Below are 63,657 nucleotides of genomic sequence, written 5' to 3' on the forward strand. Positions count from 1 at the left end.
TGGTTATTTTACATTATAATCACTTTTTTTACTGACAAAAAGCCTTTTTTTTTTCGCTTCAGACATTTAATTTACAGCGTCAGTTTGCCTTACATGTTCACTTCAGTATTACAGTTTGAATCATCGGCTTGTGATGACTGAAAGATTTACAATAGTAATACTTCTTTCTTACATGTAGCCTACTTTCAATAAATTAAGGTGGTTTTCTTACAGAATCTACATAGATCAGGGGTCGGCAACCTTTTGACTCGAAAGAGCCAAAAGTTACAATTTACAACATTACCAGGTTTTTAAAGAGCCACTAACATTTTTACGTCAAAGTTCTGTTTTAATTAAACGTCCAAGCTCTCTGAAGACAGTGTTCTCCAAACTCTGTACGCCTTGCAATTTAAAAAAAAAAATCTACTACATTCTTATTTCCTAAAATCGAAAATCTGCCCTCCTAAAATTCAATATACACTTGTTTTAAAATGCAAAGTCTTAGCCATCTAAAACAAATGCCATTAGTTAAAGTAAAAGTATCCTCTATCTTCATTTTTACCCCACCCATCCTCTCTTTTTAAGTAGGATGCGAGGAGCACCGTCAAAACAGCCCATCACAAAATAGCCCCAACAGAATGGCCGCGCCGAAGCGACCCCGACAAAACGACGCAGTCAAAATAGCCTCCACAAATGGGCCATGGCGAATTGGCTCCCGTCAAATGGGCTACATCATATGGACTCTCGATCTTCCAAAAAATGGGCTAGCAACTAATGGATTCACGACATTAAGGCTCTCGACAATTGGACTCCGACATATTAACTCCCGACAAATAGGCTTACGACAAATTGGCTCTCGACAAATGGGTTTACGTCATATTGGTTCCCGACAAATGGGCTTACGACAAATTGGTTTCCTGCCAATGGGCTTACCCCAAATTGTCTCCCGACAAAAGGGCTTACGACAAATTGTCTCCCGACAAATAGGCTTACACCATAATGGCTCCCGTCACAAATTTTCTGTGGGTTTTTTAAAGCTACACATAGATCGCCCACACCAGCTAATCCTCTAATCCACGATTGCAGCACAAGCTTCTTAATCCACCACGAGACCAGCCAAACGATCCCAATAAAGATAAGATAATCTCCTTACAACAAAGATAAGATAATCTCCTTACAACATGGAATATTTGTGTTGGGGAGGTGGAATTTGTACGGGGAAGTAAGATATGGCCAGTCCCTTTAAAATTCACAAAAGCGGTCTTACAGTGAAAGTGAACGCACTTTAAACTTTAAAGTGCTTATATTGATTTTTTGACACACTTTAGTTGAGTAAAGGAATATGCGTATAGAAAACTCTAGAAATGCCAGTCCGTTTGTATCTATAATATGGAAGGACTTTAAAAGCTTTAGGGTCTTTGTATTTTAACTAGTTACAAAGCCTGTCTGACGACTTTTATATTTATAGTATAATTTTAATTTGAACATATTGTAACTGTATGCATATTTCCGAATGTATAAAATGTCAAATGATTGTAGAGAACTTAGTAGGCTACATCACCGTACATACGATTTAAGACAATGATTTCAATAACTGAAGTCTACAGTTTTAAATAAAGACCATCTATCTACTGTAACTAGTAATATACAGTGGTTTTATTGTCGTTCAAAATGTAATTACATGGTTATCTTTAGTAGGTCAATTTTACAGGTGAGTGATCATGAAGAATTTTTTTTTAAGGAGTGTACTCGGTGACTTGTGATACTGACATTGCGATGTCACATTTTCTCCCCGTTGGCCCCCTTCCTCCCCCGCCCCACCCACCCCATTTCCCACATCTACATCTGATTCAGACAATAGAGAAGCCAGGAGTAAACCTTGCTATTTACGCCCACAATGCCGGGTTTATCTAATCGGTGGGGAAAACATTGGGCCCTATCTAAGATCTAAAGTGTCAGATGATTCTTACACGTTTGATTTTCTCTGATTGACAAGCGCCCGGGGGTGCTGCCAACAAACTGTGACGTAATCTATGAAAAGCTACGATTTAGGGGGGTGGGGGGGGGGGGGGGAGGTAGGGAGGGGCAGCATAATAATGTGTGGACGAGGAGAGAGTAGTATGTTGGGTACAGCAACAAAGGGTGGTAACTCATGCGTTCGGTGAGAAATTCATGTTTGAAATATGATGTTAACAACTTGAGTAATAAAGATGCTTAATGCTAAATAACATGGCTACTTTTATGACTCGCTGTTTTAGTTATGGACTTTTATATCGCGATCTCCTTCAGATGGTATTTTATCTTTTAAATTTAAAATTCAAGATTAATAGGCAAACGACTACTTTTTAACGAAAACAGAAACATGTTGCGGTTGGTGACTTTTTATTCAGTCTGTTTCTCGTTTAAGTTTATTGTCATTTGGCAGAAACACTTACATTAATAATTATAAGGCAATAGTCTCTACATCTAGTATAGACCTAAAGGCCCACGATGGTTATTTTACATTATAATCACTTTTTTTACTGACAAAAAGCCTTTTTTTTTTCGCTTCAGACATTTAATTTACAGCGTCAGTTTGCCTTACATGTTCACTTCAGTATTACAGTTTGAATCATCGGCTTGTGATGACTGAAAGATTTACAATAGTAATACTTCTTTCTTACATGTAGCCTACTTTCAATAAATTAAGGTGGTTTTCTTACAGAATCTACATAGATCTAATACAAAACACAAAAACTTTAACTAAGAAATTTTTGAAAATACAGATTAACGAACAAAAGCTGAAGTTATAGTGTTTTCTTATTTAAATAGTGGACTGTGAGTGTGTGTATTGAGGGTGGGGGATGTTTATATAAAGCGCTCTCCATTTTTCAGAGGGTAGACTTTTATAATGCCTAATATATGGTATTCGTTGATATTTTATTTTAAAAAAATAGGATTTAGGCCTACTTTTTTTTAAAAAATGTAGGGCCTCCAGGTTACGATTACTCTTAACTTTAATAAGGCGCCGAATTACTTCCCTTCAATCCATATTTGCACAAGATGAAGGAATTGAAGTATGAAGAAATGTCAGGCTAGCACGCTCGAGAAGGGAAGGGATGAGAAATCGTTGATAGCTTAGTTTTTAGCCATAAAGTTATTCCTTGAGGAACAAGAATGTCACACTTCAAACGCCTACGTTAACATGGTTTAAAATGTAGGCCCCTAATAGTCGTTTCTTTGGTCTAATAGTGCCAGCCGTAGGTACACCTACACTCTAGGGTGTAGCTAGACTTCTTTATCGTATATATATATATATATATATATATATATATATATATATATATATATATATATATATATATATATATATATATATATATATATATAGGCCTATTTATATTCCATAACAATTTTTAAGAACCTGCCATTGAAGTTTTATGACATTCAAAACATGGAAATTGAGAACAATGTAGGCGACACTACAGCGCGCCTTGCCAATAGCAGTAATTTAAGACCGACAGCTGTCATCTCGAGGGTCCAAGGGGGGCGGGGGAGGTTCTACACTGCCTATACTATCTCGCTCCATGACATTGTCTGAACGATTTATACAATGCTACTTTATCAATCAATATATCTTTTAGGCTAGCCTATGGTTTAATAAAGTTGGATGCTGCATGATAAAGGGGGGTAACAACATGTGGACTATAGCAACTATATATTAAAAAAAAATTACAAGGTGTGCTGACAAAAGCCTGATTTGACACGCCCATTGGAAACGTATGTATTTGTAATGAATAATGTCCCTTTGGTTGGGTTGCTAACGCTGTTTTAATAGCTTTGTTTGTGTGACATTCGTTTATTTACATTTTTTTAACCATAAAAAATATCTAATTTTATAACTTCATCGGACTATACACCCCCCTGCCCAAAACAATACAAAAATTCAATGTAAGATACCCGAAGGGCACCCGTGACTGACTGTGACCCTCACATTAATTAGTTTAACCCTTTCGCACTCAAAAGCTCAGAGAAGAAACACGGCTACACCCTGCTGACCAGTACGTCCGTGTCTAAAATAAGAAAATTAACTACTTTATCGAACTCGACAGGGGGTTATCAGGGGGTTATAACGAGGTGGGGGAGGGGGGGGGGGGGGCTGAAACACGTGCCATGGTAAAGCGGAGCTATAACAACGAAATGTCAAGGCTTGCTCGTCCATGTGATGGAGTTTAGTTTAGAATTGTGCACGTGTCAGTAAAACATTGTGGGGGGAAAGGGGGGTAGGGGTAGTTACACATTATGGGGAGAAGGAGGATGTAGGCACACATCGTGGGGCAGTGGCGTAGCCAGGATTGTCTCAAGGGGGAGGGGGGTTCCAATTTTTACCCGGGGACAAACTTTCGATTTGCACCCCCCCCCCCTCAAACTTTCGATTTGCACACCCCCCCTATGACATAGTGTGGGGAGAAGGTGGTATGCGCAAATCATGGGGAGAAGGAGGGGGTAGGCAAACATCATGGGGAAAAGGGGTAGGCACAAATCATTTGAAGAAGGGAGGGGGTAAGGTCCATATCGTAGGGAGAAGGTGGTATGCTCACATCGTGAGGAGAAGGGAAGGGTGTAGGCACATATCGTGGGAAGGAGAGAGGGGTAGGCACATATCGTGGGGAGTAGAGAGAGGGGTAGGCACATATCGTGGGGAGTAGAGAGAGGGGTAGGCACATATCGTGGGAAGGAGAGAGGGGTAGGCACATATCGTGGGGAGTAGAGAGAGGGGTAGGCACATATCGTGGGGAGTAGAGAGAGGGGTAGGCACATATCGTGGGGAGTAGAGAGAGGGGTAGGCACATATCGTGGGGAGTAGAGAGAGGGGTAGGAACAAATCATTTGAAGAAGGGAGGGGGAAGGTCCATATCGTGGGGAGAAGGTGCTATGATCACATCGTGGGGTAGGCACAAATCGTGAGGTGAAGGGAGGTAGGGTACGTATCTCTAAATCGCTTGTAATTACAAACAATTTTTCAGATATAAATTCGTGATGGTAGTTGAGTTGTTTCCATGATATTTAAAGTGGTTTGTATTGCAGAGTCAATGCTGATGACATACTTTGGCTTGTCCCGAACGACAGTTTAACAAAAATCAACAACCAAAGCCATACTGAAATATAATTCTATTAAGTAGGCCTATAATTATTCTGAACATTTCTCAAATAATCTAACACGTTTAGAGACGTTGCGTTGAAAGTGTAGAAATAAAAAAACAATATTGAAAGAAAAATTGAACCTGTCTAGAAATAAACCAACCATGATGATTCATTCACCAGCTCCATCATATTTAACGCGTTTCAGATTTCTTTTAAAGTTATAACTTGGTTATAGATTAATTTAATAAGAAAAGTAACACTGTTCAAGCATAGATCAATGGGTTAAATTTTATTTTAAATAATGTAAAAAAAAATGATAAATTTTCAATATTCAGAATAATAACGCTGACTATTTTAAAGAAACTCCGATTTCTCCTTTAGAGGAAAATTTTATAACCACATTATTTTCAATGAGCGAAATAAAATAAAAAAGTTTATTCAAAGAAAATTTTCTTTGAAATTTTCTAAATTTTGAAAATACCTTTCAGTTGTTGTTAGAAACGCTGCTGAGTAACCTGATTCGGCATAGGAATACATTTCCCCCTTTTCAAATAGTCATTAACCACTGATGTACTGTTAGCCCGAAAGTCGCGATTTCGAATCCAGGTTGAAGTCAGCATAATGAGCCACCACCACTCACTCACCCCGAAAATTGTGTACCCCCTCATCCCCCCACCCCCGAACGAAATATAGTTTATATAGAAAATATATGCTTACCAGTATATATTTACCAGTGTCCGCCCCCGGAAATATTTTAGTCAGTGTTTCTTCCAGACTTTTTTCTCTGGGGGGGGGGGGGGGGCACTTGAAATTTTCGGGGGGGGGGGGCGATAGAATTTTTATCGGGGGGGGGGGCGGACACTGTTAAAAGTATATATTTTCAATATAAATTATATAAATTTCATTTCGTTCGGGGGGGGGGGGGCGGTAGAATTTTTTCGGGGGGGGGGGGTGCTTCGCCCTGGAAGAAACTCTGATTTTAGTCCCCCAAGGAAAATTTCAAGTGCCGCCACCGCCATTTCCCACCCACCCCCCCCTCTCCCCGGAGAAAAAAGTCTGGAAGAAACACTGACTCGACTTCATCTGCTCATCTGCCCGTGTGTTGTGCATATACGGAAAAAGATGATGCTAGTCCCAATGTAACACATTATAACAGTAGTATGTGTTGGCTACACTACATCCGCCCCATGTGTTCTGAGATCGGACGGGAAAAGATGATGATTGATCAATGACAACTAGCAATCAAATTTAAAAATTGAAGGTTTATACTATTTTATAACAGTTTTTTTAGTTACGTGTTAGGCAGCCAACTACAATAAAATGTTAGCGTAATTCATGCGTACTTTTTTCTAGTACATTATGCAATTTTGTAATTCTGTCAGTGTATATGTGTGCATCGGTGCATGCGCAAAGGGCGAGTTCATTCAATTATTGAATCTATCTCTCGTATTGATTAGGCATAGATTTGTATTATAGTAAACATGGGCGTAGCCTGGTTTTCATCATAGGGGAGGAAGCGAGTGCACACAAAAATGTCACTTTTATCCTCTTAATTATATAATTATATATACAAAATTTACACTAGAAGTCGACTTAACTGCTGCTAAAAATAATTTATCAAGACGCCGACTTCCATTCAATACATGACATTACGAAAAATGTAGGTATTATTGGAGGTAGTTTATTTTAACTAAGTACTTTAAATTTTGCTCAAAAGCGTCGTCATTGTTAGGCAAATGTTTATAGAAGAAACGGACGCACCTCTCATCCCGTTTCCAATGTCTACGCCTTTGATTGTGTAACACATGGTAGGCCTGTAACTAGGCAATATACTTATGAGATACTGATCAGTGACCGTAAAATCACGCCATCTGAAATTTTCATTTAAAATGGTTTAGCCTATTTGTAATGGAGATGTTCCGACCCAATGCCAATACGTAGGTCTATGTTGAAATTTGAAAATTTCGTTTGATTTTAATACATATGACAAGTTTATTGGCTGAAGCGTTACAAGGCGGCAACGGTGGGCGGGTGACACCATTCAAATTGTGACACCAAAATAAAAGAAGCGAATTTTGATGAGAAAGTCTGCATTTTACCAGTTTGTTTCGTAATTTGTATACACCATTAGGCACAAAGTATGGGGCGGTGTGGCCAAGCGGTAGAGTCCTAGACTGCTAACCCTAAAGTCTCGAGTTTAAATCCGGGTTCAAGTCAATACCATCTTTGAGTCTACCCAGCTCTGATGGGTACCTAACTCGCGTTGTTGACTACATTATGCCTTCATATGCCGAGGTCTCTGAAACATATGATCTTCACTTAATCTGCCCAGTGTCATGGACACGAACGGTAAAAGACGACGATGATTATGATTAGGCACAAAGTATTACCTTGGGGTATGGGGTGACATCAAATTTCCTAGTTTAGAGAGGGTGGAGGGGGTGGGGGAAATCGTGGATTACCGCATCGGGTCTCACCCGACTACCCGACCTAGTGAAGCCACTAAGTATTGGTAATGACCATAATGCCACCAGTGATAATACAAGCTTGATTTGATCCTACCTAAAGACGGGTAGATCTGTCTACATGAGTGTTTATATTTTAAACCTTCAATACGGTTGACTTGAGTATTAAACAATTTCGTGTATCAGTACTATTTTTTCGTAAACGCCCACATACACAGGGATCCATTGTCCTCGGTACGCGGAGCTTTTACCACAGGTACTTAGACCATAGAGCATTCGACTATAAGTGGCCAAAGCCCCACTGTATGAACGAATCCCCACTGTATGAACAAATCCCCACTGTGTGTAAGAACAAATCCCCACTGTATGAACAAATCCCCACTGTGTGTAAGAACAAATCCCCACTGTATGAACAAATCCCCACTGTGTGTAAGAACAAATCCCCACTGTATGAACAAATCCCCGCCGTGGTCAAACTACGTATGGTCAAACCACCCACAACCAAATGTATAGGCATATGTCCCTTAATGTAAGCCACAAATAGGCTGGAGACAATGGGTCTACTTAGCTTTCATCATCTAGGTCTTTTGACGTGCTCCCGTGATAGGGGGGGGGGGGGGAAAGAGGTGGGACGCTTAAAAGAATCAGTGATTTAAGTGCTAAAGGCGATACCATAACTATCGGGTATTTAGCAATTCAGCATGGTTGAGCCAATGATCGGGGTAATGGCGGAAACAAGCGAATAGCATGTCAAGGAGATATCTGTAACATTGTTCCCGCGTTCTCTGGCCATCCATCAAAGCCTGGTGATTAAGGTAGGATGGACACGATAATCCCCGGAGATGAGAGCGGCTCACGCACAGGTCAAGGACAACTTGATAGGCTGGATGTTACCTGAGCGGTTTAAACTATTCCCAGGTTACTTTTTTTACATTTTAATGATCGAGACAAAATTAGGAAAAATGTAATAGTAAGTTATAGTGTCATAAACCCCCAATAGTTAACTATTTTGTAATATTTATCTTTTGTGAGTTCTCTCCACCGTGAATACAAAATAATTAATCCAAGGTAAGTAACAAAGAAAATGCTTTACATTTTGTTAAACCCGAGTAGTGTACCTTTTTACGTTTGAAGGATTTTACCGACAGTCACTCTCATAGCAGAAGTTTATGAGGCCCTATATTTGGAACAAATGTGTGTGGGGGTGAACCACAATACAGTAATGATGGAGGGGTGGGGGAAGAAATTATTACATGCGTTTACATAAACTATATGGGGATGGGGTGGAATCGGACTTAAGAGACGACGTGTGACGAGTAGAAAGGTGTTTCCGCTTTTTATTTTACAAAATTGTTTTGAAAATGAATTTCAGCAGTTATTTCGCATTTTAAAAGGCTTTCTGTAAATTGTAATAAAATTGATCAGTATACATTGGGCCTACAACAATAATGTATTGTTAGCTCAGCTGATAGAAATATTTTACAAAGAAATCTGTTTAAAAAACCAAACAAAATTATTTTGGGGTAACCTTAGCTTAGGGCCAAGTGTGACTTCAATTTTTTTTTGAAGGGGAGGGTGGGTTTCTGAATATTTTTTTGCCAAAGAGAGCAGAGTTTCTTTCAGGTACCTCTTCGGAGTTATTTTCAGTTTCTAGACTAGGCCCTAGGCTTAGTTTACAGATCTGTTATTTGTATTCATATTTTTTATTGGTAACAATTTTAAAATGACTCTTTCAACCACTTCCTGTTTGAACCTCGTTTTGACAATATGGCTGCATTTCCTCTAAGATGAAAACATAAGTGGAAAGGAATGCCAAAAGGAGATATAGGTCTCCTATATTTCCAAAATTATTATAATGGAGCAGGAGGAATTCGTACCTGGCTCACAAATTGGCCATGATGATATTTCCCTAACTGAAGGAGCTTTCAATCCAATGGACTTTCTCGATGATGTTGATGATGGCCTCCTCATTCACCGAGTTGACTCCGACCAAGTTGTTTATCAACCACAACGGCACAAAGTCAAATTAATAAGCAAATATTTAATGGGAGAAATTTTAGGTGAAGGGTCTTATGGTAAAGTTAAAGAGGTTTTAGATACTGAGACTTTATGTAGAAGGGCAGTGAAAATCTTAAAGCGCAGAAAGTTGCGGAAGATACCAAACGGAGAACAGAATGTTCAGAGGTGAGTTGATGATGGGTGGCACTGGCAAGTAATTTGAAGTAAATTTAGCTGTTTTTCTTCAGTCTAATGAGTGCAGAGAATAGTTTCAGACTGTTGTTAAAGAGTAACTTACATGATAGTGAACGTTCAACGTACATTGCACTTAGAATTTAGAAGGTCTATAACGCAGCAAACACTTTGTTGGTTTTCACAGCAGTTTTCAGCTTAAAAATACAATAAAATTATTTATTAGCATAACTTATGCAAAACTACTGCGCTTGCACATAAAGTCATAAACTGTTCATTTATGAATACTTCTGTGTCAAGTACTTTTGTTTTCTCTTTCAGGGAATTTTTGAACAATTTTTTATATGTTGCATGGTACGCAAATATCTATTTTCACACCACCCCTGATAAAGTGACCTAGTGTTGGTATTTTTCTCCTGCAGACAAGAAAATGAAAGCAGTTGATCTTGCGATGTTTGGAAATTCTTGAATACTTTTTTAAAAACTTTAATTTACATCAAGAAAAGATTCTTAAAAATTAAAAACACTCATGACATTTGCAATGTGAAAAAATAATAAACCAAGACTCTAATTCACTTCTGATTTGAACTCTGAGATTCTTAGTCAACTGTCGCACTTTTCTGTTCACTCTTTGCCATGCCACAATGAGTTCAAATCAAAATTTATGGCAATTTTAATCTGCAGATGGCTAAAACTAAAGGAACTAAACACTTTATCATTTTCTTTCAGCAAGGCAATATCACACATCATTTATTAAATTTAAATATTTTGAAAACTTACAAGAAAATTAAGGTGGTTACCAAGTCACTTGCAGCAGGGCAATACTTTGTTAATATTTTAATGTTTTAATTCTATTGTTGATAGCTCAAATGTATTATTTAATGTCAATTTATCCAGTCATTGTAGTTGAGGTTAGTGACATCTTGTGATAAAACATAAGCTGTGCATTTCACATAATCCCCACTTAATGCATTAAATCATGCTAATTCACTACTTGCAATTGTTAATTTAGCTGCAGTTATCAAATGACTAGGGCCATATTATTTACATTAGTCTGGCATAAGACTTTTTATACACTACATCAACATATTCAATTTATATCGCTTGTGATGTACTATTTATGTATTATTTTAGGTTTGACTCTTTAGATACTTTTATAGTTTGTGTATTATAGGAACTTATAATATATTGATCAAGTTTTTTCTAGTTCTTTTGTGTTGTTTATTCTACAGAGAAATTCAGCTGTTGAAAAGACTTCATCATAAAAATGTTATAGAGCTTATAGATGTCTTGTACAATGATGAAAAACAAAAAATGTAAGTATACATTATTTACATTTTTCATACTGTTTTCAGAATTATAGATTCTTTAAGATGTAATATTTTTGTAAGCAAGTTTTTTTTTTGGGCCTATATAGTCTCTTGTTGTTTTACTTTTATTACATGTGTTTGTACATTGTATTCATAAAAATTGAATTTAAAATTTTTTTTAGCAATCAAAAAGTCACTAAATATTTTCATCATGATGTTTTCTTGATGCAATTTAATTTTGACCTGATATTATGCAGGTATATAATTATGGAGTATTGTGCTAGTGAGCTTCAGGAGATGCTTGAAAGTGTTCCAGAAAAAAAATTTCCAATCTGGCAAGCACATGGGTATGTCATACTCTTATTTTATAGTATGGTTAATTTTTTTTGTTTATATACATGTTGTTTTTTTTTTTTTTGCCTCTTTTAGTAGCTTAGCTTAAGTCGAAGACTTAATATATTTAAATTTTTCAGTCTAATTTTTTTTTATTCTTTATATTTTAAATAACAATAACATTTTAACTTTTACATTTTTTTGTTTATCTAAAAGGTATTTTTGCCAACTTATAGATGGTTTAGAATATCTTCATAGCCATGGAATCATACACAAAGATATCAAACCTGGTAACTTACTTGTCACAAATGATGAAACATTGAAAATTACTGATCTTGGTGTTGCTGAGGTAAGCAATATGTAAATTGTGAAGCTTATATTGATACAGCTTGAAAAACACAGGATTTTTTAAGTTTATTAAGTTTCCATTATATTGTTTGGTTCTTTAAGGTGTCTCTTGTGAACACGCTGACAGACAACCACAAACGGGTTACGAAAATTCAATATTAACTTAGTTTAATGACTGTCTACGCTATCTACACACACTAAACACAGTTTATTCTAATTAAATGACACAAAAGTAAAACCCAATAGTGGCTACAGAACTAAAGTACACAGTGTATTAACCTACACTAACCTGATAGATGTAAAGTACTGATCAGATATAAACTAAAAACACTGTCATTTATATATATTTGTACAAAAACAAGTACAAAACTGAATATTACCATGTGTATTACAGACAACTCAAACATGAGTGGTGAACATTAGGGGACAGGACAGGTTACTACCTAAAAACATTTCATACTTTTTACTCATTAACTACAGTGTTGGTTTTAATATTGTAGGCACTAGATCTTTTTGCAAGAACAGATGAGTGTCGAACAAGTCAAGGATCACCAGCATTTCAACCACCAGAAATAGCCAATGGTCAGAATACGTTTGCTGGTTTCAAAGTAGATGTTTGGTCCAGTGGAGTGACCCTGTGAGTTTATCCTCATATATATTATATTTTACATTAAAATCGCATTGTGAGTCATAGATATGAACCAACAATTAGTCTTTATTTTATTTTTACGTATAATTAAATGAAAGAAAATCTATTAGTAGAGGGCAGTAAAATTAATAATCAGTATTATGGTTTATTTTTATAGATATAATATTACCACTGGAAAATATCCATTTGAAGGGGACAATATTTACAAACTTTTTGAAAACATTGGTAAAGGTGTTTACTCTATACCTGAAGAAGTGTCTGATTTGTTGGCTGATTTACTCAAAGGTAACAAGATTTATCTGATCATTTCTTTTACATTGGTATATTATATATTGTTACAAGCCTATAGTGCTCATTACTTTCTGGAATTAGCCTAATAGTTTTCATTTTGCATTTGTTTTAATTTTTAGGAATGCTGGCTTATGAATCTGAAGTGAGATATACATTGCAGCAAATTAGGCAGCATCCGTAAGTAAAAATTAAAATCTCATGTGGATTATTAGATTACTAAATTAGGTTTAAATTATTAGTGTTTGACGTTTAATTTTTTACTTATTGTATTCTAGAGTTTGAATTAAAAGTTAATTAGCACATTAGAAAACAAGTAGAATATTTTAAAGTAAGGACAGTATCCTTTAGTTACACATTATGTATATGACATGAATTTCCTATCTTTTGTGTGACAGCTTGTGAACACTTGTGTGTTGAGTTGTCCTTACTTTCCCTGATACTGACCAGTGGTGTGTGGACTTTAGGAGAGATCCTATATGTTCAATCCTTGAAATGCACTTGTCTTATTGGGTTAGTTGTTAGCATTTACCACACAGTCCCATGTAAAGATCCAAAACTTCTTTTTCAGGTGGTTTGTCAAACAGCATCCTAGAGTTTTAGAGCGGGTACTGATTCCTCCACGACAAGATGACCCAGAGGATGTGCTTCGCTCAATGACAGTGATTGGGAGCCTTAATGCTATGCACATGGAGGTGTATGAAGAAGAGCAGGATGGAGAGGTGTTGATGCTTTCAGAATCTCACGTTTGCAATGACAATGATAATTTTATTAATCATGGTAAAGAAGAAAGAAAACTTTTATTTTCCTTTGATGTTATCTCACGGCCTTCATAGCTAATTACTTATATTTTAAGTAAATTTTTATCGCAGATGTTAACATTTAGTGTATTTAAAATGGTTTAAGGTGAAAATGAAACAGAATTTACTAGGCATTAGCAAACTGATTGATTTTTTCAGTTAATAGAATGCCACCCGGACAAAAGTTAGCTGGTTTGAATTTAATTTACATGATCATGTTTCTGTAAAACTAATTAGTCCGTTATTACTATAATATGATTTCCATGTGCTAAGTTAAATATAAACAAACGGATTTATTTTTTATATGCACAGAAGATATTTAACAAATTAAATTTTGTAGTAATCAGCTTTTTAATTCTAAGCGGCCAAGCAACTTTTTATTTTATTAAATTATTTATTTTATACATCCTTTTCCAGCTGTTGACCATGTAGTACCATCTGAGAGGAGAGAGTCTGATGTAGTAGTAGGAGACAATGATTCTTTACAAGCAGCGGCAGCAACAGTGCCACAGAAAAATGGCAAGCTCAAGGGGAAAAAAGCAAACAAAAGCAAGTTTTCTGGGTGTAAACAGTCATGACGTTTTGTTTCAACTGCCCTAGAAGTGCTGGGTTTTTATTACCTCACTGGAGTTGTTTTTTTAAATGCTTTTAGTCATTCATCTCAAAGAGTGCATTGCCTAAATTTTGGAATGAAATTTCTTTTTTTTTTTGTTGTTTTAAAAAAAATGTTAACACTAGGTAACTGCCATCAAACCACTGATGCTCACATTTGTTGACCAAAAACTTAAGAACTCTCTTATTTTGTTTTTTTTTTTTGCTGTGAAAATGTGCATTTAAAAAAGTAATTGAATGTGTGAAAGTGTTTGTTAAGCTCCTTCCTGTTGATTTTATAAACTAGGCAAATTATTGGCTAAAAATTTAATTGATTTAGGCATTTTAATTGCAGTCTTCTGAAACTGTTATGTATGTTATTAAAAATAATGATCAAAGTTGAGAATATTTAAAACCAAGATTATGTATATAACATTTGAGATTTTCTAAAAAATTTAATAATGAAATCACTAGTTGATGGCGTGTTATCAAACCATAAATAATATATATCCATACCTTGTCTAAAAAATGTTTACAATATTACCCAACTATATCCTGCTTTGGTATCAACTCATCAACAGAATTTTTTATCTTAAAAGTCTTAGTTTACTTTCCAGTTTTTTAAATTAATTGTCAAATATCACTGTTAGTATTTATTATTTTGATGTGGAATTACACTCAAAAGTGCTTCCTCATAAGATAGTAACACAGGTCATATTTATATTAAATTACGCCTATAAATGTTAATCTTAATCTGCCAGTGATGTTAATAACTTGTAGAGTGTAGATTTGAATCATGTGCCATGTGTTCATGCTAAAGTCACAATTCGTGCTGAATGAAATCTTGTTATTGACAAATAATTCCCTTTTTTTCTGATATTCTCATTTCCTATTATTTTAGCAGTATGTTAAATAGTGACTTCACCTGACACAGTATTATTGTTTTTAGTCTATCATGTTTTTTTTAATCTGTAGAGACATAAAAGATTTTCCTAGTTTTATATCTTTTTCTTATATCTCTTTTTTTTTAGAATAACTAATTAATTCTCCTAACCCTTCCACAAGTTAATGAAGGATTATTTGTAGATATTTTATTTGCTAATTTAGTTTTTAAACTTTGTAGGAGACGAAGTAATTTTAGTGATCTTTGCAGTTGAAATATTGTTTCATATGTGATTTATTATAAAGCAGTTCTTTCACAGTTGCAAGAAGTAAAGTTAGGAGTATAAGTTTTTAAAATTATTACTTTTCTACAAAACAGGAAACATAATGTTTTAAAAAAAAATTAAAAAGCTACCTGAATCAGTTACCGTAGTCATTTTTAAGTCTTGTGGCATTTAAAATAATAAAGGCTAAGCTTTTTTACACCTACAATTAATGATTTTTTCTATAAGGATTTGCTGAGCCTGATTTTGTTTATAAAAAGTATTTATCAGTCTATAGTTACCTGTTAACCTACATGTAAATATAATTGTTATGATTGGGTACTATGTTAATATACTTAGCCCATTCCTTTTTATGGCTTGTTTTAAAAATATATATAATAAGTTTAGCTGAGATAAGGCCATTCATCTGAGTATTTTTTAGTAAATTATTTTTGAGAAATGAAAAAAAAAATCCAGTGTTAATGTGTAATAATACAACTCCTAGCAGAAACCATTCTAATACAGTTTACTGATTAAAACCTAAAATTTATTCTGCATTTGAAAGAAATTTGACATTATTTTAGTTATATTGGATTTTTTTACATAATTAAATAGCTAGACTAATGAGGATAACTAGTTAACTTATTGTCAGTATTGTTTGTTTTTGTTTTCTTTCTTCTCATAATTTTGGTGATATCATCTGCTAAGAACAGAAAGGGGAACAATAGTCAAGGAGAGATAAGTGCCTTTCTGCTCTCAACTGATACTTTGTATGTATAAATAGTATATGCAAGTAGTAACTCTGGGTTGTATCAACTACTGTTTTTTTTTCAATGAAAAGCATTACAAGGAACATTTCTCTCCCCCAATTCCTAACTTGTGACTGAGCCAGTATGTTGTAGATTAAGGTACTTTGGACTGAATTTTTTTTAAAAGACTGAATTTAAAGAAAAATACTGATTGTTGGTACTTATTCAGTGGTAAAAATATCGTAATGCTTTTGTCTGTGATATGTTTATTAATATGCTCCAGCCATTTCAAATTTTGGCACTTTTTATTTTGGATAATGTTTGTTTTGATTATTATTGTGTGTTTTTGTTATCATAAAGCTATGATGTAAATACAGTACTATTTCATACATTTGTTTTTTGACATACAATTTTATTTTCTTAAGTTAGCACAAAAATAAAAAACTGTAAAGATAAACATGCCATTCCATTACAATTTTAACTGGGATTTCTCATCTTCAGAACCATCTAAATTCATCAATCACTTTTTTTTGATTATATCATATTTCATATGATCATCATATTTCCATTCATAATGTAATTGCTTTTAAAACCATTTTTAACAAAAAGTACATGTGTATAAAATAAAACAAATGCTCTTAACACTTTGTAAAACTTCATATCAATACAATTACAATATTTTATAATGCCAAACTATATAATAAAATAATTTTTAAATGTTTAGTATTCAGAATATCTGCTGTTTTTTTTGTCACTATTTGATTTATTCTACATTCAGTAACATTTTATTGAACATACCAGACAATATGTAGAATAAAGAGTCACATAACTTTCATTTTTGTTGAGCGAGTTCTTAAAATGGACTAAAGAATATTCTTGGCACTCTTGTGTGACATTTTGTGACAGTGTTGTTTGTTTTGTTGTTTAGCTATTACTTTAATTTTTAAAATTCCAAATATTCATTTACTACTATAATCTCTATAACTTGAAGCAAAGAAACAAGTTTCTATTCTCATATCTTAAAACAAAACAGTTTTTAACTAGAATAAATGCCACTGATTTCTAGTCAACAGAGTAAACAATTTGGCATTGCAGTATTGTCTAATGCTGTTTTAAATTTTGAGAAATCTGAAGCAAATCAAATGTGTTTAGTAACTTTAAACTTTAAAGAAGTGAAGCACAAAAGTATGTAGATATCTAATGAATCTCAAAAAATCAATACAAAACAATGTTTAGAACTTTAAACTTAAACCTTCAGCCTTCATTAGTAGTGAAATTTCGTGTGATTTGTATGCAGATTGTAGATCTAGTAAAACATTTCAATAGTTTTCTTCTCTTAATTAGATTAACAATTGTTTTTATTTATTTCACCAATTTTATTGGGGGGGGGGGATTATAATTTGGTTTAATTGTAGTTGAATTAATGCACTAGTAATAATAGATTCTAGTATTATTAGACAAAGTATAGGCCTAGCTTCAACAATTTTATAATGTGTATGGGAGGCTACTCTCGAATAGTTTACTGAAAGCGTTAGTCGTTCAGATAAATCTAAGGGCAGTCGGTACAATAACATTTAATAACAATGGCCGTCAGCCTCATTAAAAAACTGTCCACGAGAGAAGTAAGTTTTTTCTTTCTTATAAGTAAGCATACAAAAGCAAAGCATTCACAGTAGAATAGAGGTAAACATGCGAGAATGCATCGTGCATTCATTTAGATCGAAATCTTCTTTTTTTTTTTAATAATCTGGATTGAATTAAAATTTTGGTTTGCCGAGCACCAAGCCCAGCAATTCTTTTCTTTTTTATTCATTTATTCAGTGAATTTATTTGATTTGAGTTGTTTTGTAACTTGTAGAGACTAGGGCAGGGTCTAGATTCTAGATCTATCTGTAGTCTGTAGATAATAGTAGATATTAGATAATATTAGATCTAGACTAAATTCCTAGAATAAATTTAATTTAGATCTAGAATTCTCATAGTCCAGGGGTGGGCAATTATTGTGGCACCATGGCCACTTTGTGGTAGCGGATTTTAGCGGAGGGCAGCACCGTTTAAAATTATTGTATTGTATTGTTAAGTTAACATTCCATTTCGGTCGCGAACATGTAGCAATGTAGCAAATCTCAGTTCAAGGCGGGGTTTTCTGAATGTCTGGCGGGCCACAAAAAACTCTGTGGCTGGCCTCACTTTGCCCAGCCCTGCTCTAGTCTATACTTTTTATAGGCCTATCTAAATTTTACGTTACTTATCAAATAAAGATACACATAAGAAAAAAAAAAGAACAGAAAAGAAATCTAGAATTCTAGATTTTAGAGTAGAGTTAGATTCTTAACTCTTATCAGAAAACATTGCTCGTGCCTTTTATTTTTGGAAGAAAATAAACATCCCAGCGTGTAAATAAACCACTGTATTTAAACCTACAACACTGTGGTCATCCATATAAGTGACATTATTTTTAAAGAATTTCATCTCTGTCGTCCCCCCCCCCCCCCCCCCCACCTTCCCTAACGTCACACATCAGGACTAAAAGTCATAACCCAACACATAAAATAACACCACACTCTAGCCTAGCAGCTCTCTCTAAATTGTAATTTATAAGAAAAACAGCAATTTTTTTCTAGATTTTTTACTGAGCCCGTCAATATTGAGTAGGTCTAGATTACTTTTATTGAAATTTTAAAAAAAATGTACCAACAGCAAGCAGCGGCTGAAATTCAGTTTCCAAATTTGCAAAAGCTTATTGTAACACTTTCTAAATCCCTCCGTCTGCCCCTCTAAAGTGTGGTGTCATTTATTGATGACCACTAATAAAAATAGCACCTCTATGAAGTAAACAGAAATATTGGGCACGAACCCAAGAATGCTTTGTGACTTTGTGACCTATAAATCTTGTAAATGGTAATATTAATTATTAAAATACATCCATCTTGGACAGAGAATAACACTAACTGTTAGCACAACCCCCCCCCTTAACCCCTTTCCCTCCCACACACACACAAAGTGTTCAATACTTTGCATGAGTTTTTTGTAGGTAATGGGGATAAATCATTGAAATAATATATTTATACTTTGACATTTAAAACTTACTCATTTTTCTCTGGTACACTGTAGATCAACTTTTAATATTAAGTTTTAGTCATAATATTAAACATCACAAAATATATTAAATTCATCCTAATAATTAATAGTTACACAATACATGTTATTAAAATAGTGTTATATTCACTTGAGTAGTAAATCTATTGAATTAAAATTTACTTAAAAATATTAGTTTAAAGTTAAAGTAAAGAAAAACATAATTTAAAATCTTTTTTAAAAATCAAGATTTAGCATTTTATTTATTCAATGAGTCATTATCCCATGGTAGTTTAAATTTGGCTTGAAAATTCCATGTTCATTTTTTAAAAATATCAAATGTCTGGTTTATTTTTTCTACTACTACTGGTCTTTTAACATTGCATCCAATATTTCAGTTAACAGGTCGTTTTAGCCTCCGTAAATCAGAATCTCAGTGGAAACCCTTTTCTAAAATACCTGGACGATTATGCTATAGACTGAAATACTTGGTTCCATCATGTGTGCTAGATGAAGGGTAAGTTTATTTATATTACAGTTGGTTGGTTGTCATATTCTAATTTTGAAACTTTTTTTAATGTTATAAAAACTTATGTTTAGCAACAAATAAAAAAGTAGTCTTTCCACTGCGTTCTCTGGCAGGATGAAGGTTAGCTGCCTTCATTTCTTCCAATTCAATTTTGCTTGTTTCTATTTTAGCAGTTGAAATCTGGGAATTATTAAGGACCAAACAAGAAATCCTAACATAGCTAGTAGTGGCTGGTGATCACTTACTTGATTAAGCCTTTCTTAAGTCAAACTTCTAAAAACTTGGTACAAAAATTGTTTTCCTATAAACTTGAAAAAAAAGTTGCGAGTTCAGATACATTGTGTTTTGACATCTGCTTAAAAGAATCTTAATTCTGTGATTCTCTTGTATTTTAACAGCTTTTCTTGAGAAAATTTTTAAAAAATTAATCATTTAAACCTATTATTTATTTTTCAGGTATGTGTTTCTAGGTTTCAGTAAGTCTGGACAGTTTGTAATATCCTACTCTTTACAAATAGATGCAGATGAGCACTCATTATACCCCGATCATGTTTACAGACTACAGTGGTGGCTCTTTATTCCATGCAAAAGATTACAATTGGTAAAGTTAGCCTAATATATTTCCTTGTCACTCAAAGACTTATATTCATTCTTTAACACAAGCATACTTTATGACATTTTGAAAATAAATATTATTTGAAATTATTTTTTAGTATATACTGTTTCATGAAAACAAAACCTCTTTATTTTGATGTGTGTAGGTATCTGAAGTTCGACTGTTTGGTGAAGACAATATTTTTCACTCTTTGTTTATTGCCTATTGTGAATGGCCTGAAGACAGAACCAAAATTACCATTTACGGCCATAGGTATGTTTACTGAAGTCGTCAAGTGATTTAAAAAAAAAAATTTTAATTAATTTATGTACATCACTTACAATTTTGTTTTGTTTTACCTTGTGTTTTAGTACCCTGTCATAAACTTATGTTTTTGTTTGCATTGTGTTTTTAGTACCCAATCATAAGTCATAACTGATTTTTGTGTGTTTAAGTACATTATCATAAAGCTTAGCTTTTGTGTTGTCTTGTACTGTAGTACTCTATCATAAGCCATTATGTTTATTGATTTGCTTTTAGCACACCACCTGCTGGAGAAGATGGCTGTCAGTGTTATCTGACTGTGACTGCAGTGCCATCACTTGGGGAATGTCATGACTGTCAAATGCGATCACATGGTTTGTTCTGATTTCTCCAATTGTTTGGTAGTAAAATAAAAGAAGAAAACATCTATTCAGGAACACACTTTTGCAGAGAGCTTAGCTTAATAATTTTTTCTTAAACTAATAATACTTGAAAATAATAAAAAATACTTTTTACTTGACAAAAAGTAGAAATTACAAGTACTCAGGCTTACCTTAATGTGCCAAGTACCAAGTCTAGCTTAATCCATAATACCTGACCTTTAAAATAACACACTGGCATTTTATTTCAAAGGTCAGAATTGAATCAGTTACAAACAGATATACAATCCTGTGGTATTTAAAGAAATTGATCATTAATTTTTTCACAGTTGTTGCGCAAGTCCCTTCTATACAGCAGTGCCTTCGTCACAGTTTCTGTGTGCACTCCAAATTTGAGCTGGCACCGCCTTTCCCCTTTTTCTCACCCAGGGTGCAGTTGCGTGTTGATGGTATAGCAGTTCTGAACACTGGAGACTCAATTGTTGCATTACAGGTACTTGAAGAAAAAAAAAAATTTTCACTTTGGGCTCGTATATACTTTATGGTTCATAGCTGTTTTAAAGTGCAGCTTTATAGAATGGAAATGGGATGGAGTGGTCTAGCAGTAGAGAGCTGAACTGCTAAGTAAGTCTCGAGTTCGAATCCGGGTTGAAGTCAGTAGACCGTCCCTGAGTCCATCCAACTCTGATAGGTACCTAATTCACATTAGGGAAAGTAAAGGCGGCTGGGCATAGTGCTGACCACACTATGCCGATGCCACAGAAACAAGTAATCTCTACTTCACTTGCCCTGTAGACCATCAGGTTTGAAAAGGAAACATTACTTACTACTATAGAATGGAAACATATAAAAAAAAAATTTAAGTTGCTTATCTTTTTCTATGACTATGGTCTTCTGAACCCTACATCAAATAATATCAGCCACTGATTATAGAGCTAAGTGGGTTCTGTGTTTGCCCCAGGATCTAAGTGCAACAGGTTTTGAGACCAACAACTACCATAGTTTACGACTAGCCTTTTAAATTTACTAACTTTAAATATAATTGAGAATATATTTTCGGTCTACAGTAAATGCGTATGTAAGACAAAATTTTTGGAGTCTTCATTTTCATTACATGTAAATATTTTGCATAGTTTTTTACAAAGAGATTTCAACTATATATTCTGTAAACATGTTTGCTGTTTGTTATTTCGTACTTTTGTTTTGTTTACAGGTTGATACCCAGCTCCCACTGAACAGTTTTGACACCGAGGGCCGTCTGGCTATGGATCAAGAGGAAATCCAGTCCAAAGCTGGTTTAGAGAAAGTGATCCTTGGGGCAGATCTCTCCATCTTTGGCACAGTGAGCACATACTTCACAGAACAAGAGGAACCCTGTCAAGATCTCAGCCCCAAACATCGAAACAGTTCTGACTCTCCTCTTTTAATCGAAGAGGAGGGGGAGAATTTTTACTCTGCTGACATATCCGAGCACAGCGACACAGATCAGAGTGAATCAAAATCCACAAAATCCAGCTGTGATAGGTCCCGGCCGTCATGTGACAAATGTTTATTTGGGGCGGGCGGGAACCCTAAGCCTGGCTCAAACTGCGGCTGTTCCCTTGTTTCTAGCCACCGGCCAGCATTACGAACAAAAAACCTGAGCAACAGTAACAACGAAACAGCATTGCCAGTTAAGACTAGTTCCAGTCACTGCCACCCTAGTCATGAATGCCTTTCTCCAAAGTCACCCAGGTCCCCGAAAAGCTCGGGTTGTACAGACTCAGCCAACAGAGTGTCACTTCTCTTTGGCCCATCTAATTCCAGTAACATAAACCATGTTTCCAGTAGCATATCTGTGATGACTGGGCCGCAGCCCAATGAAAGGTTAGCAGAGCTGGCTCAGGCAGCGGAAAATATTATGTCACCTCCACCACCAGTTGTTCAAGTAAGACCTTTTAAAAAAAAATTTGATACTTTTGCGTATACATGCCATTTTAATATATTTACTGCATGTTTGGGTGGTCAAGTGTACTACTGCTAACCTGAAGTTCTCGAGTTTAGAATAGGGCTCGAACATGAAAAATGTCCCCGAGTCCACCCAGCTGTTATGGGCACCTGACTTAGGTTAGGGATAGTAAAATTCACCTGCCCCAAGGACCTTCAGGTTTGAAAGGGTACTTAGAGGTCGGCGTGGTCGAGTTTGTAAAGCTCATGGTTGCTAAATCAAAAAGTCTCGAGTTCGAACCCTCGGGCAGATGAGGCTCGTTAGCTGGGGACAGCCACTCTTCTAGGAGAGACAACTCCAAAATCAAACAAAAATCTTGGTTGGACAAAGGCTATGAAAGCAAATCCAAAAAGAAAAGCAGGCTGAAATTAGAATCAATGGCCCATAACCAGTTAACGCATATACTTAATAGTGGTGGAGGGAATCCAACATTAAAATTAAGTATGAAGAAGAAGAAGAAGAAGGGTACTTTAGTTTTAAAAAATATATTTGGTAACTGTAGCAGTAAGATATTTGGATTATTTCATCACTATAAAGAACCCACTACCAGACAAACATGTTTTATTTGACAACCAACAGCTGTGTTCTCATATAAATTTTGTATAAAATTGAGACTTGTCTCGTAAAAGAAGCTTCATTAACATCTTCTTTTGTCTAAAGTTAATTTATTCTCTCACTTGTGTTTTATATTTACATATGTTGTATAATTTAGTGCTACATTAGTCTTTGAAGACTAGGATATTTGATTGTTGTAGTTTTCTCAGATATTATGTAGCATTCTTAAAATAAATACTAAATAAAATAATACTGTATTCTTTTTTTACATCATGTTATACTGTAATAATTAAAATACTTGAACAATAGGAATTTAATATTAATTTTTCCTCAAGAAACTACTTATCTTTTTTGGAAAAATCATATTTTAAATAAAATTTACATGTTGTTAAAAGCATGTCTTAGTATAACAATTTTTTTTTCTGTAGGTCCAAAGCCCCAGCATTGAAATCAGTAGCAACAGAAGTCAAACCGACCTGGAAGATTTGTCGTCCATACGCTTGTCATCCCAGCGCTCTTTCTTCTCCCCCAGCAGCAGTGCTGCGTCTGACTGCCAGTCTCAGAGCTCAGAAAGTGTCATAGTTCACACCACACACACCCGCACCGTCACATTCTCAGTGCGCAGGTTCTCCACATGTAACCAGGAGGCTGAGGCTGAGTCCCCCACACCAGCTGAAGGTGAGAGGCTGTTGTGCTATCTAATGACTTACTAATTTCTCTATTATGTGACGTAAAGTGATAAAAACTATTGGAAATCCAAATGTCTCAACATTCCAAAATATTGCTGTTCTTGCACAGTTTACTAAGAACAGTATTACTTTATTTTGTCCTGACTAGTACAATATGTTGTTTATCTAATTTTTTCCACCTTTGAATCATCAAATATATTAAAGAAAGAGAATGCCAAATAATAAACATACATGTACATCAAGCATAAAGTGTATGAACATTTTTGACTGTAAACAGTTTGGTCTGAAAATTATGTTTTACTTTAAACATATTTACATAAAGATTGTAAGGATGAACACAAGGCTACAGTTTTGTAGTGTTGATATCTCTGTTTTTTTTTTGTAGCTGTTGTAAGTAATAGTGGATGGATTGTGTTGAGAGTTATCATGAAGTATTTCTTTCTTCAGATGATTATGACCTGGCATATAAAAGTATTTTGCCTGTGCAAGTGGTTTGGAATAAAATGCCTTTGAACATTATCAGAACTGTTAGAAGTGATATGTCTTTGGTGAGTAATCCTGTCCATTTACAATTTTGTGTTTGTAAAGTAGGAATTACAAAATATTTTTCAATGCAATGATTATTTATTCATTTTTTATATCAAGATCAAGTTGTTCACTTTTTCTTATTTGTATGAATCAAGAGTGATTAAATTAACTTTGTTGTAAATTTTCAAATTTAGAGTTTTATGAAAGAAATATTTTTTTTGTCTTAGATTACTGTACTACAGATGACATTTGATATTGAGCACTATATGGTTGAAGCCATTAGACATGATGCTGACTGGAGCCAACGTTACGTGGCATTTTGGAACTATGATCTCCAGATTTTAGATGTAAGTCTGCTGTAGTCATTAAATATTAATTAGGCTCGCACATTAAAATAACTTTTTGTCACTTTTATCATTTAAAAAAAAAAAAAAAAAAAAACTTTACAGAAAAAGTTATTTGGAAATACAATAGAGTCTTGACAGTACAATGCTTTTATTTATTTGCTAGGTGTGTCCAAACAGTCAAAGTGTGTATGGTACAGTATATGCATTGATACGAGCCAAAGATACATTAGACAGGAGTAAAATGAGGTATTTTTCTCTTCGCTTAATGTACATAAACATTCATTTTTAAGTTTATAGAAAAAATCTATATCTCTGTTAGAAATAAAATACTTCAGTGGTGTATTCCATACTGTGGCAAAAATGTTTTAAATCAATAATCATTATTTGTTTAAGAGATATACTTTAGAATTATTTTTTTTTATTGTATTCATTGTTTTTTTTTAGTATGAATTGCGAGAGAAAGTAAAATAAAAATGATGTCATTGCCTTATTTTATTTGTAGTCGTATGATGGTGAAATTATATCAAACACAGTTTACCTTTGTCTTCAACTTATGTACAGGTAAACTAGTATATTGGTTGTTTATGGAATAGTTTAGTTGCTTCTTAAAAAATCCACAATACTCATTGTGTTCCATTAAATAAAAACAACACATTGTTGTTTTGATATGTAAAGTAAAAGTTTTTCTTTACAGGGTTGTATTCCACACTTTTTATTGAACCTTTATCTGAGGTGGATGAAAGAATACTAAGGGGGTGAGTTATCAATACAATGGCTATAGGTGTTATTAAAAATATTCTAAAATTTTTCATTAATTTACATTCATAATGTTACCATGGTGGTCTGTGGTGCAGATGGAGTAGAGTTCACCTGTTTATGTGACCACTGCACATGAAGGGATGGTTTAGTCAGCATTACACTCAGCTGTCTTTACCACCCCTAACGTTAAACAGGTACCCATTAAAACTGGGTGGACCCAGGGACGTCTTACAAACTCAAGCCTAAAATCCAAACTCTGGACTTTTGGGTTAGCAGCCATATGACCACACAGTTCCATATTAATAATAACAATAAAGATTTAATTGCAAATTAGTCAGAAAATAATAAAGATTTGAATTATAAACTGAAATTAGTGGGCACAATAATGAAGCTTTGGATGGTACACAGAACTATAAGAGTTAGTAGAAAGAAAAATGATTCATGATTTTTATTTTTGTATCATACAGTCGAGACTGGAACTCACCAGGGAGTAAAGAATGTTGTCTTTTACGCCGCAAAGCAGCTGTTCCTCAGTCATTTTATACAAGTGTTCATGTCCTTTCCAATGAAGCTGTGTTTAAAGGTAAGTGCAATTATTATTATTATTTAATATTACTATTAGGTAAAGTATTTTTAAAAATTAATTCTTTTAAGTGTCATGCAAGAATTAAGTTGTAAAAGTCATCTGTTACAGAATGTAATATAGTTTATATTGATTGCTTAGACTGTTAGCTTAAAACCAAATGTATTATTTTGGTTTAATAAACATATGTTATGCTGATTTTTTAACAGATAAGTCATTGTCAATGCTGGTTGCACCATATCAGTACACTGCCATCATGTTGTGAATGGAGAAAATATTCTGGCTTTACAAGTAACAAGAAGTTTGGTGCTCAGCAATTAACCAAATGTAGTATAGCTAGTTTGGCTGAGAACTTCAACCTTTAAAAAATCGCTAAGCCTTACTTTAGTACAACTCAGAGGATTAAATTATTATTGTTTATCTGCGCTGTACAAATATTTGGGTATTGCTCATCAGTAAGATCGGGAAATATTAAATAACACTGTTCAGAATAGATAAAAGTTTTTACATGTAGAAAAATTTAAATAATAATGCGAAGTGCATGTTGTTATTGATTCATTTTAAAAAAAATATCCCAATAAATGATTAAATTCTCTTAGTATCACTGCTGAAGTTAATTTATTATAAACAATTGAATCTCTAAGCTTGTAGATGCTTTACCTTTTACTTGTAACATTTTGTGTGTGCAGGGCTATGCTCAACAGTTTGTTTAAATATAATGGCTTGGAGCAAGAAAAAATATAAACACATTTTAATATTTTAAAGTATGTCTTTGAATTTTTACAGTTAAGCTCTAAATTTAAAGTACACCAGTAAGTAAAAATGTTTTTTTTTCTATATTGGGGTAAATACTACTTTTTTTAAATTAGCATTTCCTTCTAATATATTATAACAAAGAACAAAGTAGTGCGGCTGATGGATGTTTGGTCTTATGATCTAAAAAATTTTTTCCATTCATAGACTTATCAAAAACCACTCATATCATTTTACTATCACACATTATATTATCTACATTATGTTTTAGTATGTCACCTTGATTGTAAAGAACAAGTGACATCAGTTCTGACATCAATTCACTGTTAAGTACAGATCATTACTTCCCCTTACAATTATTTCTCATTACCTCCCCTCACAAATATTTGACACACCTCTTGACTGTGTAGCACAATAACCTTTAATGTAGACTTTTTTAAGAATCACTGAATGGATCTCACTATTACATTTTTTAATGTTGATGTATTAAAATAAACACTGCTTTGTAACTTGGTGATACATTAAAACTTTGATGTACTGTAGACTTTCATTTGTAATGTTCAGTAGTTAAATTGTAGTATGTGATTTGGGGATGCGTATACATACAAAATTTTGAATGGAGCTATTCCTTAAGGTAGTTTATTTTTACATACACTTTTTCTTTGTTTCAAGGGCTTCTAGGCTCATGATTTCATAGGTAACATTTTGACATGAAATCTGTTATGTGACTTTAAAAATTCAGCTTTTACCTAGTAAGGATAAATAGCAGAGACCTCTCAATATTTGTTTAAATACTATTTATAATGTAATTGATTACAATAATAATCATACACTCATTTGTGGATTTAACTGAAGCAGCAAACCTGTAGTATCAAAATTATTGAAAGAATGAGTTGGGGAAAATGTTGAAATTCAGTATTTTATCTGTCATTTATTTTAAGGAATGTGAATAAATGAACAACTAATTTACAATCTGCTCGTAAGATTTTTCAAAAATAATAAATGAAGGTATAATTTTGTTTATATTCATCCCACATGAGGTTTGAACAATAATTTTATTTTTAAACTAATTTTTTCATTTTTTTTTTGTTTGTTTTTTATTTTGCTCCCCGAAAATATTTTAAATTTAATATTCAAATCAATTTTCAAGTGATGTTAATGTTAAGTTTATATTTCAAAGCTGAGTTATTTAATTCACTGTTTTAATTAAGCAGGCCGTTGGATGCATTCCTGTGTTATGAATGTAAGATCCCAATGGTTGAAGTTAAACGTACTGTGTAATCAGTGTTTAGGTTTCATTTTGGTTTGCCTCATTGTAAAATGTACTGCTGCTAACCAGTATCAACCCAAATCAATACATTCCTGCTCATATCACACACAGACAGCATAATGTTGTGCATGTGTGATATTTAACTCATCCGCATAACCACACACACATAGGTTCCCTTTCAATTTTGTTCATTTAGTTCCCCGCATCCCCTTTCCCCAATTTTTATCTAGAAAAAATATCCATACCAGTCCTTAACTCAGTGTGTAGCCTTCATTTTTTTTTTCTCTTTAACCCCTAGTGTTTAACTAACACTATGGTGGGAAAGAAAAAAGCATGATAATGAATATCCACATATTTAAAATATGTTTTAAAAATTTTCTATTAAGCCTATGTGGCATTGTCAAATTATTGAACAAATTGAAATTTTTAGAATATTTTATCTTTTCATTTATTAAAAACACTTTTTTTTTGTTAATTGGTAAAGTATTATATTTCAAAGTTAAGCAGGTAGCTTTATGTTCTTTTATTTCCTTGAAATGTCTTTTAATGATTGATTGCAGTGCTATTTATTTGCTAAAGTGTTATGATTGGTGCTCTATGCTGTAATTTAAAACTGTGCACCTGGTTTCAGTAGCAAGCTTGCTGATTCAGTGTAAACATTTTATTTTTAATTGACCCTTTTGACAACTAGAGGGGGCATTAATTTGTAATTAAGTTTTTTTTAGTGTGTTTAAATTACTAATTTGATACTACATAACTCATTCCAGGTGCCATTTTAACCTGATGTGATGCAACTGTTCAGGGTAACTGAACTACAAAAAAAAATTGAAGTTCAGTTTGTAATTATTTTTTTATTAATTAATTTCTCTTTGTATTTATTGATGTCATTTTCATTATATGTGTGTATCTTTTTTTATACATTAGACTTAGGTTGAATTTTCACAAACTGGTGGTTAACTGCTCACAAGCCTGATGTGGTTAACTATTCACAGGCCTGATGTGGTTAACTATTCACAGGCCAGATGTGAAATATACAATACCCATCTTCCAGATAGGCAAGACATTAAAATTTAAAAGTTGATCTGTATCAGTGATTCTACTACATTATCATAGTTATTATTTTTTAAAATAATTATGGTCAACTTCTGGCCCACTGTAGAAGTTATGTTATTCAAACTTCGATAACACATGTTACTAAATTTGTTACATGTATTGGCATATCATTTGTGTATGTAAATAAAAGTTTCTTACTGTTAAACTAGCTGACACTTAAATAACATTGTGCTGCTGCCTAGGAAGCAGCTTTGTTGATCATCCATGCTTCACGTTCCATTTAGGACATATTTCGTTGGACAACAGTATTCCATTGTATAGGCACTGGTACAAAGATTTTGTGCAATGTCTGATTTATTGTTCTTAAAATGCTTGCTTGTTGTCTCTAATTTAAATATTTGTCCCTGTATTTTTAATGTTTGAATATAACAGGGACATTTTTTTTAGCTACCTTCTCGTAATTGACAAAAAAGGCCTTTAATGTTGACTTACACTCAGCTTTTTTAAAAGAACAAGCATTTAACTCTTATACTATTATTACCTAGCACATAAATCTCTTCTTAAAAATTACCCAAGTTGAGATGCTAAAATGTACACAAAATTAGTATTTTTGTTATACCAAGAAAGTTTTTAATTACATTTTTGTAAGGTACATAGTATCTAATAGTTTTGTTTTGTTAATAATTAGATTTACTTGACATGATTTTTAAATTATTTGATTATGTTGTAAAAAAATACAATGTTGTTTTATTCTTAAAATTAAAAAAAAAAGTTATTGTTTTTTTTTCTTGTTGTTTGTCTTTTTTAAAAACACGTTTTACCTCAAACCTAATTAATAAGTTTCTTTTGTTTGTTTATTTTTTGTTAAGTAAACCTTAGTTGTTTATTATACTCCAACAAAGCAGGACAATAGCGGGTTTTTTTTAATTGTGGAAAGGGTGTTGCACACAATAAAAGAAATGCACTTCCAAGTACATCTTAATTTGAACTTCATCAAGACATTACATATTATTAACCATACACACAGGGTTTTCAAGCACCAAACCATAGCTTTTTATGGCTTAAAATAAATGATGAGTGCACATGACAAAGGTTTACATATTTTCTATCTATAATTTTTTGCCAACACCCCCCCCCCCATACACACACATTTCCCACCACAACCTCCCTTAAATCTCAGTTAACTGATTAGTTCATTATGTAATTAGTTTTATCTTTGTAATAAAAATATCTGAATTTGGCACTTTGAAAAAAAATTGTTTTAGCTTAATTAGAAATAGACTAGCATATAAGTATAATATGGTAACTTTTAACCAACACCTTTTTAATTTTTAACTTAATTTTTTTTTTTTAGACCAAATAAAAATGTGAATTCAAGTTTTTAATGTTGTCTATAACTTCCGGATTTAAGTTTTAAAATTACTCACTTTCACTTTCTAATAATAGTTAAATAGCACTTCATTTGATCAAGAGTTGTAGAATAGATCAGATCTACACATGATTTTTTTAAATTTCATAGGGTACTCTGTTATGATATCTCAAGATTTAGAATAGATCTCTCTAGACAAAGTGTCGTTAGAATCTATTCAGTTAATTCCAGTAATTTGGTTGTATCCGAATTTGCCACATATAAATTAACAAAAAGTGTCAAAAAGTGAGTTTGAAAGTGCCAAGAAGTGGCTATCGACGTCGTACGTTGTAACTTTAACGTTGGCGTGACCGTGCGAACGTTTAGTAACGTAGCTGCGTAGGCTTAGCGCCTTAGAGAGTAATGAAATGATAATATTATGAAGTACATTTATAAATAAAATCAGGCCTAGTCTACTGTAGTTGACTACTACTACTAGATCTAGACAGTAAAGTAGATTTTCTAGTGAAACTACCCGTCAGATAAAACAGAATCATGGAAGAGGAATTCTCCTTTGTTGATTTGTCCAGTACACAACTGCAAAACATGAGCTTGAGTTCTGAGGCAGATTCAGAGCTTCTGTCTCCAGTAAGTAGAAACTAGAAACTATTTCACCTCATTAATTAAATAAAAGGGCCTATTCATTATCTATTCTAATCTACAGTTTACTTGATTGAACATACATTGATTCAACATGGATCTTGATCTATTTTAAAGAATTTTTAGTAATTTTTACTAACAAAGTGACTACTTGGAAGAAGCTTCTGCACCCAGCCGCTGGTCTGGCAGACAGGCAGGGTAAAACTCCATTTTAGCGTATTTTATTCGCTGCTACAAATTCACCTCTGGTTCAGCATATTTTATTATCAACACAACCAAAACACACAAACACGTTAGAAAAACACTAGGATTAGTTAGAGCTAGATATACTTTTTTTTTATAAATGTGAGTTTTAATTACAAAAGGTAAAAAAAAATGAAAAAGCATTAGGACAGCTCGAATTGAATAGCGTGAAAAAAATCCCTACACGGTCGAGGGTTCACCATGAGTTCACATTGACTTTAATTATTAGCATATGTCATGAACATACATACATAGTCATAGCTCATTCAATATTCCAAATTTGGATTTTTCTAAAGTTTTGACAGCCGTAAATTATCAAAAACGAAAACAAAAATTCATAAAGAAATAAGCCCAATGTTTTCCTAATGTTTTTGTGTGTTACGGTTGTGTTTATAATAAAATATGCTCAACTGTAGGTGAACGTGAAGCGGGGAATAAAATATGCTAAAATGGAGTTTTACCGACAGGCAGAGTATAGCTGCATGGAAAATTATGCGTCTAACTATATCTACCATCTTTTAAGGTTTAAGATTTTCCTTTCAGGCTGAACTTGTTCCAGAGAGTGTAATGCCTTCAACAACAGCAGAGCTTGTTGGAATGTTGAAGCAAGCAGGAACAGAACTCACTATCAAATATATAACAGGTTTCATAATTTTCATTCATAAAATATCATACATTCATTTTTAAGCTGTAAATACTGTTACCTTACAAACTGGTTTAGAAAATATAATTCTATTGTGAATATTTAAAAACTGCTATCGTCAGTCATCGTCAGTGTTTTGCTAAGTTTAGTGTTAGGCTATAACAAGAGCTACCATTTTATTATACTTAAGTTGTCAGGGCATTGTCCATTGAAGACTATTTAGCCAGCTTAGTCCATAGTTTTGCCCCAGCTAATGTCAGGCACCTATTTCTGCTGGTTGAACCCCAAGGCTTTTCAGCTTTTGTAAAAAATTAAGACAGATAAATTTTGCATAGTTTACTGTCCCAACATTTCATTTCACAAACTGTTACATCCTTAAATGAGGACCAGGAAGAATCTAAAAAATGTTTAACATGTTATTAAAGTTAAATGTAAGTAAGTGTTAAAAAAAATATTTTATATTTGTAAAAGGGGAAATGAGCTTTGAAGACTTTTGCCTGGAGCTGGAGAAACTGAAGCCAAACAAATCACCATCCAAACCAGCTTCAGCTTCCACTCAGAGCAGTTCTAAATCAATTTTCACCATGGGATCAGTCCCATCCATCAGCAAGCAGGTTGATGAAGGGGATGAGGAAGACATGGAAGAGGAGGATGATGACGATGAAGAGAATGAGGAGGAAGAGGACAGTGAATTTGTGGATGCTGGTGAAATGGTGGACAAGCATGACGAGGAGTGGATCCCAGGGGCCAAGTTCCAAAAACTTGAGAAAGGTTGGATGAAGAAATATTTCTTGTTGTTGCCGGAATTTAAGAAAGTATAAGTAAGAACTTAACTGTTTGAAATTTCTTATTTCTATTCTTCGTTCTTAATTTTAATGTTTGATGGGATTTAATTAGACACAATTAAGAATAACATATCATACACCATTTTGGCCGTTGACTCCAATTCCAGTATGCCTGAATTATACGATTTTCATAATTAGTTATAACCACTTAGGCTAGTGCATAGCTTGACCTTTCTTTTTTAATGAGGCCATTGTAAATATGCCATATTTTAATTTATAGACAGTGTTTTATGTCCATTTCAACAATAAATACTTCAATTGTTTTTGTGTGCAAAGTATGCAACGATACTTAACAGTTATCAATACATTTTTTTTACGTTTTATGAAGGTTACCTGTTTCTAGTTACTGAACTAATTTTCATCAATAAAAAAATAAAGATTTTTGTTTTTAATTCATATTGTCATAAAAATAATTACTTGTACAAGTTATGTAAATAACTAAATTAAATTACAGGGTGAATAAATGTAATTCTAATTATTTGAATCTTTCTAAACAATAATGAATTTTAAATTACTAGAGAATGTCATCCTGTTTTGAGTATTTCCTATTATCGACCAATTAAAAACAAATCTCGTGTTAAATATCTCTGCAGGCAAACGAGGAAAACCCAAAGAAGCAAAAGGTGAACTGAAACATGTTGAGTTTAAAAAGCCGCGCAGAAAGGTACAATCGTTAGGATTCTTATACTTTTGTATCTTGGTTTAGGCTGTGCTTTACAATACATACGTGAATACTTAATGTTAGGTTATTATAGAAACATTTACTACACTGCAAAAAATGAATGTTATTTTGTGAAAGAAGAAAAAAAAAATTTTGAAATCTATACAAACAGGGTTTGAGAGTATTCAAATGTTTACTTTTGTTTTGAATCATAGAGACGCAAACTTTTTGATTTACCAAAAGATCTGGCTGGTATCAATGGACGTGCCATGCTCTTGCGAGCACAGGGTAAAACAGACGAGGCTGTGAATTTATTGTATGAAATTATAAACAGAGGTAAGAATCATAGACTTCTTGTTTGAAACAAGCAAACTCCCAGCACGACTACCATTACTATATTAACTTTATGTGTTCGACTTTATGTGTTCAAACATTGTAATGATGTAAACTGCTTTATAAACCTATGTATCACAGCTACAAGCAAGATATTTTCTTTTTACAGCCCCAAAAGCTGCAGCACCGTATCATGCTTTAGGAAGTATACATGAAGAGAAAGGAGATATACAACAAGCTCTTAAGGTTTTATTTTTGTCGTTGTTGTAAAAGATACTTTTATTAACTATCATATTAAGACCACAGAGCTAGGTGAAATAGAGTTCATCTGCTTAGTTTCTAGGTCTGAATAATATTCATGGTTTTCCAGAGTAACTGCTAGGAACTGACCAACTTTTGCACTGTCTTGTTACCTGAAACTGTTGAAATTTTTATTATACAAACACTACTCTATCAAGTGGGACAACCAACCGTAGTGTTACATATTAAATCCAAAACTCAGCCAAAAACAATTTTAGCTAGCATCTTGGGAGACAAATGCAGTTAAAAGTTTTGCTTAATGTTAGAAAGCCTTTAATTTTTTTTTTAAAGGTGAAATTAATATTTATAAAATAAAATATTTAAAAAAATTATTTCTTGGGTAGCTTTAAAATTTTAAAACATGTTTTCTATAATGTGTGGTCAGCATAGTAGTTTATAGTAAACCATAGCACTTCCCACTCAAGTTAAGGCATAAAACTGACCACTCTATCCTTTCATATGCTGAGGTTACAGCCACAGTTGCACTGTACTTAATCAGCGCTATTGACTCTTAGGTTAGAAAGACTAACTAAATAATGAGTAATTGGCCAGAAGAAGAAGAGTTCATATGTTTCTTGACCTCAGCATATGAAGGGAAGGTGTGGTCAGGACTTTGCCCAGTCGCCTTTACTTTCCCTAACATGAGTTAGGTACCCATCAGAGCTGGGTGAACTCAGGGACTTTCTCCTGACTTGAACCTGGATTTGAACTCGAGACTTACTGGTTAGCTGCCTAACACTCCACCGCCATCCTATTATTAGCACATGAGCAACATTAAAAAAGTTAGTTTATTTTAATTTTATTAATTAACCAATGTGTTTTCAATTCAGTTTTACATGGTGGCTGCAAACCTTCGAGGCCAATACGCCACAGAATGGATGGAATTGGCCGAAATGTGTATTAATTTAAATGATGAAAAAATGTCCACCATCTGTTTTCAAAAAGGTAAAGTATTAACTTGATTTCACTATTAGAAAATGTTTTTTTTTTTGTTTGTACAAATTTGAAGATAAAATTTTTTTGTATGAATATTGTTGATTTTAACAAACGTAGGTACCAAGTCATTGTAATTACAGATTTGATTCATTGCTTCATCTTTGGCTGGTTAGTTTTCAGTGTAAATAAGTAAAGGTTCAGGGTTGAATGCTGATAATGTTGATAAATGTCACATGAGTTCTTTCTAGGTATAAATGGTATTTTCCATCTAATAAATGCAGCAATACAAAGCCTACTGAGTCATGAACTAGTTGTTCACATTTCCATCTTAAAGCTGTTCATTTTTTTTTTTTTTTTTTTTTGCAGCCTTGAAGAATGCCACATCAAATTCAGCAAAGCTTGAGATCTTATCCAGGAAATGCGCTCTCCTTGAGAGCTTTCCCATTAAGGTTCTTCACTGCAGGGAACAGATGTTACAGTATATGGACAGGAGTAATACTAGCACTATACTTACACTGGCCAGAAATATTGCTAATGTAAGTGGAAACTATTTGTTGATGACTTACTTGACCAAAGTGATCTCAAATATAAAAAAAAAAATCTAAACCTTCATCTATCCTCAAACTCCAGTGTTAAAAATTTGCAAACGAAGGAAACTTTTCACCCTCATTTTGCTTACCACCAAACATATTAATGAGAAGTCTGAACATGTTTACAATTTATTCTAAGAAAAAAAATTCTTTTATTTATAAACTGAAATATGTTCCTTTGTGTCTTCAAGCTCACTTTGCTTATCATTGAACATGATCATGAGAAGTCTGAAAATGTGTAAAAAGTGTTCTAAGAAAATAATTATGATTTTTATTTTTAAACTTATTATATTTTTCTGTGTTCGTAAGAGAAAAGCTGATTGTCAATCTTATTTGTTGTAGGACTACATGGAGTTCAAAGAAGAAGATGGAGCTATTTCAGTACTGGAGTATATCCACAAAGAGTTTCCTAATGATATTGATTCCGAAGGTAGAATTAGAATCAATTTTGTTTCTGGTTCTTAAAAATAAGCTGTTTATCCCCAAAATGTTTATATGTTATCAAATAATACCTTATTCACATAATGTATGGAGTTTATGTTTCAAATAGGGTTTTAAAAAAACTCAATTTTTTTTTTCACTTTATAAGTTGGGCTAAAATATTAAATCTTTATACAAAATCAATTTGGTTTTATTCCTGTAGATTAGAAGTATTTATTGTCTTTTATATCCGGTTTTTTATACTCAGTGATTTCCAATTGTTTTTCAGATGTACACAATCTTGCTGAGCTCCTTATGTCACAAAAACATTATGACAAAAGTTTAGAGGTATGTGTTAAAAAAATGTGTAGTAGTGTGTTCATTTTCAAACTTGATATTTTCAGTAAAATAAAATTTAAATTTTTCTCTCATTTTTAAAAAAAAGCTCTTAGTTATACAAAATATTCTACTTTTTGCTAAAACTCCTTGATCAATTTCTAACTTCTTATGATAACCATTTCTTATTTAATTCAGTCTGACTGAAAAAATTATAAGTAGAAAATAATTAATTATCAATATTTTCTCACGTTAACACATTTTAAATTAATCTTTTAGTTTCATTTTCTTGTTTTAAGATTGAACATTTTTTTACATTTATACATCTTGTCTAATTATAACTTTACAAAATTCAGATAATTGTTCGGCACTGTGGAGTGGATCTAATCTTCTGTACTGGTACACCTTCCTCAGAGGAACTGCTGCCTGCCATTGAAAATTTTATCAGTAAAGAAATTAAACTTGAAAGGTAATAACGAAAGCAGGTCTAACAAAACAATTATGTGAGTTTCATCACTAGATTGTCTTTCGCTAAAAAATGTGATAGCTCACAAAAATGTGATTAGCCATATATTGTTTGGAATAATTGAGCTGATTAATATTTTTTTGGAGACAAGCAGCCAGTTATTTCACACAGTAAGTTAAAAGTTTGAATCCTCAGGCAGATGAGGCCTTATAGCTGGAGTCAGCATTCCATCTAGGAGAGAAAACTCCAAATCATACTCCAATAAATGTGCTTGGAACTGCATTTTATCAATTTCTGCATAAACATTACAAATTTTGTTTCATTCATATAATGTTAGTGGCTTTCACTGTGAAATATGTGTTATATAATTATAATATCTTTTACAGGTTAAAATTTCCCAGTTTGATGCCAATAGATCTCAAGTCGAAGCTAGTTCAGTGTATTGTTTACACACAAGTTTTAACATCTTTAGATATTCTCAGGGTACTTTATATTTATTTTTTAATTTTTTTTTACTGAGTACTTTTTAATCCTGGATAGGTGCTTGTAAGTCCTGAGCAGTGCTGAAAATAAAATTGTTTTTTTGACAACCTAATTAAAAAAAAAGCATTTAAAAAAACATTTATCATTAAAGTTATAGTTATAGGAATATTTGAACAAATTACAGTTTTACTAGCATGAATGTAGAAAAGAAATTTAGTGACAAGTTTTCAGGTTTTATTTAATAAATAGTTTGATTGACATGGATCTTATTTATAGGATTTGATAAAGTTAGACTGAAATAGATGTGTCAATCAATTATATTTATTTCAGGATTTAATAAAAAGTTTAATGACATGGACCCTATTTATAGGATTTGATAAAGTTTAACTGACAGAGATGTGTAATTCAATGCTATTTATTTTCAGGATTTAATCAAAAGTTTGATTGACATGGATGTTGAAGCTTATGGTGATGTTCACTATGACATCGCTGAACCAATGGTTGAATGTGGGTATTTTGAGGAGGCAAAACCAATTCTTTACTCGTTGGTGAACTCGGAAAAATATAACAAGGTTATCATTTTTTATACATGTAAATTTCAAAGCAAACTTTCTGTATTTAAATTGTCAAGTAAATGCAAAAACAGTTTTTATATGTAATCATGAATTCATATTTTCAGTTAACTGGGTATAGACAGTTTCAATACAAAATATATACTAAAAACTATGGTAACACAGATTGCACTTAATATAACAGGTTAATATTAAAAGAAATATTTAAATCACTACAGGCTGCAGTGTGGCTGACCTACGGTCAGTGCTTGAATGCTTTAGGAGATATTAAAGGAGCGGCTGAAGCCTACACGCAGGTGGTAGAAAAAGCACCCGGTCATTACGGTGCCAGGGTCACTCTGTCCTCCTTGCTGCAGCAGATGGGCCAAAATGAAGTGGCCCTAGATGTTCTATCAAAAGGTGGGTAATTGAGTGTAAATTTTGTAAGCTCTGGGCTGGTTAAAAACTACAGTAATAGTTTTTAATTTTTTTACCAGTATTCTTTGATAATTATTTTTTATCTGTAGTCTTTAATTATTATTTTTTTTTACCAGTAAGACCTAATATTGGAAAACTTTTTGAGTACATTATCTTGTTACAACATTGCATGTAGATATGTGTAAAAGTAAAAGTTTCCCTTTCAAACCTACCGGTCTATGGGGCAAGTGAAGTAGAGTTTGCTTGTTTCTGTGACCTCGGCATATGAAGAGATAGTGTGGTCAGCACTATGCCCAGCCGCCTTTACTTTCCCTAACGTGAGTTATGTACCCATCAGAGTTGGGTGGACTCAGATATGTGTATACAACTTATTAAGATTTGCTATCAGCTTTTTCACATACTTGAATATTTGTTTAAATGAAAATCTTTTCAAAATTCTGGTGTTTAGATGGATAAATGTCAAATCTGAGTTATTTCTTTTTCATTTGGATAACCCATTTATGTTGTGGAGAAAATATTTTGGTTTGGTTATTCTATACAGGTTCATTAGAGGAAGGGGAAGCAACTGCAGACCAACTCTTGTTGATTCACAAGTGCCAGTTACTTCACTCCCAGGGTAAAATAGATGAGTTTATTGCCACGGCTAGAAAGTTATTGTCTTACCACTTTCCTGGTCAGTTGAAGCCTGACTTTATCAAAGGTAAGCCTCAGCTGTTAGTAAAAAAATTGTTCTTGAGTTTAAATACCACACTTTGAAAGAATACAATCTTTGTTTTTGTTGTTTTTTTAAAATAAATAAATAAAACCATCTTCTTCTTTTTCATTCTGAATTTTATTATTAGAAAGGCTTTCCTCCAAAAAATTAAATTTTGCGTATCTATATATATATAATTCTCTTCTGGGAGCCGTTAGAAAACAAGCTGCAAGCGCCCCCTTGCAGTCCCCTCTCTTTCTCTCTATCACTATCACCACCACCCCCACCCCACCCCCACATTGTCTGGTGAGCGGTGTTCACTCTAAATGTTTACAAAGCTAAATGTTTACAAATCGTAGAGCCATAGAGCCGGGTTTCTATTAGGGGCAGATAATTTAGTTCGATTTTAAACTTACAGGAGGTAACGAAGAAATAAATAAGAGGAGGCTGATTTCACGGGGGGGGGGGGGGGGGGGGGTGTAGGGTCGGGGTTAGGGGAAAAGGGGGGGGGGGGGTTAGTGTTTTAAAGCAAATATTTTCAGTGGCAGCATTGGTACTGTCGAATTCACAAATTATGAATTACTGAAAAGTAGAAATTAAAACAACTAAATAGCGGCGTATGATACGCTTCGGGTCGGCTCGTATGTTATAAATGTCATTTTTTACTTTGTGTACATAGTATAGAGCAAGTATTGTTATAGTGCTAAATAATTAACATATATTTTGATAGTTTTTGCTGTTATACAGCTCCCTACTTTATAATGGAATTATTGTAGTCCTGCAAAAAATAATCAAAATTTTGACAAATTCTGATGGTTTTGACCCCCACCCCACCCCATCTACAGGACAGATTTCTTTCAAACTTTTACTTGACTCAAGACTCCAAGACAATGCACTGTGACTTAAAATGACTTTAATTTTTAATTAACTTTTTAAAATATATCAATGTCTGGTGTACTATTTTTTACTCAGTTATATAAACACTGTGTGCATTTGGTGTGCAATTCTCTTTCCTATGCGATTCCATTTCGTTTAAAAAATGGAAGTATTATATAAAAAAAACATTATCTTTTGGCTGATTGCACTGTCAAATAAGAATCTGCCAGAAAGTTTAGGGTAGCTCACTCCCACTTTATTTTAACATGTGTTCAAATTTTTGTAATTTTAGTTTTGTTGGGGATGAGAACTTCTAAAAGTAGGAGGTCTATTTTACCCCAGTTCATGGGTAGCAGTAAAAAATTGAGCAAAGGTAAACTTAGTTTCTTCTGTAGTTTATTTATTTTTTTAATTTTTAAAATAATAGCTATGAATCATTTAGGTGTAAAAGTTCTATCTCGGCTTTCTATATTCAAAAGTATTTAGTAATTTTACTTTCTTTTTAATAGTTGTGTTTTTACAATGACTTTTCTCTAGAAAAAAAAATGGAGGCTGAAGCTACTGAAAACAAAGAGTTAAAAGGTGGAGAGGAAAGAAAATTTAGAGCCAATTTATGGGATATCCATCTCAAGGTATATCATGATCTTGCACATTTTTAAAAGATAAATATAGGGGCTTTGGGTGCTATACTTTCTAGACAAGCAGTTTAAAAATGTTATCCCCGTATACTAGATTAAGAGTTAAAAAATGTAATCTCTGTGTATTAGTTTAACATTTAAAAAAATTAATTCTCTTGACAGGTGTGTCGAGCTATGCATGAAAAAGGTTTGATGGATGATCTGCTTGAAACTGCCACACTAGGCATGATCTGTCCAGTGTTTGCTCCAGATCAGGCCATGGTCAAGGTCAGTTCTAATTTTAAATTTGAACTCACTGTTCATTTCACTCAACTCAATTCATTCTTGTTTAAATCTTTTAGCTAAGATCCGAGTTGTAACAGATTTTGAGTACTTTGTTGTTTTATGTTTGGAGTGTAAATAGTGTGTCAGAAGGTCGTCTGGCTAACAAAAGTGAATGGTGAGCACCTAATCAAGTTGTATTTTTATCATTTCACTCATTGACTGTGTTGAGGAACTGAAGTGTATATAATATAAGGTGTGAAATTAGCGTGAAAAGTGTGCCACCCCAGGTTATTGCTGAATTAGTTGAAGTAATTACTTAACTTCTGATAATGGACTGTGATTTAATTTTATAAATCAATTTAAAAAAAAATTGAACTGCAGTGAGGTTTATGCAAATAGTAATAAACGGTTAGTGTTAGTATCCTTACAAATCAAAGACTATTACAGGTACAACAGATGGTCTAGACCCAATGTCTTTAATAGCAAACAACAGTGTGGTTAAGGATTAGACAAAAAAGACAAACTTTAACATAATTTTAGACAGGTCTACTTCACTTGCCCCATAGATGGTCAGGTTTTAAAAGGGAACTTCACTTATAACCTGACTATAGGCTGATTTAAGCTGGATGGTATAACAGGGATTTATAAGAAGAAAAATAAAACTGAAATAACTAAGTGTTATAATTAGCTTGATCTTTTACTTGTATGAAAGATAGTGATCAGTTCCATTTGATATCTGAAAGTTCATGCATCCTAAATACTAATCCTGACTGCTGAAAAACATAATATCCATTTGATAAATTCTTAATCAAAGATTGCGTGTGAATGGTATCTTTACAAATTAGTGGTTATGTGTCTGCTGATCATTCAAAATTCTGAATCAACATATTTTATGTACAAAATAATTCCCGAATGAACATGTTTTATATAAAAAAATAATTTTTGAATGAACATATTTTATGTAAAAAATAATTTTTGAAGGAACTTATTTTATGTAAAAAATAATTTTTGAAGGAACATATTTTATGTAAAAAATAATTTTTAAATGAACATTTTATGTAAAACTAATTTTTTACGTAAAAAAAAAACTCTAACCAAATATTTATTTACAGGATGCAGAGTTCATGTGTATGAAGGTAGGCTCAGTGGGCATCAACATCTATCATCTGGCTAGGAACATGATTGTTGAAGTGAGTTTGGTTTACATGATGGTATTGTAGTAGTTTTCATTATTTTTGCTGAAAGCTTTGAACGTATCTTCACTTTAAATAAGAGCATGGTCTGGTGAACTGTGGTTCATGCTAAATGTTTACAATCGTAGAGCAGGGTTTAGGGACGGCTATTAGGGGCAGATAATTTAGTTAGAAACGATTTTAAACTTAGGGAAGGTAACTAAGAGGAGGCTATTTTCACGGGGGGGGGGGGGGTGTGGGTAGGGGGTTGGGGAAAGGAGGGGGGTTTATCGTCCTTAACGAGCTACTGGAAGTGTTTTAAAGCAAATATATTCAGTGGCAGCATTGGTACTGTCGAATTCACAAATTATGAATTCCTAAAAAGAAAAAATTAAAACAACTAAATAGCGGCATATGATACGCCGCGGGTCGGCTCGTTCACAATATTTGTTAAAATGAAAAACTGTCATTACTTCTTACAAAAAATTATAGGGAAGTTTTTTATTTTCTTTTAGATTATACAAATATTTTACACCAAAAATCAAGAAATGGGTATCTGCTGAATTGAACTTATCAAAATCTTAATATTTTTTAAGTGGCTACGCGGAGCAAACTGCATGCCACCAGCCTTCCCTAGGCTAGGTGGAGCAAACTGAATGCCGCCAGCCTCCCCTAGGCTAGGTGGAGCATTCCGCCAGCCTCCCCTAGGCTAGGTGGAGCATTCCGCCAGCCTCCCCTAGGCTAGGTGGAGCATTCCGCCAGCCTCCCCTAGGCTAGGTGGAGCAAACTGCATGCTGCCAGCCTCCTCTAGGCTAGCTGGAGCAAACTGCATGCCGCCAGCCTCCTCTAGGCTAGGTGGAGCAAATATGTATGCGCAAGCATATAACATTCAACTTTTCATTGACGTTGGGTTAACTGTTCATGTGGTCTAAGTGGTTGTGCATCAGACATGTTGCATTTGTTGCATGGGTTCCAATCCTTTTGAGTTTTTATTTTGCTTTTTTCCCCCCTTATTTACATTATGGGAAGTTAGGGTTTATATATACATGCGCAATACATTGAAAACATTGCCATGAAGTGAGGCAAGTTTTTCCCCACTATGCATGCATAGTTTCATCCAACTAGAATCAGTCTTATATTTAGTTTATTATCATGATAAACTTTCTCCCAAGGAAAAAGACAACAACCAAGCTTGGAACTTGTACAATTATGTAGTCACCAGACTGAAAGAAGTAACAGATCTGAGGTTTGCAACAAGAGCATTAATGAAGGTAGAAAATTGTTTTTTATTTTTTTTTATTTTTATTTGCTTTGAATGATGACCTCCTGCTTAAGAAAATAATTTTTTTTTTAAATTTATGTCAACTCATTGACTTGTTCTTTATTTTTTTCACAAAAAATTGTGATGAATGTTGTAAATTTTTAAATTCACTAGATTCTATTTCTTTATAGTAATATTTTCTTGAACTCTATAACACTACCAGTAAAAAAATAAAAAATATGTCATTTCCTGTCAGAATATGGCTATGCTCTAAAAAAAACAGTTTGTTTTTAGACTGTCAGCAGCTAATTTTAAAAATTAAAATAAGACTAATTCAAAGAAAAATTTCTACAGAACCCAGATAGTTTGGCATTGGGCATGTTGAATGGAAATGCTCGAATGATTTCTGGAACATACAAGCAAGCTTTGGGTAAATCCAAATTTCATATTTTGTTGTCCCTTGCTTATACAATGGTACCTCGACATACTTGGGCGGCGACATACAAGATTTTCTGTGATACAAGCTAACGTTTGCTTTGACATACTAGCAGAAATTTGAGATACAAGTAACCGGATTATTAAGTTAAACAGTTCTTGAAAAAGAAACATCCCAAAAAAGTTGCACCTGATTGCTCATTGGAGCTATTTACTGACACTTACCTAACTCATTTCCAAAACATTCTAAAACAGACAAAGAAACATACCTCATTGGTCAGGTTTATTTTAATGGCCTGCTTGGAAAGTGTGATGAAAATTATGTAACAAAACATATAGTAACATATTGGTTCAATCGTATTCACTGAAATGCCGTTAAGTTTAGTGATAAAGTATAGTGGTAAGAGTGTAACAAGTAAGTAAATTAGAGTGATAAGAGCTAAGCATAACCAGTGAGTAATTGAACAAAGTTAATGAACGAAGTTTAGCGCCTCTGCCTATCTCTTCCTCAAGGAAAATGCACTTTACTAAACCAGTTTATTTCTTTATATTATCCAATATTATATTATAAAATGATATTTAAATTAAATGTAAAAATACATAAGAAAAAAAAAGATTGAATAAAATATAATTGGGGTAGCATCTTGGGGGCTGGAACGGATTAAAGACATTTCAAATAATTTCTATGGAAAAAAACTGTTTTGAGACAAAAGCAATTTGACACACGAGCAATGTTACAAAAAGAATTAAACTCAAATCACGAGATACCATTGCACTTAGTAAACATTTACATTATTCTTTGTTTGAGTGACAAACTGAATTCATATTTTATAATACAAAAATTAACCTGGCATATAATTAGCTTGCAGTGTACTGTAACTTCTATCCTAGGTGAGTACTTGGCTGTATTTCGGCAGACGCCGGACAACGACATGGCCCTCCTGTGTTCTGCTCTGTGTCTGGTTCACATTGCATCCCAGTCCTACATCAGCAGAAAAAATCCCCTTCTAGCCCAGGTGACTCAAACATTAGTGGTTTTGTTACCTATAATTTTCATGTCATTTATACAGAAATATTAAATAGCACAGTAATTATATTGCTATTGCCTTGACAAAATACCGACACAAATATATTTTTAAAATTTTCTTGTTTAATACAAAAAATGAAATACTTTAAACTTCCTTGTTTTTCTTGAAGCTAAAACATTTAATTTTAGTTTATTAACATAAATTTGTAATATTTAAATTTCAATGGATACTCAAAAGGAATCTGAGGCAATGGCCTATATAGCGTATAACAAGTTTACACCTAATACTTAATTGTGTCGGAGGCTTTTCCAATACTAGAATTAAGAACGAAGAAGAAGAATGGAAACTTATCAAATGAAGAAATAGGTTTCTCATCAAAATTGTAACCTTAACTACGGCTCTAAATCTAATATAAAAGTAAATCTACAGTTAAAGCTAACTTTATATGTACCTCAACCATACGGTGTAGGGTTAAAAAGGTAAAAATAACTGCCAAAATTATTCATTTAAATTTTTTCTGTCTGTAGGTGATTTGCCTAATGAATGCCTACAAGGAAATGCGCGGGGAGTGCCAGGAATCTTATTACAACATGGGTCGTGCTATGCACCAGTTAAGTAAGTAACAACTGCCCACATCCATGCTGAACCCATTTGCTTATGGTTTCATTTGGGTGGGGGTGGGGGCTTGACAAACACTGGTAAAAGTATATAAAGTATATATTTTCTGTATAAATGCTATTTTGTTCAGGGTGGGGAGATGTCTTGAAGAAACCCTGTTGTAGTTGTCTCAGCTTTGGGCATGTTAGCTATGATGCTCAAGTCTTTATTTTATACTTAGTCTCTTTTTTTTTAGTTCTCTCCCCTTAGCTATATTTTTCTAATTTCCCAATAATATGAATTTTTACATTGAGATGATAAAATTATTCACTTTTATAAACTTTTTTAAATTTAATGAACTTGTCTGTAATGTGAACATAAACTTACTTTAAAAATTTATTTAAATTTATTTAAAAAAAAAACAACCCACCTTTTTATGCTATGTTGCTTTGAGCATGCTTGTTTACTATTTAACTCACTGACCCAATCCTATGAGGAGACTGACTGTTTGACCACATAAACAAAAGAGGGACACACTTTGTATGGTAAAGCGTTTGGCTGCTAACCCAAAGGTCTTGAGTTCGCACCTTGATTTGGACTTGTTACTGTAGGATGACCCTGAGCCCACCCACCTTTGATGGGTACCTGACTTTCATTTTTACCCTATAGCATGACATACTAATTCAAAGGATTCCGCACCAAAAGATATACATAACTTTAAAGATGGGTACCTGACTTTCATTGGGAAAGTAAAGGCTGCTGACCCACACCATCCCTTCATATGCCAAGATCAAGAAACACATGAACTCTACTTCACCTGGCCTATAGATCGCTAGATCTAAAAAAAATCTTTACTTTCATTTACCCTACTGCATGAAATACTAACTCAAGTGATACTGTATCAAATGGTATACATATCTCTAAAGAAGTCTGCTTTCATCCTTCTCTAGATATTATCTACGCAGCAGTCTACTACTACAAGAAAGCTCTAGAATTCCCACCTATAGTTGTTGATGAACAGGTAAGTTCTTTTTTAAAATTAAAAATTATTTGAGCTGAATTGACAATTTATTTTTTTAGAGTAGAAGGATCACAAGTTGTACACTGAATCACACCCATCAAACATTTAAAATAAATTTGAATCTATTATCATTGAAACTTGGTAAATAGAAGGCTTATTATGGATACCAGCAAAAAATAGATAAACAGCTACAACAATTGTATTTGTAGTTGTATGTTTGGTTGTATGAACTTCTTATTAATCCTATTTAATTTAAAAAATAAAGTTTAACTGGATAGTTAATTTTAAAAACTTAAACTCGGGCAGATGAGGCTCGTTAGCTGGGGACAGCCACTCTTCTAGGAGAGACAACTCCAAAACCAAACAACTGCTGCCTTGTAGTTTGTTCTTGGTTGGACAAAGGCTATGGAAGCAAATCCAAAAAGAAAAGCAGGCTGAAATCTGAGTCAATGGCCTCAATGGCGCATAACCAGTTGACGCGTATCCTTAATTGTGATGGAGGCGTGGTCGAGTCGGCAAAAAAGCTCATGGTTGATAAAATTCGAAAAAGTCTCGAGTTCAAACCCTCTGGCAGATAAGGCTCGATCCCTTCCAACACAAAAAATTAAGAACGAAGAAGAAGAAGAAAAACTTTAAAAAAAATGAAAATTATCGCCCTGTGTAAATGTAAATAAATTAAAAGTATCGCCCAGTGTAAATGTGAATAAATTAAAAGTATCGCCCAGTGTAAATGTAAATAAATTAAAATTATCGCCCTGTGTAAATGTAAATAAATTAAAATTATCGGCCAGTGTAAATGTAAATAAATTAAAATTATCGCCCTGTGTAAATGTAAATAAATTAAAATTATCGGCCAGTGTAAATGTAAATAAATTAAAATTATCGCCCTGTGTAAATGTAAATAAATTAAAAGTATCGCCCAGTGTAAATGTAAATAAATTAAAAGTATCGCCCAGTGTAAATGTAAATAAATTAAAATTATCGCCCTGTGTAAATGTAAATAAATTAAAATTATCGCCCTATGTAAATGTAAATAAATTAAAATTATCGCCCTATGTAAATATGTTGCGTGTGACCAATATGTTATTGCCCCTCAGGGAACCTTTGACCTCAGCCATGAGATTGCCTACAACCTGGCGCTGATCTATAACAAGTCAAACAACCCTGAGATGGCAAGCTACTACATTGAGAAGTACTGTGTCATTTAAAGTACCTTGTACTGTGTCATTTAAAGTACCCTGTACTGTGTCATTTAGAGTACCTTGTACTATGTCATTTAGAGTACATTGTACTGTGTCATTTAAAGTACCGTGTACTGTGTCATTTAGAGTACCTTGTACTGTGTCATTTAAAGTACTTTGTACTGTGTCATTTAAAGTACCTTGTACTGTGTCATTTAAAGTACCTTGACATTTGAAATGGTGGATACTGTGTCATTTAAAATAATATGCTGTGCACCATGTTAAGTGATAGATGGTGTCATTTAAAGTACCTTGTACTGTGTCATTTAAAGTACCTTGTACTGTGTCATTTAAAGTACCTTGTACTGTGTCATTTAAAGTACCTTGTACTGTGTCATTTAAAGTACCTTGTACTGTGTCATTTAAATTACCTTGTACTGTGTCATTTAAAGTACCTTGTACTGTGTCATTTAAAGTACCTTGTACTGTGTCATTTAAAGTACCCTGTACTGTGTCATTTAAAGTACCTTGTACTGTGTCATTTAAAGTACCTTGTACTGTGTCATTTAAAGTACCTTGACATTTGAAATGGTGGATACTGAGTCATTTAAAATAATATGCACTGCACCATGTTAAGTGATAGATGGTGTTATTTAAAGTGATAGGTTTTTTTAAAATGAGAGGTACTGTGCAGTGTGATTATTGTTATATCAGTCATAAGCACTGTGACTTTTTAAAGTTATAATTAGAAGGTCTATGTACTCATAATACAAAGCAGTATTCAAATAAGTGAAACAATGAAACATCTAAAGGTACTATCAATGTACTTGAATCACAAGTACAATACCTTGTCATTTAAAAGTACTGTCCCTTGAATCACAAGTACAGAACCATATCAGTTAAAAGTACTGTCCTTTGAATCACAAGTACAATACCATGTCATTTAAAATTACTGTCCTTTGAATCACAAGTACAATGGCTTGTCAGTTAAAAGTACTGTCCCTTGAATCACTAGAACAATACCTTGTTTAAAAGTTAAGAGCTGTGTTATTGGCAAGTGACAATAATTGTTATTTATAGTTTGAAAAGTATTTTGTAAATAAACCATGTTATTTTATAAGTCGCTGCTGTAATTGATTTATTGTTCATTTCCTGTATATGTGTACATAATTTATATAATAAAAATGTTATCAATGTTTTGATTGAACATTGTGCTGTAATAAAAATGATTATATAAATCATTATTTCCTGTAATTTTTTTTGAAAACTTATAATTGTGTATTGGATGTTTTTGAACTCTACTTCATCTGCCCCATGTGTCTTGGGCACAAAGGGAAAAGATGATGATGATAGGATGTTTTATTATCATTACAGTTTATACACAATCACTACTGTATCCTGTTTTCTGATATCGTCCTACTTATTTTAATTATAACAATAAATAGAATTATAGCCCCATTTTTTTACGCCTGATGAGGTAGGTGATGTGGACTTCACCTATGTATGGGACCACAGAATGTGAAAGTATTGTATGGTCAGCTCTTTGCCCTGCTATCTTCACTTGCGTCAACTATTCAGTTGCCCATCAATGTAGATTTATCCATTAGATTTCTGCTGCTAATGACTAAAGTGTTTTACTGTTAATTCTACCCGCACTTTTAAGCTACACTGTTCGAAGAAACGCATGTTTATATAAGCTCATTATAATGGTTTGTTGAAGGGGGCTGGCGGCCTAAACACAAAGAAAGAACAGATAACTCATACAACCCTTAGGACGTTTTATTTAGTCATGGTTGACTCCCTTTGGTTCTGAACTAGAAAATCTAGCTTTGAATTAATTCTTCATCAAATCAGTGACTGAATTTATTCATTAGCGGGAACTTCATGTTTTTGCTATAAAGTTATCAATAACATCCATCTACCCAGGGCCGGCGTTACCTATAAGGCGAACTAGGCGGTCGCCTAAGGCGCCACCCCTATGGGGGCGCAAAAGGTTTAATCGCTATTATCCAAAAAGTACCAAATAATTAATAACTTTTATAACGGTATGGCGATCTATTTCGGCACCCAGGACGAACTATCAATTTTGCACCCCACCCCATAATTAGGTCTATATAGGCCTATATTTATTCGCGATAGTGAAAATGCAACCCCACCTCCCTAAGTTGGAAAGGTCGGGGCGCTTTTTACCCGATACTTTGCCTTTTTAATTTGGTGTCACATAATCGATGTAGAAAACGATTAAATAAGTACGTAATTTACATTTCGAACATTTTAAACGGTTTTCTAATTTTAATAGGGCTTGTAAGTCTCATTTTCTCTTACTTTGAATTAGAAATCTGACTTGGTGTATCAGAGGCGTAGAGACCCTTCCCGGCGCCCGGGGACAAACTTTCGATTTGCACCCCCCCCCCCCCTCGAACTTTTGATTTGTACCCCTCCATCCTCAAACTTTTCATTTGCACCCCCCCCCCCCTCAAACTTTCGATTTGCAACCCCCCTCGAACTTTTCTTTTGCACCCCCCTCAAACTTTCCATTTGTTTTTACAACCCATTTTAGCGCCTTCCCCCCAAGGTCGGTGCCCCCCACCCCTCGCTACGCCTCTGTGGTGTATAGAATTTTGTAATGACGGGGTGTTCAAAGTATTGTACTTGTTTGGTAAGTTTTGATGACTCGTTTAGATTTGGGAGTAACGGCGGAAGGCTGTTGCTAATATGGTTTCGTAGAGTATAAAGTATCGAAGTGTTAAAGTGTCATAATTTTTATTCGTCTGTTTTGTGGTTGAAGGTCTAGTGGAATCTGATTGGTAGTAGAGAAATGAGAATACAGGTGATGAAGCATCATAGTTTTGAAGTTGGGGAGTATTGATTCTTGTGGTACTAAGGTATCGAATTTGATTGTTAAAGTGTAGTAGTAGGTCCAGTGAAATCGTTGTTTATTGGGAGTACCGTTTGTAGAGCTTGGTGAAGTTAAACGAATCGGGGTCGTAGTTCTGGAGCATCGAGTCTAGTTATGTTTAAGTATCGAAGTTTGATATGTGTTGTGAATAAAGCAGATTGAGTATATCGAGTAGTCGAGGTTATCGTACGTAAGATGATTTCAATTCAGGACAGAACACACTACAAAGAAAGGTAGGTGTTCTCTAGCTGAAAAATCTTTAGTTTTTAGGAATCTATACTGCCACTCTTAAAGTATTAATATATTATTTATTAAATAACATATATAATTAAATATATTAAATAGGATGGAATTTATAACTAACCGTAAACATTGTTTTTTTTTTTCAAATTATAATTTATTTATTTATTTATTTAGGCCTATTAACTTTTTTTTTTTTTTTTTTTTTTTTTTTTTTTTTTTTTTTTTTTTTTTTTTGCAATTTAAAACACGTACATTAACATCAGCAAATTTTACATAGTTGAATTTATACATACACAAAATTAAAAGATAGTTGTAAAGACCATTTGTTGACAGGTCTTTTTTTAGGAGGGGTACATTTGTAGGTGGTGGGGGGGGGGGGAGGGGTGGTTGTATTTACGAGAGTCAGAGAAAATATGACTAAAAAAATTGTCTTGGTCGCTGCTTTTCTCTTCCTTGTCGTGATTCTTATTTTCTTCTCTGGTGTGAGGCAGTAGCGTAGCGGGGGGGGGGGGGGCATATGTCTCCGGGCGCCGACCTTAGGGGGGGGGGGGGGGCGCCAAATTGAAAGTTTGAGGGGGGGGGGGGGGTGCAAATGAAAAGTTCGAGGGGGAGGGGGGAAGCAAATCGAAAGTTTGAGGGGGGGGGGGTGCAAATGAAAAGTTCGAGGGGGGGGGGTGCAAATCGAAAGTTTGTCCCCGGGCGCCGGGAAGGGTCGCTACGCCTCTGTTGTGAGGCTGAAGTAAGCTGAGTAGTAATTGGAACCATCCCCCATTTCAGAGTGTATTTCCTCGCAGTGACTGTCCCAAGCATACTCTGAAAGGAAACATGTTTCACAGATGGTGCATTGGAAAGTTTCAGTCTCCGTATGTGTTTCTGCGTGGTGCGTGACTGCTTGTTCGCGTGTAATTTGTATATTGCATAATCCGCATACTGTATTCTTCGTGTGTTGTTTGTAATGTTTAACATACTCTTCTAGGTTCTTGCACATTTTTAAGCAGCATCCGCAGGTCATAAGCTCATTAGTCATCAAATCGACTGCCCAAACCAGGGGTCGGCAACCTGCGGCTCGCGAGCCGCATGCGGCTCTTTTGATGTCAAGATGCGGCTCTTCAGCTCCATGAACAAAAATTAATAATTATTTTATTTTATTTTCAAGACTCATTAAAATATTAGTCTGCAACACTCGGTAATGAACGATATAATAATAAACATAAACAATTAACACTCACTATTCTATTAGACTATTTAGTTACTCCCTATTTCAATGTACTTCCTATTAAATTGTCCATTGCGAATTGAAACATTCAACTTCATGACGGATATCACAAAGAAACTAAACGAGATAAATGTAAAACTGAAAAGAAAGGAAAACCCAGCCTATGCCTTGTTCGAAGAAGTGGTTTGTTTAGAGCAGGGGTCTCCAAACTTTTCAGTCCGAGGGCCGGATTAAATATCAAATTTCAGTTCGGGGGCCAGTTTCTTCCAGGCATTTCTTTGATTTTTCTGGGCAAAGTTCCTCAGCTATCACCAACAAACGCTTTTTCCGTGGACAAAAAGATCTCCGCGGGCCGGATGAGAGGACCTCGCGGGCCGCATCCGGCCCGCGGGCCGTAGTTTGGAGACCCCTGGTTTAGAGAAAAAAATACTTTTTTGTTAGAGTCACGGAGAGCAGTAAATTATTGGAAAAACAATATCGTGATTAAACCAATGCTACTATTAACATGAATCACTTCAGCATTACTATAAAGAAAATGAAGGATGTTTTCACTGAGAGATATGAGCATTTCAAAATATATATATATATATAAAATCCTAAACAAAGATCATACTATTGACATAAAACTTTTTGGGGCTCTTTAATTACTTTAAACACTGGGAAATTTTGTACATTGTAAAATTTGTCACTTCCATCTTTTTTTTTTTTTTTACTTTTTTTTAACTTTTTATTTAAATACTTTTATTTGCAATTAAAACAAGTACATCAACATAACATTTTTTACATAATTTCGAGCATCAAATAAAAACGAAAGGTTTTGCAAATTAAGTTGACTAGTTGAAAGGGTGTTTATTTATGTACTGGTCGCATTGAGTTTTCAAAAGGTTGCTGTGTGAAAGATGAGGGGAAAGAAACAAGGTTTAGAACTTTAAATAAGTAAATGAATAGATATTCGAAATTGACGTTGGGGTGGGTGGTGGGGTCGTTGGAACAGTTAAAGGGAATGTGGGGTTATCATGTCTGAGGGTGAAGTGGATAGAGGGGGGAGGGGGTAGATGTGTCTGACGAGGCGTGGAGAGGGTGTCTGTGTGTTTTTAAGGCAAGCCAAGCGTCAAATTATGTGCTGTGTTATCTAACTGCTGAGGCGTTGCTATTTATAGTGTGTGTGGGTGGGTGGGGGGGGGGGGGGAGGAGGGTTTGACAAACAGATTGCTGTGTGAGCGATTTATTGGGAGGGTGAAAGGTTGGTATGTTCAAGTAGGTGTTTATGTTTATTTGAATGTTTAGTACCGACAGGTTAGGGGTGGGTAGGCGTGTAGCTATCACGGGGTGTGGGGATACAGTGGAGTTTTAAAGGTAAAAAATTGGTTAACAGTGTTCTCATAAAAGAGTTAGTAAAATTTACAAAACAACTGTAAGTATTAATTTGGTGATAATAATGCGAATACAAAGGGAGTGGGGGTCATTGGGGTCATTTTGTACGTTGTGGACCAAAGTACCTTACATATATGACAGGGGTCGGCAACCTTTTGAAGCGGAAGAGCCAAAAGTTACAATTTTCAAAATTTCCCTGGTTTTAAAGAGCCACTAACATTTTTTAAAATTTCAAATACATTATTTATTATTAAGATTATTAGTATTTGTGCAAGGAGCTGAAGAGCCGCATCTTGACAACAAAAGAGCCGCATGCGGCTCGCGAGCCGCAGGTTGCCGACCCCTGATATATGATAATAGTTAAATAGAAACAACTGACGGTTGCCGACACCAGGTCCAGGCCACAATCGTAATAAGGTGATTGTCATCAAAATTGAATAAAAGTATATTATAATAAAGCTACCGTTTTCGGACTTTGAAACAAAACCTACATTTAAGTATTCAATAGGTAGAATATATTGTTTTTACAAGTTGTCATAGCAAATATAAAAGTTTTGTTACAATTATCACGTAATGAAATTTAGAGCTTTTTATTGTGTTTTTCAAGCATGTCTTAGTTACCCTTGGTTAATTTAGCTATTCTTGTGAAAGTTATTTCCCTTGAATAAAATTTTGGTATTTGAATTTTCAAATGGGAGATAATTCTTTGCTTAACTTTACATTTATTTCAAATCCCCGCACCTTAGGTTGACTGCTTACATATAAATACAACTTTAAGTTATTATTTGCTATTGTAAAAATTATTTAGAGCTTAAGTTCTGAACAAAAATGTTTGGTAGGTTTTTTTAGCATTATCAAGGTTAAAAACAAATACATCAGTAGCCTTTATAGATTGCAATACTTAAAGTTAGTAGACATACAGTCAATAGTCGTAAATTAAACATTTAAATTATTGTATTTTCATATTTTTCACCCTCTCCTAAAGGATTCATATATGACAATTTTAGGCTCGAATCTATTATTTATAACCTTTTATTTTTCTAAAACAAAAAAAATCGTTACATAATCACACAATATATATATATATATATATATATATATATATATATATATATATATATATATATATATATATATATATATATATATATATATACACACACACAATTATAAAAAAAAGACAGTCAAGCGTAAAACAGGTAAGTTCCGTTTTGGAACTTCCTTGGGAGGTCTGCAGAGAGCCCAACACTTCAAGAGCTGTAATGTGATTATGCTTGCAAACTGGAATTGAAGGAATCAGTACAAACTTTTGCGTCGAAGAAGGCAAGTAAAATTTGATTTTGATGTCTACTTATAACGTGTATGCAATTGATAATAAATAAATATGTCACTTTTAATTAATTGTTTTCTTATACATGTTTTAGTAATTAATTTTTGTGAAAGGGGGCGTTTTAATAAATTTTTTGCCTAGGGCGCTAAATAACCTGACGCCGGCACTGCATCTACCTGTCTTAATTCATCTTTGTGAACGACGTCATGCCACTTATTTCAGTTTTTACTCCTGCCCATGTAAAGACAGATTGGTTGAACAGCCCTTTCGTAAGCCGAGGTCTGAGAATCAGATGGTCTCTATCTATAACATATGAACCTTACTGTACTCAAGACTTTTTGCCTGAAGTTAAAACTTGAAAAGATAACTTCTGTGTATATATCATAAGAACTTTGCCATTTATAATTTTGTTACCGGTTTCTCTGAAATGTTATCAAATATTCATTTTTACGCTTTATTTGGACTAATACTATTATTTTTCCTAATTGAAATATTTTCTAACAATAGTCGACGCGTCTTCTTAAAAAAACATTTTTGTGTTGCTTAACCTGGCAAAATTTTGTAGTCAAACAAAAATCTGGCAACATTTTAAAAAAAATGTTATTACGAAATAAGTCCCGGATTTAAACCTAAAAGGTTGATGAACGTCTGACTCAATAAAGATTTCGTTTTTAAATTGTTTGGTTTATTTCGTTAACATTTAACTGGATTTTTAGATCTACCTGATTGCTTTAAATCTGTCAGCCGAATGAAAGCGTTTGAACTTTACAAATACGCCAAATCTAATTTTACAAGTAACCTTATCCAATACATTTTCACCGTACATACAAACTTTGTTTCTTTTTATAAACAAAAACAAATTTAAAATCCTAATAACAATTTAAACCAAACAAATGCTTTTTTCCTTAAAAAAAATTGAGACCGAGGGGAAAAAAATGGTCCGTCCATCCTGCGTGCCTTGAAAAAGAAAGGACAACTCTAGGAGAAACGGTAATTTCCTATTCTCAAAGGGAGTTAATTTCCTAAGAAGAAAATAAAGGGGTTTAAGATGGCGTCGCGATGAAGACGTAAAGTAATCTTTGTACTGTATCGGGTCCTGATCTGAATTCATGTCATGTATTAAGTCCATAGGCGACGGGGCTGAGGCTGCTCAGGTGGGGGGGGGGGGGGGGGTGGAAGCTGGGGAAGCTAGAAAAAAGGGGAGAGAAAAAAAAAGATTAGAGCTGATCAGAGACAGGAATGTCCCCGGGGATAGTTGGACTGAAATCGTCTGTCAATGTCGAGGCTGTCTTTCTGCGTCAAAACACAGCAGCCTAGTTGTACTGGGCAGGATGCTGATACTAAGAAAAAAAACTTTTGACGTCCCATTTAAATAGGCAAAAAAAAAAACAGAACTAATAAGACTAATGATGAACTGCGAAATTTCAGTCGAAAAGGAAGCTAATGATGTTGAAAAAAAAATAGACGAAGAAAGTACTTGATTGAGGTGAGTCATGCTCCAATGCATTCGTTGAAGCTAAACACATATTGATACGAGGACATTAACAGAGTTTCTTTAAGAGGGGTGAGCCCTACCTCCCACCTCCCACCGAAGAACGTCTTCCGTCCCCGTCCCCTGAACGAAAAAGAATGTATATATAAAATATATAGTTTTACCATTGTCCACCCCCCACCCTGAAAATTTCAAGTGCCCCCTCCCCCCCCCCCACGAGTTAAAAGTCTGAAAGAAAATCTGGAGATTAAAATACGATTCCTTTACCCCAGGGGTCTCCAAACTTTTCAGCCCGAGGGCCGCATTGACTATCAAATATCAGTTCGGGGGCCAGAGTTTCTTCCAGGCATATATTCGGGATTACAGAGACCCCCCCCCCCCCAAGAACGTCTTCCCCCCCCACCCCAAACGAAAAATATATATATATATATATATATATATATATATATATATATATATATATATATATATATATATATATATATATATATATATATATACACACACACACACACACACATATATATATATATATATATATATATATATATATATATATATATATATATATATATATATATATATATATATATACATATATATATTTCAAGTGCCCCCCCCCCCCCCCCGAGAAAAAAGTCTCAGAGAAAAACTTTCGGGGACAGACAACACACTCGAGGTCCAAGTTTGTTCTTAAATTGTTCTTCACGTAGGCCTACTTCATTATTGAAAATGTTTGTATGTTATGCCGAACATTTAAAGGTACTTTGATGCAAAAGTTGCAATATTAGGAAAGTCTTCCTTGGGCAAATACTTATCAAACCCACCCACCCGCCCTTATTTGAAATTGTCTTTAAGGAGGTCATTTGCTGGGCAACTGGCCACATTTGCTACAGTAGCATTTGCACCTAATGCTAAATTTTCAATTTTTTAAGAATTTTTTTCCGCAGCCACCTCCAACAAACATTTCTTTTTCCGTGGACAAAGCTTTCCCCGAGGGCCGGATGAGAGGACATCGCGGGCCGCATCCGGCCCGCGGGCCGTAGTTTGGAGACCCCTGCTTTACCCCATCCAATACACACATCCCAAAAACTGTCCGATACATTAATATTCTCGTCAATCGGTCGGTCTCACTTTAAAACATCTCTAAATTATCTTGAAGAAAAATGTTCGCTGTTTACTCCTGCTGACAACACAACATTACACTACAAACATTGAGCTTATATTTACTCTCCTTACAGTTGTATTACACATCAAAATGTTTTCCCCCTTTTGCAATTAATTTTTTTCCACCAAAAGTTGCTCCCCTTTTAATTATTTTTTTTTTATCACCAAAAGTTTCTCGCTGGAGCTGTATTTCACATAAAATCGTTGCTTTCTTGTTATACAGTCGACTTAATGACAAGAACCAAGCAAATAAATTACTATACACGACTATTAACTGCGCCTTATTAACAGTGTTTCTTTCAGACTTTTTTCTCCGGTTGGGGGGGGGGGGGGGGGGGATTAATATTTTCGACGGTGGGGGGGAAGGGCTAACTAAATTTTTCTCTGGGGAGGGGGTTTGGGTGGGTGGTCACGGGTAAAAGTATATATTTTCTATATAAATTCAATTTCTATCGGTCGGGGGGGGGGGGGGGTGGGGGTTTACACTTTTTTAGGGGGGGGGGGGGGGCGGGAACCCGTCCCTCGAAGAGAAGCTTAGAAGAAACTCTGCTTAATTTCGTCAGACTTGTTTCTAAAACGTGTAAACAAAATCCGTGAACTGCTTCTCCCGTAACTAATCGCGGGAGATCAACCACCTTCTTTTACTGTCCTATTGTAATTGAATGTAATGATCTCTAACTTAACTTGTTGTACATACATTTAATTACTGATTAATTTGAAAATTATATATTCTTACGTTATCATCAGAGACGCACTTACCCGGAAAGTCCGAAAAAACACACGCTACAATAGAAAGTACTTTAACATGATTTACAAAATTTGACCACGAACACACCCACGGACAGCCAAACAGACAAACAGCTTGTTATAAAATATAATTGATTATAGTTGTTTTTTTTTAAATTACAGTTTAAGGGCCTAATTAAACGTAAAATGCGAAAACTTTTTAAAATGATCAATTTTAATTATTTTTTTTCCAATTAAATGAATTTCCTCTTCACCGTCTGCTAGTTATAATTACAAAAACATAGTTTGACTATCATAAAACCTCAATGGCCTATTATGCATTTTTATCTCAAAGTTTAATGGAAACAATTAACTTTTTTCTCTGAAAGTAAATAGCCCCGTTAAAAAAAGTTATTAGCGAACAACCGCGGCCAATCACCACAGACAAACATCTCAAACAACGCGGACCTCCGCGTAGAAAGTTAAAAAAAAAAAGTTAATGGTTTCCTGTATTTGTTTGTAATGTTTTGTGCTTGCTGAAGTTTCGGTGCTTCTCAAATTAAGTGCTAACAGAAGCCAAAGTTTTGGTGCTTCTTCAGTAGAGTGCAAATAGAAGCCAGTTTGAGCTATATTGCATGTTTCAGTTATCAAAAACGGTTGGGGGCCCCCGGAGTACGAACGTTCTACGATACGAACGCTGTTTGGGTAATCGTTGTAGGTCTATTCGTAAATTTAAAAATAAAAGGATTCGAGCACATATTATATAGGCTAAATAATGTGCTCTGGAGTAGTTATATTTTCTTTTCAGATATTTTGATCGGGAAGGGCGGGGGGGGGGGGGGACATTTTCGAAATTTCGTCGTGAGGTTGAGGGCACTTGACACTTTAGGGGGGTGAGAGGCTATGTTCCCCCTAAGCTACGCGGTTGCGCGGCCGCGCAGTAGTTTTGAAACCTGACGCGTAGTTGTTTTGTTAAATACATATATATTTTTGACTAAGACTTACAGAAAACCGCGCAAACAAAATAAACGGTTAACCTACACTGGCTTTTTTCCCTTCTAGGGAGCGTTGATGGGTGGGGGGATGAATGATCCAAGTATATAGATCTAGTTCCTATTTGAATTTAACATTTTGTTTTCCGTTTACCTCCGGGGGAGAAGTCGATGTTCTCGTGGTTGTGGTAAATTGTTAGATAAATAAGTTGACATTGCTGGCTTAAGTTTTTTTTGTTAGATAAATTAGTTGACATTGCTGTCTTTAGAATGCTTTTTTTTAATAAATACATTGACATAGCTGTCTTCAGATTATTATTATTATTTTTTTTTTTCGAATAAATAAGTTGAAATTGCTGTATTCAGTTTTTTTTGTTTGTTTTTTTGTTGAATAAATAAGTTGACTTTGCTGTCTTCAATTTAAAGAAAAAATAAAATCATTAAAGAGCGATGCATTTCTAAGTAAACAAGTTAATTAAAAAAGTCTAGTGACATTTGTGCGCAATTTCCTTATGTTATCTAAAAATAGCTCTGACGTATAATGTTGGGGTGCGTTCAAGCTAGAAGAACAATCGGTTTGTAGGTGTTTATGTAATTTAAAATTTGTGACCGAACGAGAGAATATTTTTGAAAACTTTCTTCGGCAATATTGTTCTAAATTATGACAGGAATCGATTGGTACATGTTTCAAGTCGCTAAGTGGTCTGGTTGCCGAGATATGGGCCAAAAAACTGCTTTTTTTCGAGATTTTTTGGCTTTTCTGGGAAATCCATGAAAGAAACCCGGAATTTTTATGGCCTATGTTCATCCTCGTAACTTGCTTAACATAATTGCTTTTGGAACTAGTCATCGATATTGCTTCGTTGAGGAGGAGATACGACTTAAAGCTGCGGACACACATTCATCCATCCATCCATCCATCCATCCATCCAGAAATGACGGGTTAATAAACGCAATTCTCCAGAATGGAAATTGCGCTAAAAATGCCCTGAGTTTGTATAATATAATATATTGGCAAGGTACATAACTTTGGGTAAAATTAACAATTCTACGTAAACGTAAGTAATGATAAAACCTAACATTCATCTTTTATCGACTCATTTGTTTAATAAATTAAACCAAAGTTCACAATAACCAGCAAATAGATCGAACAAAAAAGTTAAACGTATAAGTTCACGATGCTGTGTTTTTATTGGGAGACACATCGTGGTGTCTGCTCTCTTTTTTTTTGACACATCCCCCACTCCCACCACCTCGTGCCAAACAACCCCTCTTCTTCTTCATTGTGTCTATTATTTTTTTGACACATCAATCCTCACCCCCCCCCCCCCCCACCTTGGGTAAAACAATCCCTGTTTTCTTCTTCTTCCTCTTCATTGTGTCTATTTTCTTTTTTTTTTATTTGAACACATCTACCCCACTCCCATCCTCCCTCCCTCCCCCACCCCACACACACTTAGCGCCAAACAACCCTTGTTTTTTTCTTCTTCTTCACAACTACCCCCCCCCCCCTACTCCCCCACCCCCACCCCCACCTTGCTCTAAACAACCCCTATTTTAATCTCCCCGAATGACCACTGGCTCATCCACCAGCCGTCCAGCAAATCGCATTGAACGTCCACCGCAATATTATCGCAATTCTCGCTGCGTCTGGCATCGAAGCTAAATTGAGGGTGAGTAGATTGTGGTGTTGGAAGTAGCGGTCGGGACGACCACGTGGGTGTGTGTGTGTGGGGGGGTGTGGGGGGGGGGGTGGATAGGGGGTAGGATCCGAGAAATAGTTTACCGTTGTTTTGGGCTGAGGCTAATCCCATACTTGGACGTTGTGGCTGAAAACTATGTTTAAAGCCTATGTAATGGTCGCTGCCTGTGTGACTTAACATTTGGCCCAGAGTTTCTTTCAGGCATCTCTTCGGAGGTGTGTGTGGGGGGGGGGGGGGGGAGGGGGGGAGGGACTTGAGGGGCCGAACTAAAAATTTCCATGGGGGGGGGGGGGGGGGGCGGACAGTTGTAAAAGTATATATTTTCTATATAAATTCTTTTTCGTTGGGGGGGGGGGGGGGGGGGGAGGGGGCGCAGTCCCGCCCTTTCCCTGAAGAGATGGCTGGAAGAAACTCAGATCCCAGATTCTATTTTTAAAAAACGGCGTAATCGACATCTATCCCAGACAATTAAACTTTTTTCACTACACCAATAGTTCAGCCCCCCACCTCCCCCATCCAGTGTGACAATCCCCCCACCCCGACAACGTCTTCTGGTGTAGGTCCGCATCCTTAAGGTGCCAGACCAGCAGACGACCGGTGTTTACCACAAGAACCAACCCCCAGCCCACTCACGTTTACCTCCCATGGCTTCAGTCGTGTAATGGAAACCGCGGGAAATCGTATTGAACACAGTTTGTTGCTATTTCCGGCACGGACTTGCAACACCCCGAGTTAAACAAGATCTAACCACCCTTATCCACCCACCCCCCCTCTCAAACTCTCATTAAAAGTATCGGAATAGGCCCTATATTTTTAAAATTTTTATTAAGAAATGTCAAAATATAAAAAGAAAAAATATCGTAGATACATGTAGAAAATAAAGACAATAAATTTGATCTTTGTAATTTTTACCTCAAGGTATACAAAAAAGTATGAAAATAATAAACCGCTTCCACCTCGAGTAATGAGAAAATGAGAAGCTACAACTACAAAGGGATAAACAAAACCCACCCCAACACACTATATTTATAACAAAATGATCACCACTTTAACACATTTATGTTAGTGCTATGTAGAAAAAAAATATAATAGAGTTTGTCTTTAGATATAGCTATCCATTGGGCAGATGAGGTAGAGTTCATATATTTTCCTGACCTCTGCATATGAAGGGAAAGTGTGGTCAGCACTATGCCTAGACGACTTTCCACGACGTAAACCAGGTACCCAGCGGAGATGGTGGAATCAGGGACTTCCTTTAGTCATATGTTCGAACCGAGATCCGATCTCGAGACCTTACGGTCAATACGGTCAGTGTGGAGTTCATCCTTCTTTGACTATAGTGTGTACAGAATCATATGGTCTGTCAATTAGTTTTAGTTTCCTCGAGTCAATCAGATGCCCTTAAAACTGGATGAACTCAGAAAAGTGACGTGGATTCAGGCACACTGCATTCGAAATGGGACGGCGTGGCCTAAGCGGTAGAGCGCTCGGCTGCTCACCCGAGTTCGAATCCGTGTCCACTTCGAAAGAACACCCCTGAGCCCACCCAGCTCTGATGGGTACCTAACTGACGTTAGGGAAAAGTAAAGGCGGCCTGGCATAGTACTGACCACACCTTCCCGAGAGCAAGAAACATATGAGCTCTACTTCATCTGCCCAATGGATCGCTAGGTCTAAAGAGGATTCTTTACTTTTGTTTTTACCTGCATTCCAAAGTAATGCTTTCTATCGTGTGAGCATAACATCACATCAAAACATCAAATAAAAATACCGTTAGTAATTTTTTAAACTTTTAATTGGAACTAGTCATCAGAAATTGATATTCACTAAACAAACAGTTAAACAATAACCCTGTACAAACAGTGTTTTTTTTTCTCCGGGGGGTGGGGGGGCACTTGATATTTTCGGGGGGGGGGGGGCGGTCAACATTTTCCGGGGGGGGGGCATACACTAGTAAAAGTATATTTTTACTATATAAATTCCATCTCGTTCTGGGGGGGGGGGGGGTTACTTTCTTCGGTGGGGCTCCGCCCCTACCCCCGAAGAGATGCCTGGAATAAACTCTGTGTACAAAGAATACGAACCATTCAAAGTATTCTTAATCAATAAGCACCGCCCGTATCCAGTGCCGGCGCCAGGTTATTTAGCGCCCTAGGCAAAACTTATTAAAACGCCCCCCTTTCACACAAATTAATTACTAAAACATATGTATAAGAAAACAATAAATTAAAAGTGACATATTTATTTATAATCAATTGCATACACGTTATAAGTAGACATCAAAATCAAATTTTACTTGCCTCCTTCGTCTCAAAAGTTTGTACTTATTCATTCAATTCCAGTTTGCAAGCGTAATCACGAGTCTATTGTGTACTTTACGATATAGCTGAACCCCCCCCCCCCCCCGAAAATTTTAAAGTCCTCCCCCTTCCCCCTTCCGGGAGAAAAAAGTATGGAAAAAAACACTTTAAAAAACCCCACACAGTTGTTGTAGTGTTGGGCTATTTGCAGACCTCCCCAAGGTAAGGTCCAGAACGGAACCTACCTGTTTTTAAGCTTGACTGTCTTTATTTATAATTGTAAAATGTCTATATTATGTGATGGTGTAACGATTTTTTTTTTTGTTTTTGAAAAATAAAAGGCTATAAATGTTATATATTCCAGACTAAAATTTTGAAAAATAAAAGATTATAAATGTCATATATTCCAGCCTAAAATTGTTATATATGAACCCTTTAGGAGAGGGTGAAAAAT

At 34.5% G+C, this 63,657-nt stretch overlaps 3 protein-coding genes across 4 annotated transcripts; all 3 read left to right on the forward strand.

Annotated features, from left to right (window-relative positions):
* Positions 1–9,326: 9,326 nt before the first annotated feature.
* Positions 9,327–16,804, forward strand: LOC131955569 (serine/threonine-protein kinase stk11). 2 transcript variants are annotated; one of them, XM_059319734.1, is made up of 9 exons: positions 9,327–9,752; positions 10,991–11,074; positions 11,326–11,415; positions 11,618–11,750; positions 12,250–12,386; positions 12,556–12,683; positions 12,809–12,866; positions 13,258–13,466; positions 13,904–16,804. In XM_059319734.1, exons 1-9 carry the CDS (start codon positions 9,424–9,426, stop codon positions 14,062–14,064), a joined length of 1,329 nt encoding a protein of 442 aa, XP_059175717.1. In that variant the 5' UTR covers positions 9,327–9,423; the 3' UTR covers positions 14,065–16,804. The 2 variants fall into 2 exon arrangements, with proteins under 2 accessions (XP_059175717.1, XP_059175718.1); XM_059319735.1 differs by having other exon boundaries at positions 13,258–13,408; positions 13,904–14,053.
* Positions 16,805–17,542: 738 nt separating this feature from the next.
* On the forward strand, positions 17,543–28,110 carry LOC131955574 (DDB1- and CUL4-associated factor 15). Its single transcript, XM_059319744.1, has 15 exons — positions 17,543–17,593; positions 19,448–19,566; positions 20,035–20,179; positions 20,340–20,446; positions 20,714–20,811; positions 21,147–21,310; positions 22,031–22,744; positions 23,788–24,037; positions 24,496–24,596; positions 24,804–24,923; positions 25,087–25,169; positions 25,426–25,484; positions 25,618–25,678; positions 26,150–26,265; positions 26,475–28,110. The coding sequence occupies exons 1-15, from the start codon at positions 17,555–17,557 to the stop codon at positions 26,528–26,530; spliced, it is 2,232 nt and encodes a 743-aa protein (XP_059175727.1). The 5' UTR covers positions 17,543–17,554; the 3' UTR covers positions 26,531–28,110.
* Positions 28,111–30,808: 2,698 nt separating this feature from the next.
* LOC131955579 (general transcription factor 3C polypeptide 3) lies at positions 30,809–48,985 on the forward strand. The gene is made up of 25 exons (XM_059319749.1): positions 30,809–31,337; positions 32,136–32,235; positions 32,707–33,006; positions 33,674–33,744; positions 33,957–34,077; positions 34,244–34,320; positions 35,205–35,319; positions 35,677–35,846; positions 36,243–36,330; positions 36,610–36,668; positions 37,013–37,125; positions 37,509–37,605; positions 38,031–38,177; positions 38,396–38,576; positions 39,136–39,294; positions 40,457–40,537; positions 40,702–40,796; positions 40,965–41,069; positions 42,179–42,256; positions 43,411–43,509; positions 43,854–43,929; positions 44,826–44,950; positions 45,490–45,577; positions 46,510–46,580; positions 47,678–48,985. Exons 1-25 carry the CDS (start codon positions 31,245–31,247, stop codon positions 47,786–47,788), a joined length of 2,820 nt encoding a protein of 939 aa, XP_059175732.1. The 5' UTR covers positions 30,809–31,244; the 3' UTR covers positions 47,789–48,985.
* Positions 48,986–63,657: the final 14,672 nt, after the last annotated feature.

The sequence above is a fragment of the Physella acuta genome, unplaced genomic scaffold (assembly GCF_028476545.2).
Source record: "Physella acuta isolate Inbredline_101_S28 unplaced genomic scaffold, ASM2847654v3 ptg001079l, whole genome shotgun sequence".
Lineage (NCBI taxonomy): Eukaryota > Metazoa > Mollusca > Gastropoda > Physidae > Physella > Physella acuta.

Coding starts and splice junctions, on each gene's coding strand:
- LOC131955579 (XM_059319749.1), top strand. CDS start 31,245: ATGGAAGAGGAATTCTCCTTTGTTGATTTGTCCAGTACACAACTGCAA. Junction 42,257..43,410: donor CTAGGAACATGATTGTTGAA/GTGAGTTTGGTT, acceptor CTTTCTCCCAAG/GAAAAAGACAACAACCAAGC. Junction 43,510..43,853: donor CAACAAGAGCATTAATGAAG/GTAGAAAATTGT, acceptor AAATTTCTACAG/AACCCAGATAGTTTGGCATT.
- LOC131955569 (XM_059319734.1), top strand. CDS start 9,424: ATGGAGCAGGAGGAATTCGTACCTGGCTCACAAATTGGCCATGATGAT. Junction 12,867..13,257: donor CAGCAAATTAGGCAGCATCC/GTAAGTAAAAAT, acceptor CTTCTTTTTCAG/GTGGTTTGTCAAACAGCATC. Junction 13,467..13,903: donor TGATAATTTTATTAATCATG/GTAAAGAAGAAA, acceptor ATCCTTTTCCAG/CTGTTGACCATGTAGTACCA.
- LOC131955574 (XM_059319744.1), top strand. CDS start 17,555: ATGGCCGTCAGCCTCATTAAAAAACTGTCCACGAGAGAA. Junction 22,745..23,787: donor CTCCACCACCAGTTGTTCAA/GTAAGACCTTTT, acceptor TTTTTTCTGTAG/GTCCAAAGCCCCAGCATTGA. Junction 25,679..26,149: donor GATGAAAGAATACTAAGGGG/GTGAGTTATCAA, acceptor TGTATCATACAG/TCGAGACTGGAACTCACCAG.